At 39.4% G+C, this 70182-nt stretch overlaps 1 protein-coding gene and 1 long non-coding RNA gene across 2 annotated transcripts in view; both read right to left on the reverse strand.

The window, feature by feature from the left end:
- The window catches only part of CPO (carboxypeptidase O), a 23225-nt gene extending 4066 nt beyond the window's left edge, over positions 1-19159 (reverse strand). The window contains 7 exon segments of the mRNA XM_067739939.1: positions 2766-2968; positions 4127-4232; positions 5178-5288; positions 6330-6437; positions 9185-9286; positions 10817-10893; positions 19069-19159. Coding sequence (XP_067596040.1) covers positions 2766-2968; positions 4127-4232; positions 5178-5288; positions 6330-6437; positions 9185-9286; positions 10817-10893; positions 19069-19159 — 798 coding nt within the window.
- A 9349-nt stretch (positions 19160-28508) lies between these two features.
- LOC137225792 (uncharacterized) lies at positions 28509-58565 on the reverse strand. Its single transcript, XR_010944030.1, has 3 exons — positions 58334-58565; positions 29267-29471; positions 28509-29146 (listed from the first exon to the last, which is right to left on the reverse strand). It is a non-coding gene; the product is annotated as an uncharacterized lncRNA (long non-coding RNA).
- Positions 58566-70182: the final 11617 nt, after the last annotated feature.

Consider the following 70182-nt stretch of genomic DNA (forward strand, 5'->3'; position numbering starts at 1 on the left):
TAATTACTAGTCTCTGGTGGTTGTAAATATACCAGAAATGGAAAACTCCTTGAACAGTTGGTGTGATTCTATCTTTGTGTACTCTATCAAAGCTTATCACTAAGAACCTAAAAACACTGCTAACTAGCTTTTATGAGTTTGATACATGGTGGCAACATTTTCAGTCTTTTTATGGAAAAGTCTTAGTGATGAATGTTATGCTAATTCTTCAACACCTAAGGCGGTAAGAGATACAGAATTGAAGCAATCTTTCTCAATTCAATTTTCCAGTCTCTACACAGAGTATTGAGGATGGCCAGTAATTCCCATCTTCGAATTCCGCCTTCTGGTAACGGCAATGCCAGTGCCCCCTCTGTGGCCAGAGGGCTCTAATGAGACAGCCAATCAGCAGCCCAAGACCCTGTGACATTTGAATACTAACCTTGCAAAAACGGAGATGTAGTAACTGCTTTCCTGAACCTAAAAAGGAAATTAAATTCTCTAGAAAAATACCGGAGTATATAGACCTCTTTTTTTCTGCTGGTAGAAGGCCTGTCCCATCAAATATCTATAATGGCCTGACTTAGGTGGTTCATTTGTATTTGTCACAGAATCCTTCAAGCAGAAAGTAAACATTTACGGCAAATATCACAGGAATTGGGAAGTAAAGAGGGTTCTGGGCTTCTTGACTAAAATTTCTGTTTCTGTACATTTCTTTACTGAAGAAATAGAACTTCTGGCACAGAAATGAGGAGGATATAGGACACAGTGGACTGGGCATCTAAGTCGATGACAGCTTCCAGAAGTTGCAAACCCTTCCTGAGCGGAGAAAGGCAGTGTTCTGTAGTCAGATGAATGTGGCCTCTGGAGTCCAAAGACATGAGTTCCAAGCCCAGACTCTAACATTTACTGTCTACAGGGACTTTAGAAATATAATTAACTCAAGGTCTTAATTTCTACATCTCCAAAATGAGCTTATTATATTGTCATGAGGATCAGATGAAGTAATGGCCATAAAATCTCTTTGTAATTTTTAAAGTTATAGGTAAATGTTATCTCCACCTCTTGCAAAATGATCACGTAGTACAAATGTCCGAAAACAATTGCAGGAAAGACATTGGGGTACTGACAGATATTTTTGACTTCTGGGAGGAAGGGCTGCCTTCAGCAAAGATCTATAGTGGTTTTTCTTTTAGTGCCCAGACCTGTGTTTTATGGGTGATGTTCCAGTGGGAGAGGGACAAGAGGAATGACAGAGCCAGTAGGCCACCAGCCTTCTGTGATCTTAAGAACAGAGCAAGATTAGCCCCTATCCAACCCAGCATTTATTGATAATGAGGAGCTTGTTTTAAAAAACAATTTTTTAAAGATATGCAGAAAATAACAAGTGTTCGTGAGAATGTGGAGAAACTGGAACTCTAATTCACTATTGGAAAGAACAGAAAATGGTGTACTTGCTGTAGAATATAGTACGATGGTTCCTCAAAAAGTTGAAAATAGAATTACCATACGATTCAGCAATTCTACTGCTGAGTATATACCCCAAAGAGTTGGAAATGGGATCTCAAGGTGATATTTGTACACCTATGTTCATAGCTGTATTATTTGCAGTAGGCAAAAGGTGGAAACAATTCAAATAACCACTGATGGATGAATGGATAAAGAAAATGTGGTATATACATAACAATGGAATATTATTCAGCCTTAAAAAAAAAAAAGGAAATTCTGACACATGGTACAACAGGTGTGAAGCTTGAAGACTTTATTATGCTAAGTGAAATAAGCCCGTCACAAAAAGATAGATACTGTATGATTCCACTTACATGAGGTAACCAGAATAGTCAGACTCATAGAGACAGAAAGTAGAATGGTGGTTACCAGGGACAAGGGGGATGTGGATTTTTTGTTTAATGGGTAGAGACATTTCAATGATGCAAGATGAAAGTTTTGGAGATTGGTTGCACAATAATGTGAATATACTTAACACTACTGTACTGTCCACTTAAAAATGGTTAAGACAGTACATTTTATATTATGTATGTTTTACCACAACTAAAAACTGAAAAAATAACTTTTAAGAAAAGATAACAAATAACTACAACAATTATAAATTGACCCTTTCTTTGACTTAGTTCTATTGTTCTCAGGTTCACAAAAAGGCAAAGAGCCCAGTCCTTTTCAACAATTCTGCCCACCAGGACTTGGGTAAACACAGCTTCAGAGAAGGACCCTGGATAAGACAAAGCAGACTTTCCCTGCCCCAGCTTGAATTTCACTAGCACTTCCCCTTACAAATATTCCTAGGCAAATACTAGAGGCATAGTTTAGAAGAAAATAAAGCATTGTGTTTAGCAGAGAAGAGAGCAGATATTATTTAGCCGTGTTATTTTAGATATGCCATATTCCACTAACAGCTGGGAAGTTCTTTAAAGCACGGTTCAAAAGCTATAATTGCTGAACGGAGCTTCAAGAGAATTTACAGAAATGAAAGCGCATTCCTGCAGATTATTAACATAATCATTTCATTTATATTATACACGAATACCTAAGATGTCTCCCAACTTGACACTTTTTGAAATAGGTAGTTAATTAATGCAGGTAAGGCAGCATTTAACCTGAAGCCTTCCCAGCAGGCGTCTGGCAAGGTGTGAAAAGCAGGAGAAAGGAAATAAGGAAAAGCAAAGGGAACAAAAGTGAGGCTGGAGCCAAAACCCTAGAAATGGGAATCAGGGAAGGAAGGCAGGGTCGTGCTGAGGCTTCTCAAGGCTCTGGCTCAATGGTCTTACCAGTTCTTCATGGTTACTTGATTTATTTTTGGTGTAGCCATAAGGCATGAGGATGAGCTGCCCGTAAGAGTGCATGGTCAGGAAGCAGGCAATGTTCTCCTTCCTGCTCTCGATAAAGCTGGAAACAACTTTAGTCTCTGGTTCAGACATGGGTCCTGTCCCACAGAATGTTAAATCTTGGCAGTTGTGAGATGCACCAATACCTGAAACATACAGGAAACCCCAAGGAAGGCATCACGATCTCCGTTTAGCACTGACCAAGGTCAAGGAGCCAGCCTTGCTCAGGACATCTGTGGGTGGAATTAAGGCTTGCCTTTGCTTGTCTGATTTTGTCCTGCTAAAATAAGTCATTCAAGGAGGAACTCGGGAAGGCAGGAGGACTGACGTGCAGATTTAGAAAGAGACCCCTGCTTATGTGGCCCGGGAAGGAAGATGCAAAATGGAATGGCATTTTCAGTAATCTTTCACTTAAACCTTTGGTGGTCCCTGAAACAAATGCTTGGGAACCTGTTCTTGGGTTCCAGGGTCAGACTCTGTTATAGTCTTGTTGCCCTAAATATATCTCTTGCTGTCTTACTGGCTTGAGTCTCATTAGAGCTATTTCGCAAGGACAAAAAAAACACAAAAAGCTATTTTGTAGTCTGTCCTTCTCACCAGTAATAATAAGGACCAACAACAGAGCACCTTTTACATGCAGGGCACTGTGCTAAGCCCCTCCTGTGTGGCATCTCATTGAATCTCCACAACAACCTACTGATAAGATGGTATTACTCTGAGCCACGTTTTAAAAATAAGAGAAAACTAAAGCCTAGAGATGAAGCAATTTTTTCAGTACCACAGGGCCGCCGAGTCTGAATGTTAACCTTTCCCATCTGGTTTTTAACCAGACTGCTCTTAACCATCCGTACCTCTATTTGCTTCCAATCCATTGGACTTGTTGAGATTCAGAAACATGAAACTGCCTTAAGGAGAAGAAAATGTTTGCCTTGTTTACTTCTGCCCTCCTGCTGTAAAATAATTTGCAAGGATACTTCTCTGATTTTCCTTTATAACAATTCGTATATTTTAAAACAAAGTGATGGATTTCAAAAATATTCACACTGGTCTAGGTCTTCTTTGCCCTTTTTTAGCCAGTCTCACTTGAAAAGAGTCCTGCATTTCAGTGTTGCTGTTCTTACTGTATAGATAATATCACCTCTTTAGAGGGAGTAACACTGACCAGGAAGTCCAGAAAGCTGTACAGAATTAGATGTTTATTTCAAAAGGTATATATATAAATAGTACTAATTCTAGTAATTCACCTCTTTTCTGGCTTCTCTGCTCCATTTGTTTTGTGTGTCGTTATTCATCAGTTCATCTACGAAGCATGTACTTAACTACACCAGATGCATCGAAATTTCTATTGAGATCTGTCCCAAAACACATGCCATTATTATGGGATGAATGGGATTTCCTCCAAAGCCGATCCTGTAACAGGAACATAGGGAAGTTGCCATTCTAAGGTCTCATGAATCACAGTGTTAGTGATGATGGGTGGTCCTCGAATATAAAAAATGGTTCCTTAGGATTGTCTGGAAAAATTGCCTCAACATTATGAAACTTGTGCATATAATTTTTAGTCCCCCAGATGGGCTAGCAACCCCCAATAACAGGAACATCTGTACAACCCAAAGTGTATATACGTGTAAACCATGAAATTGGAGGGGTAGTTTGGCCTTTCCCTCACAAGCAGATTAACAGTGCCTGGTGGACGCAATCTGCTTAATCAGGAAAACTTCAGAGAGTCATTATTTTAGGTCCAAGTGATAAAGGGCGAAAGGGAAATAGCTTGGCAGATGGGAAAAGGCTGTTCCAGGTGCATCAGAGATGGTCTCTGCACATTTCTGGAAGCAGAAGACTGATGAGTAGAGATAGGGATAAAGACCTGTTTCGCCAGACAAGGTGGGAGGGAAGGGCTTGATTCACATACCGGGCCAGAAAGGCTGTTACAGAGAAAGGGGTCCCACGAAGGGCTGGGGGAGCCGGGGTGGGGGAGGGGGAGGAATTCATAGTCTCTGGAAACAGAGGCTCTTAATTATGGAGTGGTATGATTTAGAAACTTTTTTTTTTTTCTTTTTTTTGCGATACGCGGACCTCTCACTGTTGTGGCCTCTCCCGTTGCGGAGCACAGGCTTTGGACACGCAGGCTCAGCGGCCATGGCTCACGGACCCAGCTGCTCTGCGGCATGTGGGATCTTCCCGGACGGGGGCACGAACCTGTGTCCCCTGCATCGGCAGGCGGACTCTCAACCACTGCGCCACCAGGGAAGCCCCAAAACATTTTTATAGCTGCAGTGACTGAGGTCAGGAAAATGAACCCGAGACAAGATCTAGTTCATGAACCCATCCCAGGACCAAACTCGATGTACTCACCGTTGTCCAAGTATAGATGTAACCATCTATGTTAAGAACCGGAAGCACATAGCAGTCCAGGTTTTTAAGGAGACTTCTTATCCTTGAGTTGTCTTTATAGTTCTGTAGAATCTGGATATTTAATAGAGAAACATTTGGAATGATCCTGGGAAGAGGTCTTTTCTCTCTTAATTTTCTAACAATTTCAACTTAATCATAAGTGGTGACTGAACATCCAACCTTTGCCATCCAATCCTGCCTCAACTGTCCCGTTCGTTATGGCTGTCTTTCTGAAACTTCACCATGCATCAGAATCACCTGGAGGACTTTTTTTTTTTTTTTTTTAATTTTTGGCTGCGTTGGGTCTTCGTTGCTGCGCTGAGGTTTTCTCTAGTTGCGGCGAGCGGGGGCTACTCTTCCTTGTGGGGCGTGGGCTTCTTATTGCATTGGCTTTTCTTGCTGGAGGACTTTTTAAATTACAGCCTGCCTACCCTCCATCTCCACCCCCAGCCCCAATTCAGTAGGTATGAGGTGGTGATGTGGAAACCCAGAACTTGCATTTCTTCCAAGTTCCCAGTTATGCTGATGCTATGGGTCTAGGAACCACACTTTGAGAACTATAATTTTTGGGTTGAATTATGTTTGGGTTTCTGAAAAGACTGACACAAAAAGTATCTTATATTAATTTTAAAGTTTTCTTATTCCCTCAAAGGAGGGATATAGGTAATACGCAAGAATTCACGGTGCCAGGTAGTTTCCATGTGTTAATCTCTTAATCCACACAATTGTGTGCTCTTCATGATTACGTTGAAGTAGTCATTTCATACACCTTTTGCAGGTAAAAAACTAGGGGTCCTAGTGATAGAAATTTTGCACAAGACTATTAGAAAGAGCTCCAGGATTCAAACTCATCTCTGACTTCCAAGATGTATTTTCTTCTCCATTTAGATTTGTTTACCTTCCAATAAAGATAATTTTGGGTGCATTAGAAAGAGAACAGAACAACTAACTCAGTTTTCAGTGAAGCTACTTATGAATTCCATTTCCCTTGGGGTGAAGGAGAGCTCAGTGGAGAGCTGCCTTGCCAAGATGTGAAAGAAACCTGCTTTCCAAAGCCGAGATATGACAGGTATTTTGTGGGGTGGTTAACCATTATGAGAAAGTGAAAGACACTTATTCTTTCACAGACCACTGGCAAAAAGCAGGGGCAATCCATTCCCTGGCATGAATTCCACAGTCCATCCAGATAATCTTCTTGGGGTTATTGGATGGTTGGCTGATCTGGGGGAGACATTCATATTTCATTATCAAACAATGGCTTATGATTGAGGCCACCGAGCAAAGTTATCAGGTTGTTTTATTCCCCTGGAGGTACCTGTCTCCTTCCACTCTGTGGTTTCAAGGATGAGGCAAGGATGCTGGCAGAGACACCCACCAATATGACCCTTCTGTTGGCCATGCTGCCAACCGCCTCCTGCGGTTACCTCGGCTATTGTTCTTAGGACCACAAGCTGACACCTCCGTGTACCCCATGCAAAGCCTGGTCTTCCCCATATCCTAAATTATTCCCTAACTTTAAATAAACGCATAAACCACAAACTGAGAGGCTAAATCTTCATAAACCTTATAAAACCTTACCACACAGGGCTGACTCAGAGCGGTAAAGTGTACAAGTGGTAACGTGCATGACTCAAAGGTAGTGAAACTGAACCCCAGTCTGCATTTAAGCTTCCTGAAACTGTGAAAGCATCCAAATGCATAATCTCCTGCGATACTTATTACATTCGTTACCTTCCTCTTTCCTTAGAGACTCCTGCAGTCCCAGCTGACCCAATCTTCTTTCTCCTCTCCCCATTTGTTGTTCTTGTACTCACTCAAGAAAGAAAGATTCCCTCCTCTTTCAGAGGTGGGATAGGTAGGAATGAACCTGGCAATTACGGATTCTCTTTGGTGGAGAAGAAGCTGTGAACATGCCCATGCTTGTCACAGTCACATCTTGCTTTGGTTTGTAAATGGCCTGGACTCATGCTATTCATCGGAAGCTCTTGGGAGCTGGGCTGATGAAGGCTCTCCCTCTATATCTGTGAGAAACTTACGAATTGAAATAACTATGGGCTGGATTCATCATATTCAAGGAAGTTTTCCCTTTTAGCCTCACCCATTTTCAAAGCTCCTGGCATAATTCCTAATCTACCCTTTACTTTAATTCTCTCTTGTAATCACCCCTTTTATTTATGAGTCTATGTATATGACCATATGTTTATCTTTATTGCCTCCTCGTTATGTGTCAATTCTATTCTTTAAAATACATCCTAGGCAAAGGATGTTTAGAGGTCTTTTTGGCTGACTCAGCTCAGAGTTTGGCGGCCAATGGAAAAATCAGGCTGGTAGGTGGCCCACACTTAACATATCAACCAATTACTCACTCGGCTCCTGGGTAAATTCTACTTCAGAGCCACCGAGATTTGTTTGTAGTTGTTAGTAATTCTTGAATTTGGGGATGTGCTTTGTAAATTAACGTGTCTACAGTGAATAAAGTAATGCTAGTTCTTAATGCCAAACTACTTTGGCAGCGGTTCTTGAAGAGTAGTCCTGGACCAGCGATATCAGCACCACCTGGGAACTTGTTAGAAATGCACTGTTTTTCTGTAACATGAGTGTACATCAGAATGACCTGGAGGAGGGCTTGTTAAAACACAGATTGCTGGGCCCACCCACAGAGTTGCTGATTCAGTAGATCTGTAGTTAGACCCCCCAAGAATGTGCATTTCTAACAAGTTCCCAGGAGATGTTGATGCTGCCGGTCGAGGGACCACCCTTTGAAAACCACTGGTTAGGTGCAGTTGTTGTCAACCCTGCCTACACAGTAGGATCACCTAGGGAGCTTTCAAAAGGTGTCTGGGCCCCATCCTGGAGCAATTAGCTCAGAATCTCTGTGGATGGGGCCCAGGCGTCAGTATTAAGCAGCCAGGGTTGAAAAATCACTGTTCTAAAACTGAGAGCCAAGAAGGCCTGGCCCTGTGGAAAAGTGGTTATTCAGACACTTTTCATCGTATCACATTTTAAAAGGGCAGAGAGCCTGGAGATTGGGTTATCCCTCTGGCTATGCTACGGTCTGGCTGTGTGACCTCGTACAAGTCACTTCACTTCTCTGGGTCTTTGTTTCCTTATAAAATGAAGGAACCAAAAATAAAGGTTGTCCATGATGTTCAAACATTTTTATGGGGAAAAAAAAATGTGTTAAAAAAGAAAATTTTGTAAAAACTCAAAATACATATGAGAAGTGAACTGGAGATTTCTCCCTTACACAGCCCCCCCACCCCGTCCCCCTTCCGCTGTGGGAGCACCGGAGGCACCCAGGCCTTCACAGAGCACAGGCTGGAAACCTCTCAGCCAGAACGTCTAAGGTACTTTCCAGCCACCCTCCACGATTCTAAGTTCCTCAGTCTTAGCGGGGGCGAGGGAGGCCAAGCGTGAAGAAAACTAAGGGATAAGTTCTTACTTCTGGGACTTTATTTTTAAGTCCTACCCCTGTGGTCTCACCCAACCATTCCAAATTCTCTTTACTCCAGAACATGATTCCACCCTCATGATTAAGATGTAAGCATTTACAAGTATTTAATTTTTAAAAAATGTTTATTGGAGTATAATTGATTTACAATGTTGTGTTAGTTTCAGGTGCACAGCAAAGTGAATCTGTTATATAAATACATATGGATATATGTATTTGGACTCTTTTTTAGATTCTTTTCCCATATAGGTCACTACAGAGTACTGAGTAGAGTTCCCTGTGCTATACAGTAGGTCCTTATTAGTTATCATTTTTATACATAGTAGTGTGTATGTATCAATCTCAATCTTCCTATTTATCCCTCCCCACCAAGTTTTGAATTTTAAAATCAAGACTTTGGAAAAGCCAAGTCTCTCTGTCTTGCCTCTTTTAACCTTGTCTATACTTCTGACTAGAGCCTCTGGATAGTACATAAATATCCTTGAGTGGGACTCTAATTCTCAGCCTTCTCACTCACCTTCAAATAATACATGGGCCGGCTCTCATAGGTCATTCCTAGGAAATGCTACGTCACCACTTCCGTGTACTTCTCCCTTATCTCACTCATCCACTGATAGATCTGAAACAGCCAGGGAGGACTGAGGTTATCAATAAGAAGATCCTTTGCTTGCCTCTAAATTAAGATAATTGCTTCTTTCATCAAGATACTGAACTCTGAACTCTTCGCTCTTTATTAGCACACAAACTAGAAGACTAAACTAATGAATTATGACCTCTCCTCCTCCCATATTCTTTAAAGATCTACTCTGCCACCCAAGCTTAGGACACCCTGTTGAACTTTACAAATAAATGATTGAGAATTATCAATTTCAACAATCCAGTATAACACTTCTGAAACATTGTACAATCACACAGCCTTCAAATGGCCATGAGACTTCCTGACTATCATTTATTGCTTAATCAGTAGAAGTGTAGTTTATTTCATTTACTCTCAAAGCTACAGGATAGGTACTGCTATTCCTTTTTCATGTATGAGGAAACTGAGGAACAAAGAGGTTAACTGTCTTGGTCAAGGTCACAGAGCAAGTGGCCAAGCCAGGTGTGACTCATCTCTGATACCAGCACATATACTTCTCATGGGTCTTACTGGATCTTGTTTAAAAAAAAAAAAAATCTAAGAAACTTCAGTACTTTGGGGTGATTGTTACAGAAGAAAATGTAAATTCTTTTTTTTTCTTAAGTATTGAATTTTGTTACAATATTGCTTCTGTTTTATGTTTTTTTCATTTTTTGGCCCAGAGGCATGTGGGATCTTAGCTCCCTGCCCAGGGATCAAACCCAGACACCCTGCATTGGAAGGAGAAGTCTTAACCACTAGACTGCCAGGGAAGCCCTGAAAATGTAAATTCTTGTACTTTTTGAAAAAAATTCTGGAAAATATTAATATATTCCCCAATACTGAGGAAATAAATTGTAAAGCCTGGTTGGAGGGCAACTTGTGCATTTATGTCAAAAATTTTAATGTGCATATCATTTAACCTAGTAATTCTATTTTTAGAAATTTATACTTCAAAAGAAGTTTTACATAACATCACAACACACACTACATATATACTTATATACTTTTTACTGTATCCAGTTTTAGAAACCACTAAACTTATCTTAGTAGCAATACAAATATTTCTTTGAAAAAAAAGTTTTCCCCATTTGAGAGCTGTTGCCTGTGCTCCCTGCATCCTACTGAAAATACCACACTTTTGGCTAAGTAGGATTCAATCAGAAGGCTTCACCACCCATGTCCCACATCCATACACACATTGGCCCTGCCCAGCTTAAACCAGCTAAAGACTTGATTAACAAGAGTAACGTTTAATTTTGATCCATGTTTACACTAACAAAACTGGTTGGGGTGTTCTTTTCTTCTTTTTGTTGTTTTGCCTTTTTATTTCATATCACTAGGATTTGTATCTTTAATGGTGATGGCCAGGGGGTGATGTTTGGGAATCCCTTGACCTCAGTGCACAGGCAAACCTCAACCTCCCATTCTGAGGCTCTCTAGTCTATGGATATTAACAGTGAACTATCCCTCGCCCATCCTAAAGTAGGTTGTGACTACCACCGACGCTCCCACCAACGTGTCCATACTCACCTCCCCCATGGGGTGGTATCTGTTATAGGAATATGTCTCCAGAATCCTCCATGGGCTCACTACATTATCCACAGCTTCTTTGTTGTGCTACAGATCTGCAAAGGGAAGAAATACAGACAAAAATTGATGAAGAAACCAGGATAACATGAGGGTTGGAAGGTTGATGAAAAAGGTAGTAGGAAGCAATGTGCACAGCATTTTGAGGACAAAAGTCAGTGTTGGAGTCTTGCCTCTGCAACTTACTAATTGTGAGACCTTGGGTACCATGGAGTCCCTCTGAACTGCAGTTTCATCATCTGCAGGTTGAGGACAGCCATTCCCACTTTGCAGGGAGCCTTGAATAATTCAGCAAGATGTTGTAGATAAACACACTTTTAAATTTGTATAAGAAAGAATAGCTAAGATTTATTGAACTGAAACTTACTGCGAGATACTCACTGGGTTAAGCAATTTAAATCTCATTTACTTCTCTCAAAAACTTTAAGAGAAGATATTCTTATTATCCCCATTTCAGAGATGAGGAAATTGAGTCACAGGGAAAGTATTATTAGAATTTAAGCCCTGACAGCCTGACTGAAAAGCCTGAAATATTAACCACAATACTGTAAATAATTGTAAGAATCTTTATGCAACAGTTTATTTTTTTAAAATAAACTTTATTTTTTTTAGAGAAGTTTTAGGTTCACAGCAAAATTGGATGAAAAATACTGAGAGTTCCCATATACCTGCTGTCCACCCCCCACCCACCCCCATGCACACAACCTCCCCCAATATCAACATCCCACACCAGAGTGGTACATTTTTTATAATAAATGAACCTACATTGACACATCATTATTTCCCAAAGTCCATAGTTTACATGAGGGTTCACTGTTGGTGTTATACTTTCTATGGATTTGAACAAATATATAGTAACATGTATCCACCATTATAGTATCATACAGAAGAGTTTCACTGCCCTAAAAATCTTCTGTGGTCTGGCAATCACTGATCTTTTCATTAGTTTTGCCTTTTACAGAATGTTATATAGTTGGAATCATACAGTATGCAGCCTTTTCAGATTGGCTTCCTTCACTTGGTAATATGCATTTAACTTTCCTCCATGTCTTTTTAATGACTTGATAGTTCATTTCCTTTCAGTGCTGTATAATATTCCATTGCCTGGATTACCACAGTTTATTTATCCATTCACCTACTGAAGGACATTTTGGTTGCTTCCAAGTTTTGGCAATTATGAATAAAGCTGCTATAAACACCTGTGTGCAGCATTTTGTGGACATAAGTTTTCAATTCATTTGGGTCATACCAAGGAGCATGACTGCTAGATCATATGGCAAGAGTATGTTAATTTTGTAAGAAACTACTAAACTGTCTTCCAAAGTGACTGTGCCATTTTGCATTTCCTCCAGCAATGTTTCCTATGCTTACTTTCCATTTGCATATCTTCTTTGGTGAGGTGTCTGTTCATGTCCTTTGTCCATTTTTTAAATCAGGTTGCCTCTTTTCTTATTGCTGAGTTTTAAGAGTTCTTTGTATGTTTTGGATAAGTGTCCTTTATCAGATGTATCTTTAACAAATATTTTCTTTCACTTTGTAGCTCAACTTCTCCTTCTCTCGACATTGGCTTTTGAAGGAAGAAAGTTTTTAATTTTAATAAAGTATAGGTTATCTGTTATTTACTTCATCAATCATGCCTTTGGTGATGTATTTAAAAAGTCATCACTATTCCCAAGGTTATCTAGGTTTTCTCCTAAGTTATCCTCATTTTACATTTAGTTCTAAAATCCATTTTGACTTAATTTTTTGTGAAGAATGTAGGTCTGTGTCTAGATTCACTTTGTGTGTGTGTGGATGTCCAGTTGTTCCAGGATCATTGATTGGGTTTTGTCAAATGTTTTTGTCTGTATTTATTGATATGATCATGTGATTTTTTTTATTTTTAGCCTATTGATGTAATGGATTACGTTAATTGATTATCAAATGTTAAACTAGTCTTGCATATATATCTGGGATAAATCTCCATCAGTGGACATGGTGTATAATTTTTTTATACTTTTTTTGATTCAATTTGCTAATATTTTGTTGTGGGTTTTTACATCTATGTTCATGAGAGATATTCGTCTATAATCTTTTATTCCTCGTAATGTCTTTGCCTGGTTTTGGTATTTGGGTAATGTTGGCCTCAACGAATGAATTAAAAAGTATTCCTTCTGCTTCTGTCTTTTGGAAGAAATTGTAGAGAATCAGTATAAGTTTTTCCTTAAATGTTTCATAGAATTCACCAGTGAAACCCTCTGGGCTTGGTGCTTTCTGTTTTGTAGGGTTATTAATTATTGATTCAATTTCTATAATACATATAGGCCTATTTAGATTACTATTTATGGTCTATATTTTGACAAACCGTTTAATAAAGCTATTCAATGCCTCGCCTTTATGCCAGATATTGTGCCAGCACAATCATGCCCATTATATGATTTATTCACATTACAGCCCTGTGAAATGTTATCGTCCATGTTTTACAAATAAGGAAACTGAAGCCAAGGGAAATTAAGTAACTTGCAAACAATCACAGAGCTAGTAAGTCATACAACTAGTCCTCTCTCTAAGCCATACAAATGTTGGATAAATGTTCTAATTCCCTTGCTAAAAGACTTTACCTAAGCAAAAAGTAGGGTTATATTTTCATTATGAGAGCATACCAACTGATCATTCATTTACCCAATAAATATATTTGAAGTGATTTCTGTGTTAATAGCACTAGGATGTGAGATTTTGGAGAAGCTGAGGTGTAAACGTTTGGATAGTGACAAGGAAACATGTTAGAGATCTAATTAGCTAATGTTTCAATGACTTTCATCTATTTTCCCACATTTTTCTCTCTGAACATTCTGGTATTATATTTACTCTTTCCCTAAGCCTTCATTTTTTAATCTGTAAAATGGGAATAATAACACCTTACCAAAGGATTCTTATGAAGACTAAATAAGTTAATCTACATTTAAAAATAAGCAAATTTCTGGAACCTAGTTAACCCTTAATAAATGTTAAAACACAGTAGTAATTCAAAACAAAGCTAAGTAAAAGCCCTATTTTGCTGCAATAACATTGAAAATAAAAATTACATTGAGAATAATTTAGCCATCTAACTAGTGTTATCTTCAAACAATACCAAACTACAAAATATTTTGATAGAATTAATTAAAACTCAAGTTCTATTCACATCTATATAACTCCAGTAACTGGATTGACTACATTTTAATTTTTTAATCTGTTCAATTAACACCATGTACCATAATCACCCACTCTAATGGAAATCAATTTCTCTACAAAATTCCATGACTTTAATTGTTACTACTACTACTAATAATAATCTGACTTTAGCAGAAGTTTTTATCTTCAAAACTGTAAATGTTTTATTGTTAAATGAATTTTACTTTGTTTAGCTTGTCCACGAAAAGCTCGTGATATAGGATTGTCTAGATAGTTAGTTAAAACAATGAAATGAATTTTAGAAGGAGATTACAAGAAACAAATGTCATTAAAATTGTAATAGTTGAGGAGTAATATGCTTTTCCATGTTTTTCAGGGATTCGTTTCTAATATTTATCATTTATTTGATTTTTTAAAGGTAAGCTAGAGTGCTTCAGAATGAGGAATTTCAATATAAAAATATATACAGGTGTAATATGTTGAGGCTGATTATTTACAAAACATCATTTTATAAGGGAAATACATACATCCCTTGGTGTGTTTAAAATTCAAAAAAATTCAATTTACACATAAATTTTCAGGAGTACATTTCGTGTGCTTATCAAATAATCAGCAAACATATACCTATTATAATAACACTAGTTAACCATTATTGGGCACTCTATTCTAAGCACCAGTCAAAGCATTTGCATTGTTATCGTAATTCATTCAACAACACAACGGCACTTTGTACTCTTTGCAAAAGTGATAATAGATAATAGTAGTAGTAATAGAACATAGATTTCTTTCTTACAGAGCTTAAAATCCACTTAAGGAAGTGAGACATAAACACATGAAAAGCAAAATAACTTCACCATCAAATAATAAAATGTGAGGTATGATAAGCTAGAGCCTGATTACCAATTACACGGTGCACTAAATGTACTGAGGACAGGAGAGGGAGAATTCCAAACTGAAGTATAGCCAGTAATAATAACAACCAACATTTTATAAGCAATTATGCATGCCAGAACTGTTCTAAGGTATATATATCATATCATATCATATATATATATATATATATATTCCTACATATAATTCTAACAACAATCCTTAAGGTAGAAGCTATTATCCCAGTGTGTTGGGGTGAAGATTTTGTTACAGAGGCTAAATTATACTTTTACTATACTCTAGAAAATAAGCATAAAATATTTATTAGCCTATTTTTATAAATTGTCTATCTCTGATTTGGACTGCATAGAAAGCAAAATAAGTATCAGCATTATAAATTCATCGGGAAATAGTTTCAGTGCTTTTTCAAAATGGAGAGAGGAGAGGAAATGAAGCAAATGAGAAGAGTCTTCTCAGCCCTTCCTTCTTTCTCATTCCTCACACTGGCTGTCCTGCCAGGAAATGAGATCACTGGGGATGCTTTCACGCGACATTGGGACCGGGGATGGTGGCTGCTCAGAGCGACGCGGTTCCTTTCTTCACATAGTTCAGCAAATGTTCAAGTCTTTCTTTATCACCGTCATCTACTCAGTGCCGTAGGAAAGTGACTACACTAAAAAGCAGTCCTGGCAGCTGGTGGATTCTTGTTTCAATTGGGCTGGTATTCCCAGGCAATTTCACAATATGGAGGGGAATAAATTAAAGGTAACTGGGCACCATCAAGCACCAACATTTGGCTTTCCCCCAGCTAATGTCTGCAAAATGTGTGAGTATGATGCCTCCTAAGTCCAGCACTGAATGACTGGGTCCATATAATATGCAAAAAAAAAAGTGATGCGTACGGGATTTGAGTGAAAACCCTGATATCATTTTAACATGAAATTAAACACAATACTTAAACCTCAAAACCCCAGATACTTAGTTCAAACAATGTTTAAACCGTAAACCTAGAAAAGGCTGTTCCCTGTTTCTAGGCAATTACTTGGGTGATGCATAATACATGTAGAGAAAGAAGGAAAAAACTGGCTAATCCCCCAAATTACCACCAGTCTCATCTCACCGACCAAATGAAGAGATTATTGTACTTTGTGTATTCTTTTTTAACAGGAATTCATAAAATGTTTAACAGAGAAAAAGATGCTTTGGTGGTACATTATTAATAAATACTGTACATCAAAGATTGCCTGATGAAATTTTGACTGGAATGTAAAAAGAGGCAAAAAGACCTAATGAATATTGAGGAAAATTTTGTATTTTAAATACTTAGGAAACAGTTACATGAATATTTCATGATAGTAATGTATTTTCAAAGTTTTTTTTTCCTTCTTACAAAATTAACATATGCTTATAAGTGGAAATTTTAGGAAGTATGGAGAGGAGAAAAATAAAAAAGAGAAGGAAGGAATAATCCTCTACAATCCCACCTCCCTGAGTTAACTATTGTTGATATTTTGGCATATTTCCTTTCAGTCTGTTATCTGTGCATATTTTTTTCATAAATACAGTGCAGATTATACCTATGTATAATTTTGTATTCCCTCCTTTTTTATTATATATTCTACCAGAGACATTTTCTCAAACCAATAAAAACTCTTTATAAACATTATTTTTAATGACTGCATAATGTTTGACAGTAAGTGTATATTTCATAGCATCATGCACATAAATATTGTCATCTATGCTGGATATTAAAGCCATTTCCCTTTCTGGTTTTATCTTATAGTAAATAATTCTGGAGTTAATGATTTTTTGCTCATTTCTGATTATTTCCTTGAGTTACATTCCAGGAATGGGACTAGTAGGTCAGAGAGGATGAACAATTTCAAAGCATTTGATTCATAGTGCTAGATCCTAAATGATTCTACAGATTTACCCTTTTATTGGGAGTATGCAATATATATAACAGGCCACCTCCCTAAATGATCAAACGAGAGATTACAAAGCTTGTCATCCTTGTTAGATTTTCTAGACTAGTATTACGTCACACATAGTAAATAAAGAGTATCAAAACTTGCAGCTAATCTATGTTTTGAGTTGGTAAGAGCCATATAAAAGTGGACATTATTTTATATCAGTAAATAATAATGAAAATGAAAATAGTCAATAAGGAGCAGAATTAGCAGATTTGAAATGTTTCCCTCAAGTGCAGTCATGAGCAGCTGTCCACTGGAAGCCATCTTGTCTGAGTCCCACTGAGCCAAATCACTTCCATAATTTAACCTGGGCTTGGCAATCATTTTTTTAAACAAAAGTTTTATGCATCTTCTTTGTAGAATATTTGTAAAATGAAGAATAGTTGAGGGAAAGGAAAAAAAAATATCAATCAAAGAGAACAATGTCCATTTTGGTACATATTTTTTCTTTTATTTTTTTAAGTATTTTGATACATTTTGTGTTCTGCATCTTTCAGCATAAAACATGTCTTTCCCCATGCTATTAAAATTTTCATAATTATTATTCTAATGGATAAATAATATCCCATTGTCATATGTCACATATTGACATTTGCATAACTTAATATGGGGCATTTAGGTTGTTTCCAAATATTACAATACTTAATATCTTGTTTATCTTGTACATAAAGCTATATCCCAGTGCATACAATTCCTTCCATAGTTTGCTTTCTCAGTGTAAATTTCCAGAAGCAGGGATACTAGGCCAAAGGATGTGTACGTTTTAAGGCTTGTGATATTTTTAAATAAGTTAATTTTTTTTTCAATCAAAGCCCTATGACCTACATAAGTCTTTGCCATTGATCTATGAAGAATCTCAGAAGAGAAAATAAATGCAGTATCTATATGAAACCAAGTAAACTAATAGAAAACGCGAGATGGCGATGTCCAAACAGCTTTAGGCATCACATAGATCCTGGACTCCCTTTATATATCTGAAATCAGACCGTCTATGAAGCTAAGGGACAGGCTGAGGTCGCACAGTTAGTCTGGGGCAAAAATTGGAGTGGATTTCTCTGTTCCGTGAGACCAAGCTTGTTGCAAGATTCGTTTAACCATGAAACAAAAGAGGAAATACTGTTTATAAACACACATGCCAGATGAGATACACCAAATGTGCAGAATAACAAACTATGTATGAATAAAGGAAAATACACTTTATATGGAAACCACACACACACACACACACACACACAATGTTTAATATATATTCAAAGAAGTTATTCATTATGAATAGGGAAAGAACACAAAAAAGAGCAAATGACAGGAGCAACTTATAAACCGGTAAAATGAGTAACAAATAAGACAAAACACTTAGCCTTATAAGAAATCAACAAAATGAAAAATAAGTCAACTGTAGGTATTTTTTACCTGTCAAATGGGCAAATGCTTAAAAAGTGCTTTCATACACTATTGTTGGAAGTGAAAACGTATGCAACTTTTTTAGAGGGCAATTTGGCAACGTGTAGCAAGATTCTTGAATTTTTCTAAGCTTCTAACCCAGTGCTTCCACTTCTTATAACTTATATTAGGGAAATAATCAAAGATTTTCAATAACAGCAAAAAAATTGTCATGTAGCTGGATCCTCATCATGGTATCATGTGTAAAAATGACAGTAGAAATCAACTCTGCCTTATAGGGTAGCAATGATGGAATATTATTTGTGATTGCATTATGTTTTCAATAAATTGTGAATGTCATAGGAAAATTTTTATAATACAACTTAACTGAAAAATTCTTGTAATAGTACTATATACATAATTAGCTAAGTAGTTATCTATTCAGAAACATTAACAGTAATTAGTGAAATTGTTTGGTAGTTTTAAACATTTTAAACATTTTCTCAATAATTAGAATAGTGTGATTTACCAATTGAGAAACTATGTAAATGAGGGATATGGAATTTTCATTACAATTTTTTTTTCAATTACAAAACATGACATATTTATTGGTATTTATCATACATTGTGCTAGGAAATCTTTTTTAGATATCTACTCATTTATTTAAAGATTATTAGAGTAATGTTCAATGATAAAACTTCAGTGATAATTATTCTTATTTCGTCGTGGTGTGTATGGGTAGGAAGAGGGGAGAAACGAGCTGCATTGATCTTGAAAAGAAGCTTTCCACCTAGACAATCTAAATCATACCAGTCAGCCCCTCCTCCAGCTTCACACTCACCTGTCATATTCCAGCTCCCCAGGAACCAGCAACCTCGGGAGGTACAAGTTTCCAAGCAGAGGCTTCATTCTTCTGCAAAGAGAGCTAGAAAATCCTGTGCTTCTCCTGCAGGTCATGTGTCTCTGAGAATGCATAAGGGCATAGGCTTCCACAATCAAGATGAGATAAATCAGTTAGTGGATGTCTCAGCAGAAATAATGTGAGCAGTTGCTTCATTAACTCCATCACGTCTTCAAACAACTTTTTTTAATAGTGGAAAACTATTTGATTTTTTTTCTCCGCTAAAACCAAATTAACTGAAGCTCTTGGCTCCCCCAAATCCAGAAAAATGTTTCTTCCCTATGTAAAATCTTCAGTTCTAGGAATCCCCATCACCTATATTCAAGAGCGGACCACTCTTGCTCTTTCCTCCACACAAGTCGCTGGGTATAATAGGGGGTGTGTCTTCTGCTCTGGTCATGGTGGGCACGGTTATTATTCAGGATCTTTACTCCCTTCTGCAATCTAAGGCTTTATTTAGGGTCAAATGCCTTCTCTTGTTCTGATGGACAACATCACCAGATTCTTAAACAAACCCAGGTCTCTCCATATCTGAGCAGTGAAAATATTTTAAATCCTTTCCCAAGTGGATTTTCTCACACATTCCTCTCACATAAAGGACTCTGTCAGACACTGCTCCACAAACCCCTGTTTTTAGACAAACCCAGGATATGCCTTGAATCTCAAACAGTGACCAGTAAAATAAAGGCTCAAGTGAAGATCACTGTTAAAAGTCTAATTGAGCAAGGCAAACTTTAGTGCAGAGAAGTAGAGGATTTAAACAGAGTTCGTAGCATTTGGGGATCTATCTAAATCCTTTGCCCTCTATGATCATTCATCTATTCATTCATTCTACAAAAATGTAATGAGTACTCACTATATACCAGGCAGGCACTATGACAAAAGATCAATACAAGATGAATGAGTTCCTTTATGGAGTTCACAGGAGAGTTGAGAGAAGAATAAACAAGTTCACAAACAAATAATACAATTTTAAGTAAAGGGAATCAAATTAAGGAGAGATATCGGCCAAGAATATATTGAGATAGAGAGGCCATTCCTGACTGATGTAAGAAAATTGTTTTTTCATAAATTTATTTATTTATTTATTTAGGCTGCATTGGGTTTTCATTGTTGGGCCTGGGCTTTCTCTAGTTGTGGCAAGTAGGGACTACTCTTCATTGCAGTGCACAGGCTTCTCATTGCGGTCGCTTCTCTTTGTTGAGGAGCACGGGGGCTCTAGGCATGCCAGCTTCAGTAGTGGTGGCACGCGGGCTCCGTAGTTGTTGCTCGCAGGCTCTAGAACACAGACTCAGTAGTTGTGGCACACGGGCTTAGTTGTTCCCCAGCATGTGGGATCTTCCCGGACCAGGGCTTGAACCCGTGTTCCCTGCGTTGGCAGGCAGATTCTTAACCACTGCGCCACCAGGGAAGTCCCAACGTAAGACAGTTTTTGAGTTAAGTTCTAAATGATGTGGTTCATGCAAAGGTCTGTAGAAAATGTGTTTTAGGTAAAGAGGGCCACGTGTGTAGGGAAGAAATGAGCTTGGTGTGACTGAGGAACTGGAAGAAAACCAGTGTTTAAGTGAAGTGGGAGCAAGGGAAAGTGATGGAAGTTGAGGTCAGAGAGATAGGCAAGGGCCAGATCTTGTAGAAACCATGGGCCATAGTATGGACTTTGCATTTTATTCTAAGAAATCATTGAACAGGTTTTGTTTTGATATTTTAAAAGATTCCTCTGGCTGCTGCTTAGAGTGTAGGCAAGAGAGGGACAAGAATGAAGACAGAAAGACCAACAGGGAGGGTACCAGAGCATTCCGGGGGAGAGATGATGGGGCCTCGGGCTAGATGTCACAGGTTACATGGAAAGCCATGGTCACACTGGGAATTTATTTTAGAAGCAGACCTGACAAATATGCTTATGGAATGAATATGAAATGTGAGGGAATTAGGGAACTCAAGAACAACTCCTAGATTGGGGAGCCAAGAAATGGACTGAATAGTGATGACTTTTTATGAGATGGGGGAAATCAAAGGAGGAGTGGTGGAAGGAGGAGGGAATGGAAAGTCAAGACTTCGATTCAGAGCTGATAATTTTGAGATGCTTCTTAGACATCCAAGGGATTGCTAAGTGGGCAGCAGCTACTGCAGGCTGGACTTCAAAGGGAAGATGGAGCGAAGTGCATACATTTGTGACTCTTCAGATTGTAAGAGGTGGTGTTTGAAGCCACACGGAGGAGCCCTTCTACAGTCCAAGTATAGACTGAGAAGAGAAGAACAAAGACTGAGGCGTCAGTCAGTCTAACATTTAGAGATCTTGGTAGAAGAGAAGAATCCAGCAACGGAAGTTAAGAAAGAACAGCCAGTGAGGTAGGTCGAAAACTGAGAGACTGTTGTGTCCCAGAAGCCAAGTGAGAAAAGCATTTTAAGAAAATGAGAGTTACCCACTGGGCCAAATGCTGCTAAGCGGTCGAGTCAGATGAGGACCGAGAACTAGCAATCTTATCCAGCAGGATAGAGGCTCATGGAGACCTTCAAAAGAGCAATTTCAGTCAGCACGTAGCATTTGATAGGGACAAAAGTCAACTGGAGTTGGTTAAAGAAGGAAAGGGCAGAGAGTGAAGGTAGGGAATATAGAAAATTCCAACAGCATGCCTCCATTGCCTAATGGAAACTTCATTGTTAATGATCTTCCTTCATCCCCTGGGGATATCATCAATTTGGAAATCTTGGATAATTTTGATGGTGTTCAGAATGAGGGGTAAAGTGCAACACCCATGGTATTTTTTCCCTCACCCAAATGCAGGGACAGGGCAGCCACCTGTGTAGTCCTAACTCTGAAGCAAGGGTTTTCATGGAGCCGTGAGTTCCACAGAGGGAGAGAGAAACATAGTAAACAAGAGTGTTTTCTTTCCATGCTTCTGCTAATTAGAATGGGACCCAGATGGACTCGGGGATGCATGGGTAGTTTAAATAAAGAGTAAGATTAAATAGGCTTTTCTCCTCAACAGATATGTAATCCCATGAAGTTATTCTGAAGAAAAAAAACATAAATAAAAATAAGAAGTGCATGAAATGCACAGTCAAATAATACATACAAATTGTTAGTGGAAACCTGCAAATAATTTTTAAGAATATGTTGTGAGGACATTTGGCAGTACTATACAGGATTTTCCTAACAGTCACTGATAATTGGATTTTCCTCAATTCCCAATGTCCAGTTTCACTGTAATATGTGGTCTCCTGCCAAAGATTATCTTTCTGCAACCTTATGGAATGCAGGCAGTAACCTAGAGCGCTCAGGGCCAATGAACTGCAGCCATGGTCTCCTCACTAACAAGGGTGAATTGTTATCACATCTTTTCTGGTGATTAGATTATCTCTTATTGTTGTGTTTTATAGCTTTCTAGTTAGTCATCTCAACACAATTTATTCACAATAATAGTGTTTTTTATTATTGCTGTTTTATAGTTCTTATAGCAGTAAAATTTATTCTCAACTCTATTATTATAATATTCAACTACTAATGGAATTCTAGTTTTTATTTGATTGTGTTTTAAAGCCATAACAATAAAATTTACTTCCCAAAAATATTACTGTAAGTTTTATGTTCTCTAAACTGCTTGATAGAAAGCCTGCAAACACATGTGGTTCTTTAAACCACGTGAGAGAAGGCCTGCCAAAATGTAAACATTGTTCTAGGAAGAAAAAGGGGCGAATTGGTTCCTATTATCGTGAGATCCATGTTCTTTGATAGAATAAGTAATAGAGTGAAAGAAATGGAAAGGACCTTAGAGACTGCTGATTTAGAGGAAGATTAAATTCTAACTGGCAGGAACATTTGTTTAAAAAATCAACCTGTTTTTATTACTGGCCAAGCCCTAGAAAATCCTACCATCTTTATCCTCCAAAATAATGTGCTCTCAAAATGATGCCCATGATTTCTCATGGCTGGTTGCCATATTAGTTGGAGAGAGGCTGCTATGAAATATTATAATCAAAGGCCAGGGTCATTTTGAAGGTAAACAGCTTCAGGGACTTGAGAACTGGAAGGCATACAGCCAAGCCATCTTACCACCTCTGCTGCTCCTTAGTTGTTCTCGTTGACCCTGAACCCAAGGACATGGCAGTGAACCTCATCACTTGCCATGCACCTTTTATGCCTGCAACACTGAGTCAAAGGGCTGTAACTTAAATTATAGTCTGTACAGTGGAGCAAAGTACCATTAGGACTCAAGAAAGAGGTGTGTCAGACTGGCAGAAATTAGGGTTTAGTAAAGGACTTGGTCTCAGATGTATGGTAAGTTAACTTACAGTCACAAGCAGGGATGGAAGCAGACTAGGTGGAGATACAGGCTAGTTGTCACTCAGAGGTCGTGGCTGTGGTAGCAGAAGTGGCAAACTCTAGATTTAGTTTCTGAGGCAGCACCAAGCATAGGTTCTTGTTCGGACAGGAGTTTCAGAGATTGCTGCTGTCATCTAAGGCAATAGGTGGGTGGATGGGTGGATGGGTGGATGGGTGGGTGGGTCTATGGATGCATGAATCTGTATCCACATCCTTGTCGCATGGCATAAATCCATTGGCTAGATCTACCCTCTCACGTCTACTGCTAGGCACTTAGCTTTCTTTGATAAGCTGCTTCGCTTTGCCCAGCTATAGCAGTTGCGGGAGTGCCCACATTGAGATCTACTTTCAAGAAATAAACTGCTGCTAATCTGTGGCTGTGGGTGCCTTCAGAATCAGACTGAGTATTCAAGCTGAAACTAAGTGCTACCTGGACATCCCCCAACCAATGACTGAACACAGGAGTGGCACAAGAGCTCTCCCTTGTACCTACGCAGGATTCTTCTGTGAGCACTCTTCTTGGAGCTGCACCACAGTCTGAAGCTCATTCTATCCACTTCTCCTTTCTTCCCCTTCTCTTTAACAGGTATCTGACCTGAACTGAGGTCTGAAGATTCTTCTTGCCTTCTCCTTCTTCCTCTGCCTTTTATCTTTCACAAGGACTACCTCCTATAAATCTTTTCCAGTTCCAACTCGATCTTGGCATCTGCTTCTCAGATGATCCAGCCAACACACCAGCTGGACTCCAGGAAAAATGAAAGTAAGTAAATACAATTGGCCTTGAGTCATAAGGATCTTTCTGGACTTTGTGAATAATTAGATGCAGAAACAAAACTGAGGTATGGAAGAACAAGAGCAATCCTACATGGCCAGGTCTTATCAGGCTTCCAAAACACAGCCAGCAAACTACAGAAAACCATACACTAGCTAAATAGCACACCATACTAGTTGGCTTTAAAAAAAAAAAGAAGTGTTTTCTATGTCATTGCTTGTTTGCCCTGTCTACTATGTTCACAGTACTGTATGGTAGGTCCTCAGTCTTTTTGTGGAGATGATAAACTTTGCTCTTTCTTTTTTGTGCTAAAGTGTCTCCTGTTTAGATCATAGGGGGAAGAAAGAGGAACAGGAAAGAAATACATGCTCTCAAGTGCCAGGAGTGTAGGTGGGAGGGTAAGGATACTGAAGAGGAGCCAGCGAGGAGCTTGGGTTTACCCCAGAAGCCCCAGCAACCTGCCTGGGGGTGGGATGGGCGTAGAACCAAGGTGCTAAGGGCAATTAGCTTAGGAATTAGCCCTCTGGCTACTTTTCCATCTCTTTCACAGTTCGATAATATCTCATTCTGCATCAGCCACCAACTGGTTTTCAAAAACTGTTTTTGCTTTTTTTTTTGAGTTTAACCAAATTGACCCAAAAAGAAAAAAGAACACTTCTGATTTATCACCATTGGAGCTTTGCTTCCACCCATCTCTCAGGTATTTAAAGAGAAGCAAAAAGATATGGAAACAACCTAAGTGTCAACAGATGAATCGATAAAGAAGATTTTATATATATATATAAACAAATATATATGTATATAAACATATAATGGAATATTATTCAGCCATGAAAAAGAAAGAAATCCTGCCACTGACTACAACATGGATAGAACTTGAGGGCACTAGACTAAGGGAAATAAGTCAGAGAGAGAATGACAAATAATGTATGATCTCACTTATAGGTGGAACCTAAAAAAGCCAAACTCATAGAAACAGAGAGTAGCATGGTGGTCACCAGGGGATGGGGGTTGGGGAAAATGGGGAGATTTTAGTCCAAGGATAAAAAATTTCAGTTAGAAGTGAATAATTTCTGGGGATCTATGTGCAGCATGGTGATTATAACTAATAATACCATGTTATATACTTGAAAGTTGCTAAGAGAGTGGATCTTAAATGTTCTCACCAAACAAAACAAACGGTAAATACGTGACAGGATGGCAGTGGTAGCTAATGTTGTTCGCCTTAAACTTACTCAATGTTATATGTCAACTATATCTCAATAAAGCTGGAAAAAATTGTGTATATATATGTATATATATATACACACACATATGTGTATATATATATACACACACACATATGTATATATATACACACACATATGTGTGTGTGTATATATATATATATAAAGGGAACCCAATTAGAACAGTCTTCCTCCCCTTCTCTGGATTTTGCCTCAGGGTCATTGCCCTACATCTTTTCGTTTCTGATTACTATATTTAGCAAGATCATTACAGATTATTACGTTCATTGTCAGAATGTCGGTGCAATATTAAGTGGGCCAAATGCAGAGCATTGGGTTAGAAATCAGAAGGCTTGGATTCTAATTTTGATTCCAGTATTTATCAGCTGTGTGATTTGGGGCAAACCTCACCTGTTTTCTTTCATAAACAATTATACCTGTCTGTCCTCTCACTCAGAGTTGTGGAATATATTAAATGAAATAATGTATGTGAAAGCTTTCTGAAGATTGTAAAAACCATCAAAAATGTATGGTGTAATTATTACTGCTGCTAATAACAAGGATCTGTAACTAGATTATAGTTCTACACAGGATTATTCCAATATGATAACCACACTAGATAGAAGAGAAAAACCAAATTTCCCCAAAAGAAAAATGTGGAACTATTTTCTCTTTTACCATGAAATTTCTAAATGTAAAGTTCACTAGAGGATTTTCATGGGTTGGGGGATAGAGGGGCTTCTCAGCTTTATATATATTAGAAGAACAGATTTTTGAAATGCATTTCTGAAGTGCAGCGTCTGCTGAAAATGAACTATATCTTAGCTGCTAAAATCAACTCTATATAATCGATATAATCCTAGCTTTCTGTTTATAAAATAAGAAATTTTTTTCAGCATAATTAACTGCTTACATAAAAATATCTCTAATGTCATTTCTATGTTCCTATTCCTGTGAATTTCTCTATTTCTCTAAAATAATTTCTATAAAAAGATAGAAGTGAGACATACTTTATTTCGTAAATTGTGGTTAACTTTATACACAGAAAAAGAGCTGTTAGTAAAATTCTGATGCGGTTTAATAAACTCAAATACATTCAGAAAGTTCAATTTCACACTTGTACACTAAGACTACCGAATTCCACAAGATTCCGACTAGTTACTTCCATACATGGAGATAATATTGTCAGTGAGGGTGGATGTCCCTTATTATAAATTTCCTATGTCCTGTTTGCTTCTATTAGCATTTCCTTAGCTCCCGAGACAGATGTCATGTTGCTCTGATGAGAAACCTTTAAAAAATTTTTTATAATTAAGAGAGTTACAAGGAAAGTTTATAGAGTAATTACTAAGTCCTAAGACACTGTGCTTTAATGCACAAACTTTATGTATTAGGATCAGTTATTGACTCCAATTACAGAAAAGGAAACTGAGTCCCAGAGGTCTTCGTTGACCATGCTATCTGAAACCTAAAATCAAGAATCAAAATGTGGGCTGAGGACCAACGACATCAGCACTGTCTGACCCAGGCACCGTCAGAAAGGCAGAATCTCAGGCCCCTGCCCCAGACTCTCCATTTTAACAAGACCCCCAGGTGAGTGACATTTTGTTGTCTCTGTTTACTGTGGGTCCTATTGGCGTCTATGAGCATCTCCTTAATACCCTAGAGGAATGCCATATTCCTCCTGCCCTAGAGCACTCTTCTTTAAGAGGGTCAGATAGCCAGCTCTCTCTCCATTCATCAGGGACTTCGACCATCACATTTGTTCCCAGTCCCTAAAACAGAGCCTGGCACATAGTAAGTATTTGATAAATATATGGTGAATGAGTGAATTCTATTTTCATAATTACACAGTGGGGGACTTCCCTGGTGGCACAGTGGTTAAGAATCTGCCTGCCAATGCAGGGGAAACGGGTTCGAGCCCTGGTCCAGGAAGATCCCACATGCCAGGGAGCAACTAAGCCCATGTGCCGCAACTTCTGAGCCCGCGCGCCTAGAGCCCGCGCTCCGCAACAAGAGAGGACACTGCAATGAGAAGCCTGCACACCGCAACAAAGAGTAGCCCCCGCTCGCCGCAACTAGAGAAAGCCTGCGCACAGCAACGAAGACCCAAAGCAGCCAAAAATAAATAAATAAATTTATTTTTAAAAAATAAAATAAAAGTTATCCACACACCACCCACCCCTAATCAAGCTCTCCCTCATTCTATTAGCAGCTAGTCTCGAAGTAAATCACTTAGTCTCTCTGGGCCTTTTGTTTCCTCATCTCTAAAACAAGGATGAAAATACCTCTCTTATGGGATCTCTCTGAGGGCTATATTAAACCAGAGAGCGCAAGTAAATTGAGTAGCACAGGACTTCCCTAACTTGGTTTCATTTCAGAATCATCTGGGGAGTTTTTCTTGGCACCTCCCTCTCCAGACCAATTTTATTGAATTTCTGATAATGGGGCCCAGGTATCAGCATTTTCACATGTCCACGGGTGATTCTAAGGGGTGGTCAGGTTTGAGAACCTCTGGCACCCATTACCTTCAATGTTATGAATGCCAAATAAAATTTATCTTTGGATATTATTTTTCCAATCCAGACCTTGTCAAAGACCTTGTCTCTGAACAGGTCATGCTGATTTCTACCATATATTATCTCAATCATGTCTTCCCCTCTCAAAGCTGGTTCTATCTCCATCTCCTCTGGGCTTTCTGAGGTCCTAGCTCAGAAACCATACACCTTTTATCTGAAAACTTTTCTGGTTACTCCAACCCTGATCTCTTTTTTTCTCTCAAACCCAATGGCAATCTGAAGTCCTTATTATAAAATCTACTACTTCCCCATTCTTTCATGTGTAGTTTGCAACTGTCTATGTATATCCAGTTGGCATATCTCCCATGCCTCCAGCCCAGTGTTGGGGACACCCTAAACTAGACACTGAAAAAGGAAAAAATTTTTTTTCCAAATGTAAAAATCAAGACTTTAATATACAGTGAACATGGGTCAAAGATTTTACTTAATAAAATTTATTTTATTTATGAGGGACCCAATAAGATGTTACACCCAGTCTAAAGAAGAATTTAAAGAAGCACAGATACGTGGGCAATAAGGAATGTTGAAATGAAGTTACAGATAGATGCAAAATTAGTCACTTGCTTTCCACCGAATGCTGTTCATTTCTTTTTTATGGACAAGAATCATTTGGATTATCATTCATTTTCTACAACATACAGCGTTATAAAGCAGGACAAAGACAGTGAAAGCCAGAGACAACAACAACAGTGCTCTAGACAGTGTCTCATTTTTCCACTGCAGATGTCTCATAACTTCTGTGGTTCATTTCATAGCTTTTCACAATTTTTCCTGATAGCACTCAGTGTTTTTACAGTCTGTTGAATGTTGGGACAGATAGAAGGATTAGACGAAAACCAATGAAAAACCTCACTTCATTAGGAATTTGAGTGAGATTAATTTAGCTAATGGTATCTTCAAGTAACTGCGTCCAAGGTGAAGCCTAAATCCAAGTTTTAACTGGAGTAGCCCAGACTTTTGTGATGTCTGTTCAGATTTTACTGGTAAGAGATGAAACTTCCGATGTTGCTTGGAAAGGAGTTCTCAAGCTGGCCATCCTGGGAAAGAAGGAATAGGCACTAAGAAGCTCATTCAAGTAAGGAGCTCATTCAAGTCTGTGAAAGAGAAGAAGAATCATTAAGGAATGAACTGTAATGTCCTAATAGACTGTTCTTTAGGTACTTGCTTATATAATACCTCATTTCAATTTCCCACCAACCCTAAAAAGTAATTACTTTTATCCCTGTTTTCCCATGAAGAAATTGAAGGTCAGAAGAGCAATGGGATTTGCCCAACTAAGGGCAGGGATTTGAACCAAACCCATCTTTGCCAAGATCCTCACTCTTTCCCATAGTTTAAGGTTGCAGATTAGTTTAGTTCTTTCATTGTCACCTCCAGGAACCTCCAAAACTTTCTTTCTTCTGAAGCTGTAGTTTTACCCTGAAAGGGAAAAACTGATTATTACTCAATGTGTTCTAGATTTATTCTAGGAGATCCAGCAGCTACTTGAAATTTCATTTTCGGTCACCAAATTTCACTAATATTTTACAAATTGCTTTCCGAGTATCTGAATTGTTTCCCAGATCTACCTCTGCCTTCTTCCATTTCTTTTTAAGCTGATATATTTGAAGTACAATCACTTTCCACAGGCATTTTGCCATTGTAGGAAAAAGGTACTATCAAGTACCAAAAACTTGGAACTTGCAGTTATTACCATGATGATGCTAAAGTTGGGCATTTGGACTGAAGATTTATGTATTATAACCTTATTTCTGAGAATCTGTGACTAGCAGATCAAGTACAATGATATGGTACAGGAGTATAGTCTCTCAGCCTACTTTGGAGAGCATATGTGATTGAACCCCTTCCCTGATGAATAAGTAGACTCCATTCCCAACACTACTGTTAAACTCAGGTGTTACTCTCAAATCTTTCAAGCCAAGTACCCAGGCCAGAAGAACAATTTCAATTTCTCTTCTGAACTTTGTTCATGAGGTTTCTGTAGTAATAAGTGTGCTGCAATAATTTGGATTCAGGTTGTCTTATACTTTATATCTTCACATCACTCACAATTTCTTTCTGTACTTAGTATCTGTGCAGTGTCTCTTCATGCTGAAATGACACAGCCCACTTAGTCAGTCTCCCTACAATGTAACATCAGGTCAGTGGCAACCTGGCTGTGGTACATGGAGTATTTGTGGGTTGGACCTAGAGATTACCATGCTAAACTGTCAGTCAGAAAGAGAAAGACAAATACCATGTGATATCACTTATATGTAGAATCTAAAATATGACACAAATGAACATATCTATGAAACAAAAACAGACTTACAGACAGACATAGAGAACAGACTTGTGGTTGCCAAGGGGGAAGTAGGGTGGGGGAGGGAAGGACTGGGAGTTTGGGATTCGCAGATACAAACTATCAATATTAAATATAGGATGGATAAACAACAAGGTCCTACTGCAGAGCACAGGAACTATATTCAATATCCTGTGATAAACCATAATTGAAAAGAATATGAAAAGAATATATATATGTATAACTGAGTCACTTTGCTGTACAGCAGAAATTAAATACAACATTGTAAATCAACTACACTTCAATAAAATTTGAAAAAAGAAAAAATATATAGATTTTAACACTGACTCAGCTATCTAAAACCCATTTAGTCAACTTTATTCATTCTAAAATGTTATCAGTCTAATGTTACTCACTGCTCATTTTTGATCAATGTACTCGCATTTGGGGTGTATTTCCTTAGGGCTCCCAGAGCCTACAAAGATGACTTGGGTATGGCCTCTGCTTTCGAAACCAGAATAGAGACCAAAAGCTGTGACAGTTCCAACCACATGATTGTGCACACCTCATTTTAACTGCTTTAAAGAAAAAAGTATCTGTAAGAACTTAATGTTAATATTGTCATTTAAAAACCAAGTTCTAATGTCTGTTCTCTTCTCCCACTCACAAATCTATTTTCCAAGTAGAATCTATTTGTTATTTAAACTTTTCTCCCCTCCTTATCCTTGGTGATGGGAGGTCCCCACTGGATTGTGAGGAATGCTTTGAGAAGTAAAACTTAAAGGCAGGAGCACTTTTGGGACTGCCAAGGTCACATCCCAGCCCTGCCTCAACCCTAATGCTTCCCATAAACCCTCCACTCCCATGGCCTCACCCCAGACATTTCCCGTCTTGGCATGTACCACTTCTCAAATCCTATCTAACCCAGCCCTCATGGAGCATTGTGTCAACAAGGCTCTTGTCAGCACCCTTAACATCTTTACCCCAGGCTACACCCACCCTGCAAACCTCTTAATCACTCTGGATCGTTTATTTCATCTACCTCCTTTGCTTCTCTACCCTGGTTTCTGAGAACTATAGGAAAAATCTCACAACTGCCAACTTGCTGATGCCTATTCAGCCAGCATTTATTGAGCACCCACTATACACTAAAAACAGTAGAAGAATCTATACTAGACTCAGAAGAATACAACAGTAAATGAAGGCAGGTCTACTCCTTCTCAGAGCATAATGGCTGATGGGGTGGGGAAGCTCAACAATAACACCATCATGTGATAAGCATTATCAGGATGGAATTACGGTGTGCCATGGAGCCCACAGGAGGGTACATAACTCAGGGACAGAGGGGGTCAGGGAAAGTTATGCCACTTCAAATTCGTGGTCTTCAACTCCGGTGGGGCCCCCGGCACCACTCAGCAATTTATAGTTATCTAGTCAAGCACAGATCCCCTAAATGAATGGTGAAGTCTTTATGGCTCTCCTCAAGAAGCCCAGTCCACTCTTGCCCTTCTCATCTCTCAGCAGATGAGACAGCCTCTGACTGCACAGAAGAAGCCCAGTCCACACGGACAAATCCATTTCCATCTCAAAGCCTCCCCTCCTGACTCAGGAGAATCAGAAACAGTGCCCTTCTCATATCCTATTTCTCCACCATTAACCTCCAGTTTATTGGGGACCAGAATCTGAACAAATTGGTTTATTTCCTCCCCACTTATATCTACTTATGTTCAAGCTCTTCCTCTTAGTTACTCAATAATAAACATATATATCTCTCTTACACACACACACACACACACATTATAAATACACTTTAAAATAAGCAACCTAAATACCCTTAGGCTTCATCAGAGTCCAGATTAAATCTAAATTGTACCAGGTAAAAAAGCCACTAGTTACAAATGTCTTCCTGCACCTTAACGAGTATCCTACCCCAGCCTCCACCCACCCCTGCCTCTAGGTATATCAGATTCCCAAAGGGGAGGGAGAGGGTCTTATACGTGTTCATGAAAAAAGTTGTGTTTGTTCCTTGCTGCCACCTTGCTAGAGACCTGCTTCTCTCAAACCACCGCCAGCCGCTACGTTGAGGTTCTATCACCCAACACTGGAGAGTTCTGGGCACGGCTGCCTTGCGCTCAGCAGCCTATGAAGATTCCTGCTGAATCTGCAGTATGCCCAAATGTTGGCCTCCCCTCATCTGAGCTATGGTTCCTTGTTGGGGTGCTGGGTCCTGCTGAGCACTCTGCCCACCAAGGTTCTCAATATGGATGCTAACCCCATCACATTTCATGGTGCCTAGACAACTGCAGTGTACAGAGGGGAAGGTAATGGCTCCCACCCCTCTGCCCTAATTCCTGTTAAGAAGCCCAAAAGCAAGGATGCCCTCAACACACCTGATGCCCTGTACAACTCCAGGGGACTCCATGCACATTATTTCCTATGTGAAGAACATACTCAGAGCAAAGCTCCTTAGAGTTCTCCCTCAGGGCAGTGCTGTCTAATATTCCAGGCTCTGCTTGCCCACCTCCAATCAAAGCCCATCTGGTAGGTATGTCTATATATGTCTGAATCCCCATTGTGGTTACAACTCAGTTTCCCAGGAGGATCCTCAGCCTCCTGTAAATCAGTGGATGTCAACAGATGCCTGGATGGGAGAATGTCACAACTCAGTATGATAGTTGTAGGGGAGGAAAATTTTCCCTCCACCCTCTTAGGGTTCTTGGCTGGGTCTGAAAAGTATACCAGCAAAGACAGATTAACAGGAGAAAAGTATACAAATTTATTTAATGTAAGTTTTTGGTGACACTTGAACCTTCATAAGGAAATGAAGACCTGAAGAAATAGTTAGATCTGAGTATTTTTATGCTAGGTTTGATGAAGTGTAGGCAGTCATATAAAAAGGTGATAGGTCAGAGAGTATGATAGGTACATGGGAAATAAACTGGGGGAAATTTAGCAAATCCTGTTTGTTAGGATTCTTCTCAGCACCCATTTGTCTTCACAGATAAAGATGCTCCTTTCCTCTGGGTCTAGAGAGGGTACCTCTCTAGGGGTGCATGAGGGTTTTATGACGTGTTTAGGGGAGAAGGTCAAACAACTTCTGCTATTTTCTCAAACTCCTTTAACTTAAAATATTGAATATGCCAAGGTGTCATATGTTGAAGTAGCATGTCCTGATCCACACCATAGCCTTATACAAATCATGGACTAGTCATGACTCTGCTACAGAAAACTAAAACATCAGTCCTCAGTCTTGCATCCAGTTCTGGCTCCTGCCTTTTTCTCTTCTTCCCTTCACAGCCAAGCTCTTTGAAAGAATCAGCTATAATTTTTACTTCCTTGTTGCACGAGCATTTTTTTTTCAATTTAATAGTGTCTTCTTTTTAAATACAGTTATATATTCACTTGGTTTAAAATTCAAAAAGTATGAAAATCTATCCCCGGCTCCCGAATATCCCTCCTTAGAAGCAACCAGTTTCCTAGGTACCCTATTAGAGAGTCTTTATTAAACACAAACAAAAACATATCATTTCCACCTTTTTAAAAATGGTAATTGTGCGGGGGGAGACCTTCAAGGTGGTGGAGGAGTAAGATGTGGAGATCATCTTCCTCCCAACAAATACATGAGAAATACATCTACATGTGAAACAACTCCTACAGAACACCTACTGAATGCTGGCAGAAGACCTCAGACTTCCCAAAAGGCAAGAAACTCCCCATGTACCTGGGTAGGGCAAAAGAAAAAAGAAAAAACAGAGACAAAAGAATAGTAATGGGACCTGCACCTCGGGGAGGGAGCTGTGAAGGAGGGAAAGTTTCCACACACTAGGAAGCCCCTTCACTGGCGGAGACTGCAGGGGGTGGTGGGCTGAGGCTTTCGGAGCCACGGAGGAGAGCGCAGCAACAGGGGTGCAGAGGGCAAAGCGGAGAGATTCCCGCACAGAGGATCGGTGCCGACCAGCACTCACCAGCCCGAGAGGCTTGTCTGCTCACCCACCAGGGTGGGCAGGGGCTGGGAGCTGAGGCTCGGGCTTTGGAGGTCGGGTCCCAGCGAGAGGACTGGGGCTGGCGGCGTGAAAACAGCCTGAAGGGGCTAGTGCGCCACAGCTAGCCGGGAGGGAGCCCAGGAAAAAGTCTGGAACTGCCTAAGAGGCAAGAGGCCATTGTTTCGTGGTGCGCAAGGAGAGGGGATTCAGAGCACTGCCTAAACGAGCTCCAGAAACGGGCGTGAGCTGCAGCTATCAGCGCGGACCCCAGAGATGGGCGTGAAACACTAACCCTGCTGCTGCAGCCACCAAGAATCCTGTGTGCAAGCGCAGGTCACTATCCACACCTCCCCTCCCGGGAGCCTGTGCAGCCCGCCACTGCCAGGGTCCCGTGATCCAGGGACAACTTCCCCGGGAGAACGCATGGCGCGCCTCAGGCTGGTGCAACATCACGCCGGCCTCTGCCACCAAAGGCTCGCCTCGCATCCGTACCCCTCCCTCCCCCTGGCCTGAGCGAGTGAGAGCCCCCGAAACAGCTGCTCCTTTAACCCTGTCCTGGCTGAGCGAAGAACAGATGGCATCAGGCAACCTACACGTAGAGGCAGGGCCAAATCCAAAGCTGAGCCCCAGTAGCTGTGCGAACAAAGAAGAGGAAGGGAAACCTCTCCCAGCAGCCTCAGGAGCAGTGAATTAAATCTCCACAATCAACTTGATGTACCCTGCATCTGTGGAATACCTGAATAGACAACGAATCATCCCAAATTGACGGGGTGGACTTTGGGAGCAACTGTACGCATGGGGTTTGCTTTCTGCAAATAATTTTTTTCTGCTTTTAGGTTTATCTTAGTTTACTATTTAGAGTTTATTATCATTGGTAGATTTGTTTATTTATTTGGTTGCTCTCTTCCTTTTTATATATATATATTTTCCTTTTTCTCTTTTTGTGAGTGTGTATATGTATGCTTCTTTGTGTGACTAGGTATAGCTTTGCTTTTTTTACCTTTTGTCCTAGGGTTCTGTCTGTCTTTTTTTTTTTTTTTTTTGTATAGTTTTTAGTGCTTGTTATGATTGGTGGATTTGTTTTCTGGTTTCGTTGTTCTCCTCTTTTTGCTTTCTTTTTTTAAAATTACTTTTTAATTTTTTTTTTTTTTTTGCGGTATGCAGGCCTGTCACTGTCGTGGCCTCTTCCGTGTGGAAACAGGCTCCAGACGCGCAGGCTCAGTGGCCATGGCTCACGGGTGCAGCCGCTCCGTGGCATGCAGGATCTCCCAGACCAGGGCACGAACCTGTGTCCCCTGCATGGGCAGGTGGACTCTGAACCACTGCGCCACCAGGGAAGCCCACTTTTTAATTTTTAATAATTTTTTTATTTTTATTACCGTTTTATTTTATTTTTTCATTCTTTCTTTTTTTCTCCCTTTTCTTCTGAGCCATGTGCCTGACAGGGTTTTGGTACTCTGGCCAGGTGTCAGGCTGTGCCTCTGAGATGGGAGAGACAAGATCAGGACATTAGTTCACCAGAGACCTCCCAACTCTACATAATATCAAACAGCAAAAGCTCTTCCAGAGATGTCCATCTCAACGCTAAGACCCAGCTCCACTCAATGAACAGCAAGCTACAGTGCTACACCCCTATGCCAAACTACTAGCAAGACAGGAACACAGACCCACCCATCAGCACACAGGCTGCTTAAAATCATAATAAGGTCAAAGACACCCCAAAACACACCACTGGACACAGTCCTGCCCACCAGAAAGATAAGATACAGCCTTATCCACCAGAACACAGGCACCAGTCCCCTCCACCAGGAAGCCTACACAACCCACTGAACCAATCTTAGCCACTGGGGGTAGACATCAAAAACAATGGGAACTATGAACCTCTAACCTGTGAAAAGGAGACCCCTAACACAGTAAGTTAAGCAAAATGAGAAGACAGAGAAACACACAGCAGATGAAGGAGCAAGGTAAAAACCCATCAGACCAAACAAATGAAGAGGAAATAGGCAGTGTACCTGAAAAAGAATTCACAGTAATGATAGTAAAGATGATCCAAAAGCTTGGAAATAGAATGGAGAAAGTACAAGAAACGTTTAACAAGGACCTAGAAGAACTAAAGAGCAAACAAACAATGATGAACAACACAATAAATGAGATTAAAACTTCTCTAGAAGGAATCAGTAGCAGAATAACTCAGGCAGAAGAACGGATAAGTGACCTGGAAGATAAAATAGTGGAAATAACTACCACAGAGAAGAAAAAAGAATGAAAAGAATTGAGGACAGTCTCAGAGACCTCTGGGACAACATTCAATGCACCAACATTCAAAGTATAGGGGTCTCAGAAGAAGAAGAGAAAAAGAAAGGGACTGAGAAAATATTTGAAGAGATTATAGTTGAAAACTTCCCTATTATGGGAAAGGAAATAGTTAATCAAGTCCAGGAAGCACAGAGAGTCCCATACAGGATAAATCCAAGGGGAAACATGCCAAGACACATATTAATCAAACTATCAAAAATTAAATACAAAGAAAAAATATTAAAAGCAGCAAGGGAAAAGCAACAATTAACGTACAAGGAAATCCCCATAAGGTTAACAGCTGATCTTTCAGCAGAAACTCTGCAAGCCAGATGGCAGTGGCAGGACATATTTAGAGTGATGAAAGGGAAAAACCTACAACCAAGATTACTCTACCCAGCAAAGATCTTATTCAGAGTCAACGGAGAAATTAAAACCTTTACAGAGAAGCAAATATTAAGAGAATTCAGCACCACCAAACCAGCTTTACAACAAATGCTAAAGGAACTTCTCTAGGCAGGAAACACAAGAGAAGGAAAAGACCTACAATAACAAAACCAAAACAATTAAGAAAATGGTAATAGGAACATACGTATTAATAACTACCTTAAATGTAAATGGGTTAAATGCTCCAACCAAAAACACAGACTGGCTGAATAGATACAAATCAAGACCCATATATATGCTGTCAACAAGAGACCCACTTCAGACCTAGGGACACATACAGACTGAAAGTGAGAGATGGAAAATGATATTCCATGTAAATGGAAATCAAAAGAAAGCTGGAGTAGCAATTTTCATATCACACAAAATACACTTTAAAACTACTACAAGAGAATAAGAAGGACACTACATAATGACCAAGGGATCAATCCAAGAAGAAGATATAACAATTGTAAATATTTATGCACCCAACAGAGGAGCACAATACATAAGGCAAACACAAACAGCCATAAAAGGGGAAATCGACAGTAACACAATCAGAGTAGGGATTTTAACACCCCACTTTCACCGATGGACAGATCATCCAAAATGAAAATAAATAAGGAAATGCAAGCTTTAAATAATACATTAAACAACATGGACTTAATTGATATTTATAGGACATTCCATCCAAAAACAACAGAATACACTTTCTTCTCAAATGCTCATGGAACATTCTCCAGAATCGATCATATCTTGGGTCATAAATCAAGCCTTGGTAAATTTAAGAAAATTGTAATCATATAAAGCATCTTTTCTGACTACAACACTCTAAGACAAGATATCAATTACAGGAAAAATTCTGTAAAAAATACAAACACATGGAGGCTAAACAATACACTACTAAATAACGAAGTGATCACTGAAGAAATCAAAGAGGAAATCAAAAAATACCTAGAAACAAATGACAATGAAAAGACGACAACCCAAAACGTATGGGATGCAGCAAAAGTAGTTCTAAGAGGGAAGTTTATAGCAATACAATCCTACCTCAAGAAACAAGAAACATCTCAAATAAACAAACTAACCTTACACCTAAAGCAATTAGAAAAAGAAGAACAAAAGACCCCCAAAGTTAGCAGAAGGAAAGAAATCATAAAGATCAGATCAGAAATAAATGAAAAAGAAATGAAGGAAACGATAGCAAAGATCAATAAAATTAAAAGCTTGTTCTTTGAGAAGATAAACAAAATTGATAAGCCATTAGGCAGACTCATCAAGAAAAAAAGGGAGAAGACTCAAATCAATAGAATTAGAAATGAAAAAGAAGTAATAACTGACAGTGCAGAAATACAAAGGATCATGAGAGATTACTACAAGCAACTATATGCCAGTAAAATGGACAAGCTGGAAGAAATGGACAAATTCTTAGAAATGCACAACTTTCCAAGACTGAACCAGGAAGAAATAGAAAATATAAACAGAACAATTAGAAGCACTGAAATTGAGACTCTGATTAAAACTCTTCCAACAAAAAAAAGCCCAGGACCAGATGGCTTCACAGTCAAATTCTATCAAACATTTAGAGAAGAGCTAATACTTATCCTTCTCAAACTCTTCCAAAATATAGCAGAGGGAGGAACACTCCCAAATGCATTCTACAAGGACACCATCACCCTGATACCAAAACCAGACAAAGATGTAACAAAGAAAGAAAACTACAGGCCAATATCACTGATGAACACAGATGAAAAATCCTTAACCAAATACTAGCAAACAGAATCCAACAGCACATTAAAAGGATCATACACCATAGTCAAGTGGGGTTTATCCCAGGAATGCAAGGATTCTTCAATATACATAAATCAATCAATGTGATAAACCATATTAACAAATTGAAGGAGAAAAACCACATGACCGTCTCAATAGATGCAGAAAAAGCTTTTGACAAAATTCAACACCCATTTATTATAAAAACCCTCGAGAAAGTAGGCATAGGGCTTCCCTGGTGGCGCAGTGGTTGAGAGTCCACCTGCCGATGCAGGGGACACAGGTTCATGCCCCGGGCCGGGAAGACCCCACATGCCGTGGAGCAGCTGGGCCCGTGAGCCATGGCCGCTGAGCCTGTGCATCCCGAGCCTATGCTCCACAACGGGAGAGGCCACAACAGTGACAGGCCCGCGTACTGCAAAAAAAAAAAAAAAAAAAAAAAGAAAGTAGGCATAGAGGGAACTTTCCTCAACATAATAAAGGCCATATATGACAAACCCAGAGCCAACATCATTCTCAATGGTAAAAAACTGAAAGCATTTCCACTAAGATCAGAAACAAGACAAGGTTGTTCACTCCCACCACTATTATTCAACATAGATTTGGAAGTTTTAGCCACAGTCATCAGAGAAGAAAAAGAAATAAAAGGAATCCAAATCAGAAAAGAAGAAGTAAAGCTGTCACTGTTTGCAGATGACATGATACCATACATAGAGAATCCTAAAGATGCTACCAGAAAACTACTAGAGCTAATCAATAAATTTGGTAAAGTAGCAGGATACAAAGTTAATTCACAGAAATCTCTTGCATTCCTATACACTAATGATGAAAAATCTGAAAGGGAAATTAAGGAAACACTCCCATTTACCATTGCAACAAAAAGAATAAAATACCTAGGAATAAACCTACTTAAGGAGACAAAAGACCTGTATGAAGAAAACTATACCATGTTCTTGGATTGCAAGAATCAACATTGTGAAAATGACTCTACTACCCAAAGCAATCTACAGATTCAATGCAATCCCTATCAAACTACCAATAGCATTTTTCACAGACCCAGAACAAAAAATTTCACAATTTGTAGGGAACCACAAAAGAGCCCAAATAGCCACAGAAATCTTGAGAAAGAAAAACGGAGATGGAGGAATCAGGCTCCCTGACTTCAGACTATATTACAAAGCTACAGTAATCAAGACAGTATGGTACTGGCACGTAAACAGAAATTAGATCAATGGAACAGGATAAAAAGCCCAGAGATAAACCCACGCACATATGGTCACCTTATTTTTGATGAAGGAGGTGAGAATATATAATGGAGAAAAGACAGCCTCTTTAATAAGTGGTGCTGGGCAAACTGGACAGCTACATGTAAAAGAATGAAATTAGAACACTTCCTAACACCATACACAAAAATAAACTCAAAATGGATTAAGGATCTAAATGTAAGGTCAGACACTATAAAACTCTTAGAGGAAAACATAGGCAGAATGCTCTATGACATAAATCACAGCAAGATCCTTTTTGACTGACCTCCTAGAGAAATGGAAATAAAAACAAAAATAAACAAATGAGACCTAATGAAACTTAAAAACTTTTGCACAGCAAGGGAAACCTTAAACAAGATGAAAGACAACCCTCAGAATGGGAGAAAATATTTGCAAACCTAGCAATTGACAAAGGATTAATCTCCAAAATTTACAAGCAGCTCATGCAGCTCAATATGAACAACAAAAAAAGAATCCAATCCAAAAATGGGCAGAAGACCTAAACAGACATTTGTCCAAAGAAGATATACAGATAGCCAACAAACATATGAAAGGATGCTGAACATCACTAATCTTTAGAGAAATGCAAATCAAAACTGCAGTGAGATATCACCTCACACCCACCAGAATGGCCATCATCAAAAAATCTGCAAACAATAAATGCTGGAGAGGGTGTGGTGAAAAGTGAACCCTCTTGCACTGTTTGTGGGAATGTAAATTGATACAGCCACTGTGGAGAACAGTATGGAGGGTCCTTAGAAAACTAAAAATAGAACTACTATACGACCCAGCAATCTCACTGCTGGGCATATACCCTGCTAAAACCATAGTTCAAAAAGTGTCATGTACCACAATGTTCATTGTAGCACTATTTACAATAGCCAGGACATGGAAGCAACCTAAGTGTCCATCGACAGATGAATGGATAAAGAAGATGTGGCACATATATATAATGGAATATTACTCAGCCATAAAAAGCAATGAAATTGAGTTATTTGTAGTGAGGAGGATGGACCTAGTGTCTGTCATACAGAGTGAAGTAAGTCAGAAAGAGAAAAACAAATACCGTATGCTAACACATATATATGGAAACAGCAACAACAAAAATTGGTCTAAAGAACCTAGGGGCAGGAGAGGAATAAAGATGCAGACGTAAAGAATGGACTTGAGGACACAAGGTGAGGGAAGGGTAAACTGGGAGGAAGTGAGAGATTGGCATAGACATATATACACTACCAAATATAAAATCGATAGCTAGTGGGAAGCAGCCACATAGCACACAGAGATCAGCTGGGTTCTTTGTGACCCCCTAGAGGGATGGGATATGGAGTGTGGGAGGGAGACGCAAGAGGGAGAGATATGGGGATATATGTATCCTGATGTATGGCTGATTCACTTTGTTATAAAGCAGAAATTAATGTACCATTGTAGAGCAATTATACTCCAATAAAGGTGTCAAAAAAATAAAAAGATAATAAATAAATAAAAATAGTAATTGCATGCAGTATCTACACACTGTTGCTTTTTTCCATTAATACTGTATTTTAGGGATCATTTCAAATAAACAAATAAAGAGCATGTTCATTCTTTTTTTGTGAGGGGGCTGTAGAATATTCCATTGCATCACTGTACCCCAAATTATTTAACTAATCCCACATTGCTGGATTTGGGGTAATTTTCAATTTTTTATGATTGTAAGTGGAACCAGATTTTCTTTAATGCAAGTTTCCACTGAGGCATCAAGATGTTACATTCTAAAGTGCATATAACTGAGCATATAATAAAAGAGCATATAATTTCTAAAGCAGATGAAAAGCCAGTTTTATGACCTTAAGCTTCTCACCAATAGAGAGGATATAAAGGGTTTGGGATTTTGAGATTAGGAATCATTTTGGAGACTGTAGTCGTGGGTTATGAATCCTATGGGGGTCTCCTGGGAACCCTTACTCTTCATTTCATGTCAAAGGAAGAGATGATTCAAGATGATTGCCCAGGGCTTCCCTGGTGGCGCAGTGGTTGAGAGTCCGCCTGCCGATGCAGGGCACACGGGTTCGTGCCCCCGTCTGGGAAGATCCCACACGCCGCGGAGCGGCTGGCCCCGTGAGCAATGGCCGCTGAGCCTGCGCGTCCGGAGCCTGTGCTCCGCAACGGGAGAGGCCACAACAGTGAGAGGCCCGCGTACCGGAAAAAAAAAAAAAAAAAAGATGATTGCCCAGAGAGTTTCATATGTGGCCATGTAGTCCACCTAGAAAACCTAAAGAATAAGAAATGTGCATCTAGCTGCTTAGACGGTGAGCAAACAGATGGCTGCAGGGGAGCCTGTACTCCTTGAGTTGGGAAAAGGATGTGTGGTTCCTCCAGACTGGATGAGGATCCCAAGCAAGGACAATGTGAAACGTCTTAGGTTTTGCTCAAGAGGAATGCGTGGAAGAAGAAATCCCAGCAGAACTGAAGCCAAAGTTCATAAGGGCTGAGGAGAGCATAAAAGACCAGTTGGAATAGAGATGGATTACCTTCATGGAAGGGTTGGTCAGGTGAGAGATTCCCTGGTCATGAGAGAGATGGACACAGGTCTCCAAGAATCCACAAAAGATATCAGAGAAGAGTGAGTTTAAAAAGTCTACCACAGTCAGAAGTAATATTGGTCCAGTGAGGCATTTCTGCTACCTCGCTCTTCTCTCTCCCCACTCTTCCCACTTTGAAGGGGTCTGAAAGCAGATTAGTAAGAAAGGAGGAAGGTCAGAGAATGCCAGTGATGCCCTTCTGCCCCATCACCCACCTCTCCAGCCTGCAGTGATCCAGAACTGAGAAATGGGAGAAACTTAAATAAAATTTAAATATTTCTTATTCTATTGGAATGAACATTTGAATTGCTCACTATAAGACCTTTTTATTAACCAAAAGTGATCAGAAAAGTCACAGGGCTCATACTAACTTTCATGGAGGGACTGAGTTCCACAAATAAATTTTAAAAGACAGTGGATGACTTCCATTTCTTATAAGAAATCTGTAAGAAGTCAGGAGAAACTGTTGCTTTCATCCTAGCAACAAGAACACTCCAGAGAAGTTACTAAATCATATTTGTGGGTGTTTTCTTCTTAATCTGTCAGAGCTAAGGACACACAGAAATCTAAATGAATTAAGTTCCAGAAAGTGACAGCCCTTCCTAGGAGAAAAGAGAGCCATGGCTGTGTTTATCCCTGGCAGAGTGGTGAAAGAGGGAAAATCTGATATAGGCAGGGGTAAGGAAAAACCAGGTAAAATCTAAACAAGCTGTTAATGGCCATGTGTAGACTGACATAGTGGATTTGAAACCCAAGGGTCCCACAGAACAAGTCTGCACTAATTTACCAACTCTTTCCCTCAGTCCTTCATTAAGTTCCTGGGGTTAGTATTTAGAAGGCTGGGAATAGGGCAGGAGAATTGAAAGAAATCACCTCTGAGGAACCATAGGGAAGAATGAGGAGCAGCTGAAATGGTAAACATGTTGAGATTGTTCTATCAATTAATATATATATATATATATATACACACACACACACACACACACACAAACACACACACACACACACATATATATCCATACATTACTATTGACTGTCTAAAACAAAAATAATAACAATGTATTTTGGGACTTAGAGCATTTGTAAAAGTAAAATTTATAGCCATAAGAACACAAAGGATTGGGGGGGGGATAAGCTTCTTTATACCATCATAGGGTTCTTTACCCTGTGTATGATATAATTTAAATATTGTTTGAAGATAGACTATGTTAAGTTAAAGATGCATACTGTAATATCTAGAGCAAACAGTCAAAAAGGCACAGCTAAAAAGTCAATAGAGGGGATAAATTTAAGTAAAAAATCATATTCAATTCAGCCAATGGGAGTCATCAAAGAATGAACAGAGAAACAAAGAGTAGATGGGACAATCAGAAACAAATAGCAATATGGTAGATTCAAATCCAACCATATCAATAATTACATTAATTTTAAATTAAACAATCCCATTAAAAGACAAAATTGTCAAACTGGATTAAAAGTACAAGATACAACTCTATGCTGTTTGCAAGAAATCTACTTTAAATATAAAGACAAAGGTAGGTGAAAAGTAAAAGTCTGCTATCAGATAAAAATGCAAACATTAAGCATAAGAAGGGTTGTGTGGCTAATAATCATATCAGACAAAATAGATTTCAAGATTAAGGATGGTATCAGAATTCAAGAGAGACATTACTTAATGATAAAAGTGTTGAGTCATCAAGAAGACTTAATAATCCTGTAAATGTGCATGCACCTAATAAAAGTTTCAAAACACATGGACCAAAAACCAAGAGAATTAAAGAGGAAAATAGAAAAATCTACCTATATTTAAAAAGGAAGGCGGAAATAGGAAAATTTAACACCTTTATCTCAGTAACTGATAAAGAAAAATCTGTGGTAATATAGAAAATGTGAAAACTGCTGTCAGTCCCATAACTAATTGATATTTTAGAACAAGATACATAATAACTGTAATACCCCAAAGATACATTCTTTTCAAATGCACATGGAGCATTCACCAAAGTAGATGTACAGAGTATGTCCTCTGACCATAATAATATTAAATTAGAAATTGGGGCTTCCCTGGTGGCGCAGTGGTTGGGAGTCCGCCTGCCGATGCAGGGGACGCGGGTTCGTGCCCCGGTTCGGGAGGGTCCCGCGTGCCGCGGAGCAGCTGGGCCCGTGGGTCATGACCGCTGAGCCTGCGCGTCTGGAGCCTGTGCTCCGCAATGGGAGAGGCCACAACAGTGAGAGGCCGCGCGTACTGCAGAAAAAAAAAAAAAAAAAAGAAATTGATCATAATAAGACATGTAGGAAATTTTCAAATATTTGGAAAGTTAGATATACACATTTAAATAACCCATGGGTCAAAGAAGAAATCACAAAGGAAATTAGAAAATATTTCTAACTGAATGGTAATGAAAATACCACATATTAAAAAGTGTGAGTTACATAAATCAATCTGGAATGCAATTTATTACTTTAAAAACTTTTATTAGAAAATTAAAATGATGTAAAAAAATTGATCATCTAAGTTTCCTCTTAAGGAACTAGAACAAGAAGAAAACATTAAAGTCAAAATAAGTACAAGAAAGGACATAATATATATGAGTAGAAATTAATTAAATAAAAAAGACCAAAAAATAGAGAAAATCAATGAAGTCAAAATTGTCATTTAAAAAATTAATAAAATTGATAAACTCCAGGGAGATTGATCAAAAGACACACACACACACACACAAACACACAGAAGGAGAGAGAGAGAGAACAATGGTAACATGAATGAAAGGTGCAATATCTTGAATTGTCAATAACTGTGAAGATTTTACTATATTTGCAAGCTAATGAGTTGGCCTGCCAGTTTCATGTAGCTGGCAGAAGACACGAAACTCTTAGGTCAGAGACAAAGGACGTTATTCTTCATAACACAGCAAGACATGTGAGCTTCAGGTTTGAGTAGGTTCTCCCTTGATCCCCAAGTTCCACTGGGTGACACGAGCAATTCTGGTAGATGCTGCACACATGGTTGGTTTGTGTCACAACGGAGGAATCCCAAGGTTAGGAAACACCAATCATTGATAAGGAGCAAACCTGCCTGACTTTTGCCCAGAAGAAGACATTATCTTTATTATACTCTGTGGCAAACAAACCTGCCCTCTATTCCAGACAGAGAAAAAACCTCTTACTGTTCAAGGCTATTTGCTATACAAATATCTTGAAAAGATAGCCTGGAACAAAAGCTGTCTATGCTTCTGCTCACAAAACATGTAGAAATTTGACAGATCCATAGATAATTATCTTCCAACACAAATTAGATGAAATGGGCAAATTCCTTAAAAAATACAACATCTAAAAACCGTCACAAAAACCACAGAAGATCAAATCACTCTTTATGTGGTAAATAAATTGAATTTGCAATCAAAATATTCCCACAAAGAAATTCCAGGTTCTATCAGTTTATTCTATCAAAAATTTTAAGAAGGAAACTCAGAAACTAGGAGTGGATGTTTACCACTTATAAGATGCTAGCATAACCCCAACAACAATACTTGACAAAAATATTTCTTAAAGTTACAGACCAATATCCCACAAAAGCATAGATAAGAATAAACTAAAAAAATTAGCAAATTCAATCCAGCAATGCATAAAAAGCATGCCAAAGCAGGTTTTATTCCAGAAATGTAAAGTTAGTTTATTATTTGAAACATCAATGCTCGACACTAATAGACTAAAGGGTAAAAATAATTATCTTAAAAAATGAAGAAAAGCATTTGATAAAATTCATTGTCTACTCATAATAGAAATTCTCAACCAAAGAGGAATAGAAGGGAACTTTTTCAATGTGATAAAAGTTATATACGGAAACTTATAGGTAATATCACATAGCATAAAACAAAAAACAAACTTTCTCTATGATCCAGAGCAAGGCAAGGATGTATACTCTTACCACTTCTATTAAACATTGTGCTGAAGTCTAGTCTAGTGCAATAAGAAAAGAAAAAGAAATAAAAAGCGTAAAGATTGGAAAGGAAAAAGTAAAACTGTCACTATTTACAGATTACATAATTATAGGCATATTTGTGCACTTAAAACATTTTGAAATTTATGAAAAACTGCTGGAACTAGCAATTAAACTTAAGGTATTATAGTACATGACCAATTTGCAAATCCATTTTATTTCTATATACTAGCAATAAACAGTTGGAAAATTAAATTAATTTTAAAGTGCAATTTATAATAGCATCTAAAAATAAAATATCTGAAAATTAAACCAATGAAAGATATGTAAGACCTACATATTATAAATTACAAAAGATTCCTGAGAAAAATGAAAGAAAACACAGAGGGAGAAATATATGGTGTTTATTATTGAAGGATTCAATATTGTTAAGATATCCATTCTCCCCAAATTTATCTACAGATGCAATACAATCTCAAACAAATTTAGCAAAGCTTTTTGAAGAAATTCACGCTGATCCTATATATTTTTTTCTGAAAACACTAATGGTCAAGAAGAGCCAAAACAATTTTGAAAATGAACAAATTTGACAGTTTGGAAGACTTGCACTACCCAATGTCAGAAATTATTGTCAAACTATAGTTACCAAGACAGTGTAACCTGCCTATATCATGACAAAGATAGACAAATAAATCAGTGAAACAATATAGAGTAGAGGCATTGAACCACATGATTAATTTTTGACCAAGGCATTAAGAAAATTCAATGGGAGAAAGAAAAGTCTTTTTAACAAATAGTGAGAGGAAAATTGAGTATCTGTATAGAAAATGAAACAAAAAGAGCCTTGTAATGGCTGCTATGGTGTACCATGCAGAGTCCTCCTTCAGACACATTTTCTCTGCCACTGGAGTGTTGGCTGTCGATGGCTCACAGCTGAGTCTCTTATTCTTCAGGAATTGTAGCTAACCAATGTTACAGCTTCTTCCTGGTGAGAGCTGGCATCCAATAACTGGTTAATGTAGAGGTACTATGGCCAGCCCTCTTACATCATCAGGGACAGTGCTAAAGAACCATCCTAAATCCCAAGCTCCTCATAGGATTAGCCGAGGCCCCTTTTGCATCACAGTTCAATTTCTCCCTTTGCCCAATCCTGCTTCCTTCACCTTTTACAGGTATTTTTCCTGGGATAAGGCACTAATAAACCTCCTGCATGTGAAAATGTTTCATGGAGAACTCAATGTACAGCAAACTCAACCCTTACTTTACTCCATACCAAAAGAAATAATTTGAGATGGATTATAGGTCTAAGTGTAAAAGTAAAAACTGTGAAACTTCTAGAAGAACTCATGAGAGAATATCTTCATAATTTTGGGCTAGTCAAAGATTTCTTAGGACACAAAAGGCATTTTACATAAGAGGCAAACATTGATAAATTGGATTCCATCAAAGTTAAAAATGCCTGTTTATCCAAAGATACCATCAAGAAAATGAAAGGCAAGTCACCATCTGCGGGAAAAAATACTTAAAATATCTGAAAAAATAACTTGTATCCAGAAAAATAAATAACTCTTTACAAATCAATGATATAAAGACAAATAGCCCAATAAAAATGAGTAGACAAAAAGAGATGTATGAAAGGCACAAGTAAAGGTGTTGAACAACATTGGTCATCATGGAAATGCAAATTAAAGTCAAAAAGAGATACCGTTTCACAATCACTTAGAAGCGCTAACATTTTAAAAGACTGACAACATAAGGCAAGAATGTGAAGCACCTGGAACTCTCTTATATTGTTGATGGACTATAAAATTCTATAAAAAATTTGAAAAGTTTTTCAGTGTTCTATAAACTTAAATGTACACCTACTCTATGACTCAACAATTCCACTTCAAGGTGAGAATGAAAGCTTATATTCACAAAAAGACATGAACAAAAATGTTCCTAGTAGCCTAATTCCTAACAGTTAAAAATTGGGACAAACCACATATCCATCAACAGGACAGAAAAACAAATGTTTATATCTACACATTGGAATACTACTCAGCAATAAAAAGAAGTGAAACTACTGATACACACACCGGTATGGATGGGTCTCAAAAGCATGTTGAATGAGAAAAAGCCAGACTCAAAAGAATCATGGTGTTTGATTTCATTTATATCAAGTCTACAAAGAGAAAAATCTATGGTAATGAAAAACAGAAAATAATCTCCTCTAATTAACTAAAGAAGCATGATGGAATATCAATTGTGGCTGAAATGTTCTAAAGTATATTTACTTGCAGAGTTTTAAAAAGATTTCCAAAAAAAAAAAAAAAACTGTGTTCTCCAAATAAAAGACACAGCAGGTATTAAAACAAACAAACCTCACCAATGGACTATCACTCAACCATAAAAAAGAATGAAATAATACCATTTGCGGCAACATGGATGGACCTAGAGATTATCATATTAAGTGAAGTAAGTCAGACAGAGAAAGACAAATATATGATGTCACTTATATGTGGAATCTAAAAAAAAGTGACACAAATGAACTTATTTACAAAACAGAAATAGACTCACAGACATAGAAAACAAACTTATGACTACCAAAGGGGATGGGTGGGAGATATAAATTAGGAGTTTGGGATTAACATATACACACTACTATACATAAAATAAACAACAAGGACCAACTGTATAGCACAGGGAACTATATTTGTTATCTTTTAATAACCTGTAATGGAAAAGAATCTGAAAAAGAATATTACTAAGGTTACCTTTAGTCTTTTCAGAGTGAGAAAAACAGCAATTTCCTTACACAATGATTGTATCTTCAAGGTATCACATATCCTACAAGTTCAGTATTGCCAAAATCAAGAATAACTTTTTCCTTATGGTCACAAAGAACCTAGGGGCAAGACGGGAATAAAAACGCAGACTTACTAGAGAATGGACTTGAGGATACGGGGAGGGGGAAGGGTAAGCTGGGACAAAGTGAGACAGTGGCATGGACATATATACACTACCAAACGTAAAATAGATAGCTAGTAGGAAGCAGCCACATAGCACAGGGAGATCAGCTCGGTGCTTTGTGACCACCTAGAGGGGTGGGATAGGGAGGGTGGGAGGGAGGGAGGGAGGGAGACGCAAGAGGGAAGAGATATGGGGATATATGTATATGTATAAGTGATTCACTTTGTTATAAAGCAGAAACTAACACACCATTGTAAAGGAATTATACTCCAATAAAGATGTTAAAAAAATAGAATAACTATTTCCTAAAGAGTGAGCAGCTTAATAGAAAAGACTTGAGACTTCATTTATTTTGAAGACTAGTGCTAAACAGTGTTCGCTTATTTTGTTTTGAGGCAAAGTGCTTGTTGTTGCTGTTTTGCTTGTTTTTTCACTATGGTATATAATGCATTAGTCATTTGGTAGCAAGACAAGGGATCACCTTTGCTTTCTCAAAACCGAAGACCCCCTCCCAACCCTGTAGATTCCTGGGAAGAATATCAAGGTTGTTCTTTCTTTATTATACCACATTGTCTTACTCTTGATAAGTAAAAGCCCTCTGCCACAGTTGCTAAGAGATCAAGAAATATGATGAACCTTATTTTAATTATAGTAGTCTTCTTAATAGCTTCCTTTTGTGGTTTTCTACGGGGAACAGTGCTGTTCTCCACTACGGGGCACTTAGAGATGTGTAGGCACATTGTCTGGTTGTCATAGTGACAGAGTAACACTACTAGTATCTCATAGTTGGGGACCAGAGATACTAAATATCTTGCAATGAACAGAATAGTCCTGTGTAACGAAGGATTATTCCAACCAATGTCAGTAGTGCCCTGTCTTAGTCTATTCAGGCTGACATAACAAAATACCATAAACTGGATGGTTTAAATAACAGGAATTTATTTTCTCATAGTTCTGGAATATATAAGTCTGAGAACAGAGTGCCAGCATGGTTGGGTTCTGGCAGCCTTCTTCCTGGTTTGCAGATGGCTACCTTCTCACAGTGTCCTTAACGTGATGGGGCGAGAGAGAGGCAGAGAGAGAAACAGAGAGAGACAGAAACAGAGGGACAGAGAGAGGGAAGAAGCTCTCTGTTCTCTTCTTATAAGAACACCAATGCTCTCAGATTGAGATCCCACCCTTATGACCTCATTTAACTTTAATTACTTCCTTACTACAAATACAATCACATTGGTGGTTAGGGCTTCAACATATAATTTGGGGGGGAATACAATTCAGTCTATAGCACACCCCTATTGAGAACAGACATTAAAACTAACATTATTCCCTTAGGTTAAAATGAAATTGACACCTTCAAGATAAATCTTAACTCCTGATCATGGGGGTCAAGGTCCTTTCTATCCTGGCCCCAGACTCTTTTTCCAGCCTCATTTCTGGCCATTTCCCCAAATTTCTCAATATTTCCCAAATTCCTTTCTCACTTCCACACCTCTGCTTTTGCCCATGTTATTCTCTCAGCCTGGAATGCTTTTCTCTTTTTAGTCTGCTTAGGAAGTACCTACTCATCTTTTAAAGGCTTAACCCACATGACCCCCTCTTTGCAACTTTTTCTCACCACCATCACCACTGTAAGAATTAATTAATTTCTTCTTTACATTGTATTGAAATTACTTACAGCCTGTCTCTTTTGATAGAGTTTGATCTTTATAGCTGCAGCATCTAACAATACAAGGTATACACTCAACAAATATTTCTTGAATCACATTAAAATTTAATTGATGTCAATTGTGACATCATTTATTCTTATCTACTTCCACCATTGACATGTATCTCTTTTTTTCTTGGCTTCCTGTTGTAGAAAATTATGATTTAGCCCCAACACTACCCTTCAAGCCTTCATTTCTTCTCTCCCTATTCTCCTGATATATTATGTTACAACTTTTTACAAAGTGAATATTCATTGTTTACTCTATAATAGCGATATATGTACATATAGTAATGACTGGGTATATGTCATTCCTTAATGTATTTCTTGTAGATAGATAGATAGATGATAGATATATAGATAATTTTGCTCTACCAACTGAGCTAGCTGGGCAATTTTTTTCTTGTCTTGGACACGTTATGTTGTGTTGCTCAAAACTCCTCACCACTAAAATTTAAACAATGTTGGTAAATCCTCTCTGAATACCAATTCTGACATTCTTAAAATCTACAATGATCCTTTTGTTGAAGGATGAAATTCTCAATCACATATATGTGAAACAAAGAAGCTAAATTTATTGCTTATTAAGCAATAGAGAGCTCTTCTTATGTCTCAATCTCTCTGTACAAAGCAAGACTTGATATCATAAAGGGTTTTAGGAACCACGAAGTTCGAGGATTGGCAGACTTTCTGAAGCAGCAGTGTTTAGAGATTGGCTGACTTTCAGCTGTGGAGTTTATGGATTAGCTGACTTTCAGAAGCAGTTCCTGGAGTGATGCTGTGGCTGGCTGGCTGAACTTCAAAAGCATGGGACTATCACTAATTGATTAGTACGGGTTTAATACTTGTTCTGTGGTTACTTGTTTATTACTTTGGACTAGGACCAAAGAACAGTCTTTCAGTCCTCATTTTCAAATTAAGAGGCAAGATTTTTCCAGTTAGGGCATGCACCAGCATCACCTGGAGTGCCTGTTAAAACACAGATTGCTGGGCACCACCCCAGAATTTATTATTCACTAAGTTTGGAGTTGCACCCAACAATGTGCATTCCTAACAAGTTCCCAGGTGATGCTTCTGCTCCTGAGGCAGAGACCACACTTTGAGAACCACCAAGTTAGAGAATAGAAATGTTCCAAGGGTAAACAGTAACTAGAGTTAGCCAGGTTGAAAGAACTCTTTGGTGGTGGTAACCTACAAGATGAACAGGGCTGTGGTTGGATAGAGGAATGTCAAGGCAATGGATAGAGGCACGGACAGTACAAAGGCTAACTGTGGTGCTTTCTCGGGGGCTCATGGGTGGCAGAGCTTAAGAACTATTGGTGTGGAATATCTGCAAGAAAGACATCAAAATGATAGCTTTGGGACTTCCCTGGTGGTCCAGTGGTAAAGAATCCGCCTTCCAATGCAGGGGACGCGGGTTCCATCCCTGGTCAGGGAAGTAAGATCCCACATGCCGCGGGGCAACTAAGACCTGATGCAGTCAAAAAAAAACAAAAAACAAAAAAAAAACCACGATAGCTTTGACTTTCCTCCTTCCACAGGATATATGAATGTCTTTCATTTCTAAATTGTCAGTTAGACAAAGGAAGTCACTTTACCATAATTTATTTTTCTTTTTTGTAAACATAAAATACCTAAGTAAAATAGAATTTTAATTTGCTCTTTCTTTTCAATGTATGCACATAAATGTTGCCCTTGATAATTAGCAAATCCATTCCAGGCAATGGATGCTTTATACATCTCAGCAGGCAATTCAGTGCCTTAAGAAAAGGAAGATCCCAAGGGGGAAAAATGTGCATCATCAGTTCCTACCACATGAAAGATGTATGTTGAAAAATCAAGGTCCATGCCCAAATGTGCAATATATTTTTGTCTCAAACCCATTTCCAGCACAAGAAATATGGTTCCAACTAGACTGAAGATTTTTCTTTTCTTAAGAAATGTGATAGTTGCCAACTAGTGATGGAGTTTCCAGAATTCCTCTCCCAATACTTAACAGATGAATTTATTGGATGGAAAAGTAAGAGCAAAACCGAGCCTCTTTGGAAGCATGCCCAAACTCAGCAACAGCGATATCACTAAGTGTCACACAGAGGCATGTACAAAAGACAGGAAAAGAGTGGAGCAAGCATGAAACCACCAAAAAGGCAGCAAAGTAAGGCATCCCTAACCTTGATGGAGTGCTGGGGTCAGGGTATGGGCCTCTCCAGCCATCAGCATTGCTCGGTGGCTCATCAGGTAAGCATAAGGAATGGCAGTGTCCTCACTGAAGTAATGAATGCTCAAGAACATGGCATGTTGTCCTCTCTATTCTCTACAAAGCCTGTGACAGCTCTTACCTTCCACAATACAAGTTTCCTTCACCTAGTGTTATGGACCAATCATTTTTGAAAGCACCAACAGATTCAAGAGAAGTTCCCCCAAATCAGAGACTATAAATCTCTACATTTTGAAATGACAGAATCTTTCATAATGGTGGGAGAATGCAAGGAATTGGGCACAGAAATTCATAATCCTCCCTACTTTCAATTCTAAGCATTCGATCAATAGTTGATGGTTCGCCCCAATGTGCACATTTTCAGCCAGAGTGACATCTATTTTAACAACATTTTATTTTCAGTTTTTTTCACGGAGAGCGAGCAAGCACTCTGTCAGTAGGATGTGCTTTTTTAAAGTTTCTCAAATGAGTCTTCCAGACAATTCCAGAAGGTTCACAATGGCACAGATTTTCTGTGCACATGCAATTTATATTCTTCCTTTTCACTGAGGGATATACTGTTCTGACTTCATTCATTCAACAAACACGTCTGTGTACCTACCTTGTGCTGGGCACCATTCTTGATGCTGAACTTCCTAAGTGAGTCAAGTGTCTGGTCACCTCCAACTATGGTCTCCTGTTTCCCTACTAGTTTCTTAAACCTGGCATCACATAATTAGAGTTCTGTTCTTCTGACTCAAAATAAACAGAGGATATGTTCCTTGTTAAAACAAAAAAAATGCTAGCAATATTTAACAAGTAACATGGTCATTTAAACATTTCTATCATTTAGCCCAGGAGTGTGAATGCTTTCCGAGAAAGGTTTTGGTTAGGGGAAGATGAAGAGCCCGGAATCTAAAGGGTGGGAAGAAAAGCAGGCAGGTCTGGAAGAATGGGGCCATGTAAGCCTCGTTTCACTTCTACCCTACTCAGGGCTTCAGCTGCAGTGCTCCATTTTTTGTACATTGTTCAAATGTCTAGCCTTTCTTCTCAAAGTGTGGTCCTTTAGCAAATGCTATCAAAATCACCTGGGAGCACTGGTTTAGATACACAGAATGCAAAGAATAACAGGCAGGTGGGAAATCTATGTGTGATTAACTACCATCACAACCTCCATAAACCTAGCTCTTTGTTAGTTCCGCCACTAAACATTTGCAGAATGCCTACTACGCCTGCTAAGTGACAGGTACTAGACACACAGTAGAATAAAACACACATGTCCCTCACTCAGAGTTCATATTTTCACATCTACCTTCACCACTAAAATATAAACTCTGAGTGAGAAACACACATGTCCCTCACTTAGAGTTTATATTTTAGTGGTGAAGGTAGATGTGAAAAGTAGTCACTTTTGTAAAAAAAAAAAAAAAAGTAGTCACTTCACTATTTTGTGATGAGTGTTTTTAAAAAATAAGAATATGCCTGTATAATAGGACAGAATTGGGGCACCTAAACTAGTCTAGGGAGAGCTGTGAGGGAAGACAAGTAGGAATTAGCCTGGAGGCAGGGATTTAAGGTCAAGAGTGAAAATATCATTTGAGGCCGAGGGAACAACACCATAAAGGTCTAGAGTGAGAATGGGTGTGAAATAATAAGAATATATTTGTCTCTGCCCCGGGTTCTTGCTAATGTTTGGTCTTTGACCCTGGTTCCTAACACAGAGATCCTAAAGTCTTAGTAATTTCCCAAGTACTGGGGGTGATAGGAGCATCTCACACAGGACTCCTAAATCCCTAAAAATTTCCCGGCTGCTAGGAGCATCTTTTGTTCTAATAGAGCAATTCTTAATAAGCTCCTGGATGGCAGCTCGTCACCAGAAAGACCAATCATGACTAGAAGCTTGGAACTTTCAACCCCACCTTCCAACCTCTGGGGAGGGAAGAAGGGCTAAAGACTGAGTTAATAATGGATCATGCCTACATGATGAAGCCTCCATAAGAATCCCTAAAGTACAAGATGGACCATGCTCCAACCCATCTAGAATATACCTATTGTATGCACAGAGAGATGTTTAGAACTTGATCATCATAATAAACCCACTTTGTAAAAAATCTACTTACCTTATAATTTTGAGGTCTCAGAGAAGAAATTATATGCTATTTTATTATTTTGGAGGGGAGGCTGTTACCTCTTTGCTCTCTAACCCACATGACTTTCCCATCTCCTTGGCCATCTAACAAGTCTTTAGAATTTCTAATGGAAACTAATCTGCATTTCTAGAAAACTGCAATAAAAACCCAGCTGAGTTCTGCCAACCTGGCCCCAACCATAGACTGTTCTTCCTCCTATGTTTCTTCTTCTTTCTGGCAATGTGTGTTTTCCCTAAAAATGAGGTTAATAATATTAGGTAAAAGTAAAGTCTAAGAAAAAGTATCTCCTCTTATCGGTAGGGTCCAGTTAGAAGACAGCAGTCTCAACAGTTATTTTAAAAGAAGGAGTTTACTATTAACAATTGTACATTAGATATAAAGAATTGTTAACTGAGAGAAAGATCAGAAAGGTGAGATAAAGTAACAACTGCAGGAAGTAGCTATCACTCCTTCTTGTTTAAAAATAAAAATAAATAGGGACTTCCCTGGTGGTCCAGTGGTTAAGATTCCCCAATTCCAAGGCAGGGGGCACAGGTTTGTTCCCTGGTGGGGAAACTAAGATCCCACATGCCACACAGCGCGGCCAAAAATAAATAAATAAATACACATAAGTATACATATTTTTATTTTAAAATTGAAAGAGGTTGGAATTATTAAAGCGTAGGTGCTTGGAGCAGGGGCTCTTCTGAGGTCGGGGTGCTACTCAGCTAGTGCTGGGAGTCTTGGAAGCACTACAAACTAGATTCAGCTGCAGCTACTGGAATGAACTGCTAGCGCTGAGGTAGAAAAGCTTTGCTGGGTAACTCTCACAGGAGGGGGAGCTGAAAGGAAACCCACAAGAAGCAAACAGCAAAAAGAAAGTCCATACTTCCTGCTCTAGCCTTACAGTCCACTCTAGCACCCCCCTACTGGCAAAGCCAAGCAGGGACTCAGCGGGCAAAGCACAAATGCGATCTGCAGAGTCCGAGTCTCAGCATGAGAAAGAAGCATGTAGAAGAGTGAGTTTAAAGTTGAGAACAGATGACTCCTCTAGTCCTTTAAAAAACAAACAAACAGAAAAGGAAGTCTTTAGCAAAAACTGGAGTGTAACTCTGAATTCCAAATCAACATCAGTGTCCAAAAGCACAGAAAAAAATGAAACATCAACTGTAAGTACAACAGGTTCTGTGAGTTAGCCACCCCTTGTACAGGCCCAATAAATGATGATATAGCTCCATTTTCTTAGAGACGGTGAATATTTAAGCCAAACGTGGTAGATTTATTTAATTAGTGTTTCCTCCCGTGTAATACACTCATACAGCCACATCCCTGCCTGGCTTTATGGTGGGCACAATGTACTCTTCTAGCTCCTGATTTTGTACTCTGACATGTGACTTGCTTGAATCAGTGAGATATTAGGGAATGTGACCAGGCTGGAAGTGAACTTGCATAGTTGAGCTTCTGCGCTTTGGTGATCTACCATGAGAGTAACATGCCCCCAGTGTAGCTGCTGCCCTTTCAACCTTGACCCCAGAATAAGATGCATGGTTCTTATCCTATGCTCTGAGTAGCCACAGGTCCTCGGAAGAGGAGAGACACATGGGACAGACCTGAACTCAGCCGGAAGCCAGGAGTTCAGGCTAACCCAGCCAAGTAACATTCAACCTGCACATCCATCAATGTCAGAAGAAAATCTGTTATGTTAAGCTCTTGAGCTTGTTATACAGCATTGTTGTGGCAATAGCTGACTAAAACTTTAGGTTTCCCAGGCTTCACTGATGTATCACCAGATCTAATCACGAAGCAGAAAACACTCTGATTATTTAATAAAGAGAATTGCTATACGGTTGATAGAAAAGGCCAAGAAGTCAACTGGAGGACATTGAGACAAGCCAGAGATTGATAACAATAAGAAACTGCTTCTACCCCTAGGCTGCAGGGGAAAAGGGGAGAGGTGGGGATCACTCAGTGGAAACTGAAACCTTGACAGGCTTCCTGGTGCTAACTGGAGCCAGAGAAGATACATGGCTAACTGCCAGAGATGCCACCTAAGGCACAGAGAAGATAACAAGAAACAGACAACCCGGTCTTATAACACTTTGAGATGACAATCATTCCCCCCTCTCTCCTCTGAGCCTAAAACCAATCTGTTGATACAAAGGTTAAAAAAATCTGATTAGTAAAACTGTATTAAAAAATAGAGCTTGGGGCTTCCCTGGTGGCACAGTGGTTGAGAGTCCGCCTGCCCATGCAGGGGACATGGGTTCGTGCCCCGGTCCGGGAGGATCCCACATGCCGTGGAGCAGCTGGGCCCGTGAGCCGTGGCCACTGGGCCTGCGCGTCCGGAGCCTGTGCTCTGCAACGGGAGAGGTCACAGCTGTGAGAGGCCCGCGTACCGCAAAAAAAAAAAAAAAAAAAAAAAAAAAGAATAAAGCTTGGACTTGAGGCCAATGTAGGCTTCCAAATAGTCCTCCCTCCCCTACTCACACACCCAAGACCTCAGGCCTACAGAGCAGACGTTCACCTCCCCACCTCCAGCTGTGTAGAAGATCCTGGCCTGCCTCACCCCCTTTGAATGCAGATGTCCTACTAACAGAGACAAAGCAAATGAGGCCACCAGTGCATGCAACCCTTCACATGTTAACTCCGCCCAACAGCAGACGGTGGAGCAGCCGACCCTCACCACCACACCGCACAGATACATACCGCCCCTCCTTTCGTGGGAAAGGGCCAGAAGAGGGGGAAATATACACACAAAAAAACCTTCTTCCTCTTACCTCAGACAGGCTGGAAATGTCTATTTTATTAGCTAGGGAGAATAAGGAGGGAGGGAGAGAAGGCTTCCTCCATAGGTCCCCCCCTCTAAAACAGTCCTCCCAGGGACCCCGGCAACAAGGAGGCTCTGGCCGTGGGTGTAGAGTGTGCTACTTTTAGCTGTGCTCACTGCAGCCGCTCCGACAAGGCACCCGAGTGCAGAGTGGAGCTGAGGCAATGGAAATGACGCTAGTGGCTGCCTGAGCCTAGGCTGACCCAGCCAAGAGAAGCCGGGGCAGTAAAACCAAGAGGGAAAAAACCAGCTGACCGAATAGCAGATGTCTAGGGACTCTAGTCATTTCCTCTACGTTTAACTGGGATTTGGGGTTTGGAAAGAAAGGCTTTTTTCCCCCTTTTTGATAGATAAGAGAGTGGGTATTCGCGATATTCAGAAGGGAGCAGCTGCCTGTTTTGGCAACCGTCTAGAGGAAAAGAGTGAACATGTGAAGTATTACTGCAAGAATATAAGGGAGAAATTTGAGTAGACAGCCAAGAAAGAGTGAAGAGTGGAGAACAGTAAATTTAGGAGATCTCCATATGATGCGGTTTCTCCATCACAGTGCATTTAAAAAAAAAACAGGGAGCAAGGAGAGACGGGTAGAAGCAAAAGGCTTGGAACAGTGAGCACCAAATTGAGGGAAAAATTTCCTGAGAGATGCTTAAAAAGTAATCAGAGAAACAAGTTAAAGACCCAGAAAGGGCAGTGTATCTGGAGCTTGAAAGGGAAAGAATCACAAAGAGATTCCTCTACTACATCAAACTCTCAATGGACGGAGAAATCTGCTGTGCTAAGAGCTCCGAACCAATTGCTTTGCATGAGATCCGGGCTACTCCAAGTGACTTTGTCAAACTTCAGTTTCCCACTTTAAACACAGACCAAACAATTTCAAGGTGTATATAGCCTATTAAGCTGACTCATCGCCAAGAAGCCAAGTGAGTTTAGACACGCAAGGGTTTTCTCCTACGATTCTGAGAAAGGCTGGATTAGCCACTTCGTCACATGCTTTTCTGTCTTTGCCCTTCTCACCTTCAGGGTGTGCTTTTCGTCATCTCATAGCTCATTGCTGGAGAATGCTGTGTCACCACTTCACTGTTCTTCTCCTGTATCTGGCGTATCCACCAATAGGTCTGACATGGCTACAGAGAATTAATTGTTGATATAAATTTAAAAGCTTCTGTGCCTTTAGATAACTCTCTGTTCTAGACTTAAGCTGACTACTTATCACACTTGGATAAAAGCTGTGCCAATCCTTAGATAATCAAGTGGTATATTTTGCTGAAAGCAACCCTTAAAACTGTCATTGGGACCTGAAATTAAAACCAAAATCAAATCCCAGCTGATAAAAGCAACAATCATTAAAAGGTATTAACATTGAACTGTGACTAAGGGATCATTTAATCAAGACTTAAATATCTGAATTTCTAAATGACAACATCTGAACTAGATTGTCCCCTGCTACTCAGCCACGTGGAGGGATGGAGAGGCAGACTGGTCCAAATATTCTGGACTGTCTTCTGGAAGCAATGGAAAGAAACTACAATTTAATGTGAGTTTTCCAAATACCATACACTTTGCCAACCGATTTTGTACTCTTTATCGCATTGTGGCATTGGTGTCACTACTTTTACTTTAAAGATTCATAAACTTAAAATCAAAGAGCTTATGTCACTCATTTAAGTTTACACAGCAAGCTTTTTAACTCTAAATTCACTTCCATTTCATTTTTCAGAAGTTAGTTCTTAAAAGCTGTCCTCTTTAAGCCACAGCTCCTGGTCTCCTCTTATTGGACCTCTCAGAAAGAAGTCACCACCCACTGAAAGAAGAGACACCTCTCACAGACATAAAAAACAACCTTATGGTTACGAGGGGGGAAAGGGTAGGGAGGGATAAATTGGGAGATTGGAATTGACATATACACACTACTATATATAAAATAGATAACTAATAAGGACCTACTGCATAGCACAGGGAACTCTACTCAGTACTCTGTAGTGACCTCTATGGGAAAAGAATCTAGAATGGAGTGGTTACATATATATGTGTAACTGATTCACTTTGCTGCGCAGCAGAAGCTAACACAACATTGTAAATCAACTCTAATCCAATAAAAATTTTTAAAAAAGGAAAGAAGAGACACCTCTGTGAACCAAAAAGAATTCAATTAAGTCCAATGGGCAACATGTCTAAGACACTATAATAGATGCTGGGAGCAGGAAGCAGAGAATTAGGAACAGAAATACAAATATGACATGACTCTAGCCCTTTGTCACAATTTTTCTTCCTTTGAAGTCTTCTCTGACCCCCCCCCCCACCCTTCCTAGAATTGACTTCTCTCACTTGAGGTGCTCACTGTACCAGGGACATCTTCTCCCATAACACCTATAATGTTTCATTAGACTTTGACCTTATTTAACAAAGGAGAATTCAGCAGTTGATCCTCCTTAGGCTGGAGGAAAGGAAAATTTTGCAAATGAAGTTAACACATTTTCTCCCTATATTTGAGCGCCAACTTCTTCAGGACAGGAAACGCATCTGTACCGAGAGTCTAGTATAGGGTCTGGAGCATGGTCAGGGTTCAGCCTGAACCAGAATGAACCAAACTGAATGACTTAAGTTAATTAAGTAATCCAATCTAGTAGTCTAAAGAAATAAACAACTAGGTAAGAAACAGGGCAGATTAAACTAAGGATCAGCTCAACAGATCAGATGTTTCCAAATAGGAGTGTGCTGCTGAAAAAACTAATAATGCTAAAACAAACCCAAAAAAGTTGAAATATCACAGAGAAGAATCCATAAAACATGCAATATAATATTATCTTTTGCCCTTTTCAGGTTGTCTTCTAAAAGCATCCTGTAGATACCACAGTTTATTCTGCCCAATGTTCCACAATCACAGGCTACAGGCAAGGTACGCAGTGTTCACTGTAACAAATTTGTATTCTAATCTCTTTCCCCCAGCTCATCTGTTATCCTGTTTCACGTCCTCTGATGCTGCATATGGGAATGCCACCTGAAAGGAATTAAACACCTTATTTTATTCATAGCAATATTAATGGCCTCTATTTATCGAGTATCTGCTCTTGGTCAGGCACCCAACAGGCCCCTGAGAGATTTTTCTTGTTTAGTCTTCACAACAACCCTAAAGAAGTGGGCATCAGGTTTCCACGTTTTACAGATGAGATTTCTGAGACCAGGTTAAGTAATTGCCCCCCAAACTCCATAGTAACAGGAAGCAGAGAGAAGATGCAAATTTTGGGTTTTCCGACTTCAAGGACCCTTAAACACCCACCTAAGCTCAGTGGCCTTAGAATTATTTGGTAGGAAATAAAAGATATCACCGACTCAAATTCTTCATTCCCAGAGAAAAGAGATCCTCCTCCTAGCGGGTCCTGCTGCGTTAAGCCGCCCTTACGGGGTAAAGCTGCAACTTCGGTACACAGTTTCAGCCCAACTCAGCTACCTTCAGAAACAGCATTTGCCCACACATACAGCTGGGAAGATGGGGCTGAAATGAAGTCTCACTTTACTTGGGAGGGTCCTATTCTGTGTCAGAGAAAGGGGGCTTACACTTTGCACCAGCAACACAGTAGGCAACACTGAATCCATGGCAGTCTCAGGAGGAAGTGTTTTCCCCTTTCACCGTTGCAAATGCTCTACCCAAATGCAGGCATGTACATAACCAGAATAACTAGAGTCAACCTCAAAGTCTCCCGGGAGGGAATTCATAAGCACTGTGCAAAGTGGTTTATAAACGTCATATTATTATTTCTTAAAATGGGTTAGGCAGGTGTTTATCCACGCTTTTTTAGAGACCAAAATGATTTTGCATTCTCGAATCTTTCTGCTGTAGACTGGATATGGTTACAGGCTGTCTCCAAAGAAGAAAATGAATGCGTGAAAGCACATGGCATGTTAGAGCTGGCAGGTGCCTCAGAGTTCAGCTCGCCCAGCCATCGTCATGCTATGGCCAGGAGAGCTGGTGACTTGCCTCGGGACACGTCCTGGACGCATCAGTAGATGAGCTTGGCTGGGAACCCAGCTCTGCCTGCTCTCGGTCCAGGATGATTTTTATAACACCCTGAGGGAAGCGATGTCAATTCAGGGAAGCAAGAGTCAGTGCGTCATATGCTGACTTGGAATGCTAATGTCAAGTCAATATGCTACAATATTTTTTAAAAGTAAATATAAAGATTTTTACTTAAACAGTACAGGTTGATTTTTTAATTAAAAAATATAGATAAGGAAAAATAATGAATGGGTGGAGAAAAACCAAAATGATCATCTTATCACCAAGAGATAGTCGCTAATCAGTAAACCTTGGTATCTACGCACCTGGACATTTCTACGCTTACGTGTGCTTATAAAGTGACTCTTACACACATGGGACCATGCTATAAACATTCTTTGATAACCAGCTTAGTAGCATATTTCAGATATTTTTCCAAGCGGATGTATCTTCATTGATGTTATTTTTTATGGCTGACTAACATTCCGTGGCATGGCTGCTACATTATTTTTTAAGCCAGTTCCCTAAAGTGAGACTCTGACATTTTTTTCACTACCAAAAGCAACAAAAACATGATGCAATAACTAAAAGGGCTCAGCCCTCTGCCAGTGATGTTCCCTTAGAGCTGTGTCAGCATGGACAAGTTACTCACCTCTAAGCCACTTCCTCAGCCAGCCATCATGCCTCTCTTGCAGGGGTTGTGTGGTATCTTAGTGGAAGGAACACAGCCAACACGTGTTAGTTGCTTTAGTTTTTATTATTTAGTTGTATGGCATGTTATTACTATTAACAACTCTTCCACAAACATCTTTTTTTATTGAAGTATAGTTGATTTACAGTATTGTGTTAATTTCTGCTGTACAGCAAAGTGATTCAGTATACATATATAGATATAGATATATATTCTTTTTCATATTCTTTTCCATTATGGTTTATCACAGATATTGAATATAGTTCCCTGTGCTCTACAGTAGGATCTGTCGTTTATCCATTCTCTCTATATAATAGTTTGCATCTGCTAATCCCAAACTCCCAATCCTTCCCACCTCCACCTCACCTCCCCCTTGTCAACCACAAGTCTGTTCTCTATGTCTGTAGGTCTGTTTTTGTTTCATAGATACATTCATGTTGTGTTTTAGCTTCCATATATAAGTGATATCTTATGGTATTTGTCTTTCTCTTTCTGACTTACTTCACTTAGTATGACAATCTCTAGGTCCACCCATGTTGCTGCATTATTTCATTCTTTTTTATGGCTGAGTAATATTCCATTGTATATTTGTACCACATCTTCTTTGTCCATTCATCTGTCAATGGACATTTAGGTTGTTTCCATGTCTTCACTATCGTGAATAGTGCTGCTATGAACATAGGGTGCATGTATTTATTTGAATTATAGTTTTGTCTGGATATATGCCCAGGAGTGGGATTGCTGGATCACATGGCAACTCTATTTTTAGTTTTTTGAAGAACCTCCATACTGTTTTCCATAGTGGCTACACCAATTTATATTCCCACCAACAATGTAGGAGGTTTACAAAAATCTTTTTAGCTAAATTTTTGTGGACACTCTCAGTTATTTCCTGAGAATAAGTCTTAGAAATTTCATGACTAAATCAAAAAATGTTAATGAATTTTCACATTTATTGCCAATTGCCCTCTTAAAAAACTGTGCCCACTTACTTTTCCATTAAAAAAACAAAAAACAAACAAAAAAACAAGAGTGCTCATTTCCTCACACCTTCTCCATAACGGGCATTATGATTCTTTTTAAATAATCTTTGCCAAGTTGAGTAGTTATAAAGATAGATCATTACTGTTTTAATTTTATTTCTTTGTGGGTTGAGAAATTAAATAGCTTCCATCTATATTTTGGGCATTTACATCTCTCCTCCTTGCACTCTCTTACCCCTTCCTTTTACTTCTTCTCCATTTTTTAACTTGTCTCTGGCACAGTTCGATCTCTCTGAAACTGGTCATGAAGTTTGCTTAGCAGCTGCTTTTATCCGTTGAATTTAAAAAGTGTCCACTAGACTAGTAAACGTCTCTGAGAACAGAGACATGGACGGTTTCCCTCCCTGTTATCACTCTCCATAATGCCTAGTTGTGAAATGTTCCCAGTAAACCCTGATGGAATGGTTGACTGACCGAATGAATGAACGGATGGATGCATGGACGATGCGTGGAAGACCAGAAGGATTGTTCCCTCGAGGAGCCTGCAGCAGCTGACATGGCACAGGTCCCCAGGTTTGCCAAGCCTTCCCTTCAATCCATTTAAAGAAGTATACCCAAGCTGGGGCCACACCTCTGGTGACGCTCTCACTACCAGAAACTCCTTCCCATCCCATCGGGAGAGTTTTCTTGTTATAAGGCCACGTATATCACCAGGCATGCAAGCAACTCAGATTCACTTGATCTGAGGAGGAGAGCCTGAGTAAGCAGTAAGTATTCATCAGATAGATGATATTACCTTTGATTTTCATTAATAAATCTATATCGTGAACCTATCAAGTGAAGAAATGAGGGCCCGGGGAGAAACAAATACAGGGGGAACATGGAGGGAAGGACAGGATGTGATGCTGCCCCCATCCTCAAGGACAGGAGTCCTTCCAGATGTTGCAGGAGCCAGGCAGGTGAGTAATTGTGGTAATGCAGCCGCAACTGACGGAACATGAACTTGATCTAAAGAGGACAGTTACTCCACAGCTCTAGCCAATTGCTGCTGTAACAAGAGTGTGGGTGAAGAGTTGCCAGAATCTGGAATGTTATGTGAAATACCCTGATTGAATGTTGGTTTAGTTTTGCAACCATTATGTAGTTCCCAAAAAAGGTTAGATCTGTTGCTCACTTGCAACCTCCGTCCAGGAAGCTGACAACTCGAAAATAAAGCAGCCAGGCTGCAAATGAGGGGCGCAGGTGGTAAAGAGAAGGGAATGCCAGGGAGAGAACAGTGTTTGTGGAGCAGGCAGCTGCAGACAGAAGTAAGGCAGGAGCCTCATTTTGTAGGGCGACGTTCGGAGAGGTCGAAAGGACCACTGAATGAATCCCTCAATCTTTCAAAAGCTATAACCAGCAAAGAATTAGTGTGCAGGGCACGGAGGCAGAGTTAGCAGAGTTGCATTAAGCAAGTGGGTATATAACCATTGTGAATATAGGACCTGGTGGATTCAGTAAGACACTAGAGAGCTACGGTTGGGGGAAGATTGCAAGCCCAAGTCTCCACAGGACAGAAAGACCTCTCCAACCTCCACGGCATCACAGATGCACCTCTTACCCTATTGTTTCACCTGAAAGTCACCCAGGATACCACAAATTTTGGACACCCATAAACAGGCGTGCCATGGCAACTTCAACCAGCATGACAAAAATCAGAAGACTCATGAGCCTGACTTTGCAGAATTTATACTGGCAGACTCCCATTTTCCAAGCTGCTGCCCATCCTCTTTCTCTTTAAACAGCAAACTCGTGTATGATGCTCTATTTTTCCATTTGAAAATGCTCCAGCCGAACACTTGCATGGTTACCATGGCAACTATCAGGTAGCATCGTCTTGTGCCTGAAGCTGAGACTGCCAGCAAGAAAACCAATACAGTAGTATATTGTTTCTTCCTGGACTAATCTTTTAACCTATAGCCTATAGAGTTCCCATAATATATGCAATCAGGAGCTTGAGTGGTTCATTGAATTTAATGTGCCACGGCTCTCCTCTGATGGAGCCATCCATTCCGTAGTGGGCCTTTATTTTGAGTTTTCTCCTTGGCAATGAAAAGTGCAGTGTCTACTGTGGGGCACGTTTTGTGATTTCTAAGAGTTTAAGAAAGAAAATGGCTTTGTATACACCAACAGACTCTGTCTTTTTAATCTCACACTAGTTGAAGAGTTATTCATCTTATTTTGACTGGACCCAGGTGGGCTATTTGCCAAACATCTGATTTCTAGATACTGTATATATCACCAAGGGAGAGCTAATATATTCTGCGATTGGTGAACACTCTAAAGAGGCAAGAAGTAAAAGCCAGCTGGTTCAGCCAAACAGTGGCTATCAATTCCAAGTCCTCTGAGGTGCCCCCTCCATCTGTGTCCTAAAAGAGTGGTCACATCCCCCACCTCCCTACCCCAGCCTCCTGGCTGAGAGGGAGATAAGATTAGCAGAGGATGGTGGCATATTTTACTGTGGAAAGGGCCAACGCAGTGGGACATCATGCATGGAAGTGTTCTTTGGGGTCAGTAAAATGAGAGGCTCCATTGTTTCAGAAGCTTGCAGCATAGATGAGAGATTAGAATAGGGGATTTAATGAGTTGCTGTCCTCTTGTGCTTGGACCTTTAAATGTTTGAGAGAACAATACTCTGTAATGGCCTATATGGGAAAAGAGTCTAAAAAAGGCTGGATTTATGTATAACAGATTCACTTTGCTGTACACCTGAAACTAACACAAGATTGTAAATCAACTACACTCCAATACAATTTTTTTTTAGAATGTCTGCGAGAAGCGTGGGTAAACACTGGAATCCCTTCGTGGGCTCTCGTTCTTTGAGTGTGAAACCACTCAGGATGGGATTGGACTGCACAGACGTAGCTTTGTACACATTAGAATTTTTTAAATTGAAAATTAAATTTTTCTAATAATTTAATAGTTTTATCAAACTACTGACTAGTTATAAACTCTTTAATATTAGGCTTTTCATTCAATGGATGTTACCTGAATACCTGCTCTGTTTTGATTTTTTTCTAATTGGACCTAAGGCACACACACTCTCATCACTGGTCCAAGCATGAACCTTTTTGGTTATTTACTTACTTATTAATAACTTATGAACCACCATGAGCCCATCACCCTCTATTCACAGTTCTAGATGTTGTGGGAAGTACAGAGATGGAGGAAACAGATTACTCCTTTCAAGAAGCCTGTAATTTGGTGCGATAGGCTGATAGCGGCTCCCAAAGACATGTCCAAATCCTACGCCTTGGAACCTGTTGACTGTCACTTTATTTAGAAAAAGGGTCTTTGCAGATGTGATTACGGTAAAGGATCTAGAAATGAGTAGATGGCTGAATTCACTGGGTGGACCCTAAATGTCATCACAGGTGTCCTTCTAAGAGAGCGATAGAGCTCTGACTCACCTCGACAGAAAACAAGGCAATGTGAAGACAGAGGCGGAGATTTAAGGGATGTGGTCACAAGCCAATGAACACCAAGAAATTCCAACAGTCATCAGAGGCCGGAAGAGGCGTGGAGCAGCTTCTCTTCTGGAGACTCAGCTTGGCTTCAGACTTCTGGTCTCCAGAACTGTGGGAGAATACATTTCTGTTGTTTTAAGCCAGCAAGGTGGTGGCTTAAAACAACAGAAAGCCACAGGAGACATACATTTGGTAGGACAGTAGGCACACATATGAGCAGCTGCCACAGCGGCAACTATAGTAACTAGCATTTACCAAACACCTCTATGCTAAGCATTTTATGTGCATTATTTCCTTAGTTCTCCAAACAATACTATCAAGCAGGGACCATAATCACCTCCATTTTATAGATGGGGTAGTTGAGTCTCAGTGTGTTAGAAAACCTTCCCAAAGTCTTAGATCTCATTAGGGGCATTCAAGGGATTCAAGCACTATATACTGAAAAGTACACCCTCTAACTCATCCCTTACATAGTGAAAACATACTCACACACCCTGACCTCTAAAGCACAGGTCATTCATGGGTGCTGAAATCAAGACAGCTTCTTTCTAGACTTTCTAATAGAAAAATTGTGGATAGTTCAATTGAAGCTTCACTTTTCTCTGTCCTTTGGGCCTTTATTACACTGGTACTCTAAGCCATACTTCATCTGCCTAATAAGAAAACTGCTATGTCTGCCTAACACAGAAATGTGTAAAATGCCTTCAGGAAACATGGAGTCAACCAGTTTTGCTGAAACAAAGCTGCTTACGTCAGAGTCACCAGAGAGAAAAGGAGAATTTTGGTCCAAGCCCAAAGATGGTGGAGAACAAGGGAAGTCGGATCTGGACTCGATCCTGTAATCAGGATTTGGTGGAGGTGACTAAGAAAGGATAATTAGACTAGTGACTGGGGGTCATTGGTGACTTTGAACTTACAGGGTTTGGGGTGAGGATAATGGTACGTTGAGGGAATTAAGGACGAATTGGGTGGTGTGGAAATGGAAGCAGCTGGGATAAGTGTCTCCCTGGAGGTGCCTGGCAGCAGAAGAAAGGAGACAATCAGAATGGGGGTCTGGGGACATGCGGTTGGTGGGCATCAGAGGGTCAAGCCTCTCCCCTGCAGGAGAGAACTGGTGAGGGTGGGGACAAAGGAGACTGGAAAGGAAGCCAGCGTTTTCTTTCAGCCCCAGGGTGAAAGCACAGGCTCTTCCTAGACTCCAGAGCAGATGGATTAAACTCAGGGCAGTAATTCTCAAAGAGTGTTCTAGGGAGGCACTGGCGGGCCCTTTGGAGAGCTTAAAGTCAAATGTCAGAAACACTAATGCTTTGATGATGTCTGTTCTTTAGTTTTTGCATGAGCCAACACCTTCATTCAAAAAATATTTTACTAATATTTAAAGTAGCTGAGAACAGAAAATATGTATTTCCTTCTCACCCTGGCCCAGCACTGAGGCCGTGTTTAATAAACGTGAGCTGAAGGAATGAATGGTGTCTAATAGCATGACTCTGCCATGTGAGCTCTGTGACCTTGGGAAAGTTACCCAGGCCAGTTCCCTGATCTCCAAAGTGCAGATAATAATATCCCAGTCACAGAGTAGTTAGAACATTAATAGAGATAACAATGTAAACATGTAGCATAACTGCCAATACATAATGGTCCTATCAAGTTGCCGAGACCATGTTTTGAGAAGCCATGCAGTAGAGTGGTCAGGACAGAAACTGTGAGGCAAGCACACCTTACCTCCAACCCAGTGCAGCTGCTCACTGCCTTCATGACCACAGACCACTGACTTAACCTCCCTAAAGATGGTCTTTCATTGATAAAATGTGGATTAATAATATTTACTCTATTAAGGGTGTTGTGAGGAATGAATGAGATCTTATATGGAGAGCTGGCCTCTCTCTCCTTTGACATTAATATGCAAATTTTAAAATAATGCTTCACTTTTAAATGGAAAAAGAAAAGTGAAATCTCTGGTAAAAGCTGTTTGGATGTGTTCTCTTATTTTTTTAAATACACTTTGCTCTGATTTCTTTCCGTAGTTTAAAAGATAAACAGTTACGTACTGATAAATTTAATATCACCCCCCCCCCCAGATTAAAAGGTATTCCCAACCTCTCTATTCTGAATGGGGTAGAACTTGATACATTTTCATGCATCTGTGACAACATGAAACTCCATAATGCTCCTTAGTCTAGTCTCTCTGGTTGGTTTCAGTACCTCAAGGTGAGTAAAACGAAAAAGGTTCGTTTTACTATGCCCCCCGATGATGTGAGACGAATGGGAAGAATAGCAAGTAAGATTTGAGAAGATCTGAGAATGTAGATTCTCACAGTTCACACAGCCCCTGAGTGCCAGTCCATAATATCACTTCTGGATGATTATTGAAGACATGAAAAAGAAAATATAACAATTAGATCTGACATTTCAGGGTCTAAAATCCCACGAGATTCTGCTTGATTAAAAATGGTCCATGCAAAAACTTTCAAAACCTGAAATTAGTTTGAATGTATTAAAAACTCTTCTCACACATACTAATAACAGACAAATGAACTTGATACCAGACCATGAAGATAGTCACAGGAAATGTGTTGATTCAATGCTCTAAGTAATAAATTGGAAACAGCCATGTGTCCTAACTTC

Source organism: Pseudorca crassidens, chromosome 6 (assembly GCF_039906515.1).
Source record: "Pseudorca crassidens isolate mPseCra1 chromosome 6, mPseCra1.hap1, whole genome shotgun sequence".
In the NCBI taxonomy this organism is placed as follows: domain Eukaryota; kingdom Metazoa; phylum Chordata; class Mammalia; order Artiodactyla; family Delphinidae; genus Pseudorca; species Pseudorca crassidens.